The sequence below is a fragment of the Diuraphis noxia genome, unplaced genomic scaffold (assembly GCF_037042655.1).
Source record: "Diuraphis noxia isolate RWA-SAM2 unplaced genomic scaffold, SU_Dnox_SAM2 contig0004, whole genome shotgun sequence".
Lineage (NCBI taxonomy): Eukaryota > Metazoa > Arthropoda > Insecta > Hemiptera > Aphididae > Diuraphis > Diuraphis noxia.
The window spans coordinates 56,839,707-56,900,654 of NW_028301714.1; the positions used below are offsets into that span (position 1 = coordinate 56,839,707).

Sequence of the window (60,948 nt, forward strand, 5' to 3'; positions counted from 1 at the left end):
TATTTGTTCAAATAGTATAACAACAGGTATTTTTAACACCAGATTTGGATAGTCCAATTTTTTAAGCAACTTTTATGTTTACATTTTTCTTTTATCAAAAACTTGACTGATTTGCAACGTGTGGAAGTTGAAACAGAAAAGATTATTCTTTAATTTTCAAAAATTTAAAAATTTCAGTATCATTATAAAATTATTTTTGATTGAATACAGGATACATAAACTTCAATTTTTTCGTTAGCTTGAATTTCTGTTTGCTGTATTGGCCTCTACTTTACTAAATGAACCCTAAGTTCAAATTTGATTTTCAAGGTGTAGAAAATGAATATGTGCTGGTTGATGTCTTAATTTCTATCGGGGATACCTTTCAGCGTATAACTGTAACATGGTGGGAATTTTCGTGACATTCATTAAAAATTAAAACCGTATCCAATATTGTTCACTGTGACGTATAATTTTCCTTTCCATTTGTGCTTAGAGCTGTGTGTAGTATCAGTATTACAGTTAGGTTAAAAACTTTTATTTTTCTAGGTACTTAATGTATTTTGTATGTATCTGACAACTCGGATATGATGCAATTAAAAATTTCAGACCAAAATTCGGATCAGACTTTTTTTTGAAGTTATCTTTGGATCACAACTAGTTGTATTCAGTCTAAATATTGATCGATTTTAATAAAGGGGATTATTTTTTCAAAAGACCTATACTATTATAGTATTGTCACAGATTGTTAGATGGTATTTTATAATACTAAAACCCATGTACTGGCGTTACTGCCATGGGTAATATATTTTTATCCCCAGAAACTTTTTTCACCATGTTAGCTTGTTTTTTGTTTATATTTTTATGGTACGTATTTGTCATTTTGGTATAGAAATGAATTGGGATATGTTCCGTATACTTTTATATCGAGCGTTTTCTATTGTAAGTAAAAAAAATATTTTGTCTTGTGACAGAATTTTACTACCTCAATTCTGTTGTATTTTATCCGGTTTTACATACAACTGTATAGTACGATAAGTATAATTATCATTTAGGCATATAATTATGAAAAATAATAAATTTGTATAAAACATTATAACTATATAAGTATCATGAGATATAAATGTTTGTTTTTCAAATTTTTTATGTTGTGATAAATATGAAATATACATAATATCGCCCCACACAAAATGATTCTAAATACAATATTCTGTATATTCCTATTCTATAGTCCTATACACCATTTTATATTTTCCATTACTGTGCAATAGCAGATTACATATTATAACTGTCTTCTGTGTATAGATATAATAGATATGCACAGAAAACTAAGAAAACACACTTATTCAATACAATTTATTATGATCAAAGCGACAAGCACAATTTCGCAATACACAATAGAATAGTTTATTTACGTATTCAAACATTTTTAGTAAACACGAATATATCTGCAGAGCATTATCGTATTGAATTATTTCAGATATACACGACGTGTTGATTACAATATATGTTTATAGAGGGGACGGTAATCCCCCCCTGAGTTTCATCAAACCGTGCAAATTTATACATAGGGGATGGCAACCCCCAAAGATAAATTTTACCCCACAGTTGCCCCTATGCAGGGTTTACGACTAAGGATATTCACACCTACGGGGGTGCGTTTACAACAATATAGATATATTATGTATACAGCGGGTATTTCAAATTTTACGTTTCAAAGTTGGGGAAGATCGCATAATAACCATGGATACCAGCTTACCTACATTATATTTAAGAACATTAAGAACTCGACGCGTAATCCTCATCGTTTTTGTCACACATTTTATACTGCACCCCACAAGTATACTCGTGGTTATAAAATATAGGTAATACATTTTAAAATTACGCGCACAGGCGTAAAAATAAATAGGATGAATCGGCGAGTACGCTCATCAGCTCCCTTCACCTCTGTATCCTAATAATAATATTTTTTGCTTAGTTTTGATGCATCATGGTTTTGGAATTTTTAAAAATTATTGATTATTAATATTTTTAGTACTTAAACTATAATTTTTCAAATTAAAACGGGTCAGTCTTGTATTATAAATTTATAACCGCTGTAAATAATATTATAATCAAGCAGATGATTTTTTGAAAATGTTGATACATCTACAAACCAGTGACTGAGGACTTTACTGGTGGGATATACATAAATATATATATATATGTGTATCGGGATTATTCCCGGTGGGCCGCGGCTGGTAGTGGGCAGCGGATACTCTTCTATTTATCATAATTAATAATTAGAGGCATTCCTGTTCTATTGCTCTATAAATATGTTGATGTTGAAGATATCACTGACATTGTTAAAAATAAAATAAATTTATTAGATAAAATGTACTTATATATGTATACATTTATTTTCTTCAGTAATAATTCATTTAATAGGGCAGCATAATATATTCCATAGAACTTCTAAATAACCATTTATTTATATATCCTAAAATAACCACTCGGTATATCTAGGACAAACCAATTTTAGGGCCGATCAAATAGTTTTCCCGGTCCAAATTATTTTCATAGTCCACCGACCAACACTACATCTAACAGTAGAACAAGTAATTTCTGCATTGAACGCCTTTATGCACCATTATAATACAATGAATTTTCATTTGTAGTATTGATCTTGTGTATAATTTAATAGTTCTAAAAATAGGAATTTAAAAAAAGTCATTCCCGGAAACGTTAACTTGACAAGAATTCCCTTGAATGGCTGAAATATTTGAAATAATTGTTGATAATCATCCCCAGTTACTAAAATGGGGTGGTATGTGGATATTCAAATGTTTAATTAAAATATAAATATCCCATTAATATGTATAGATAAATATAAAAATAAGTTCTAATTTTCTATTAATATTGTTTAAGAAAAATCTTTAGACGATAATGAATTAAATAAAATGAATACATTGAATGGAAGATATATATGTTATGTTGTTGTAACTATGCAAGCCAGTAGATTTATAATGAGTATAGTCCAGGGGTGGCGAACGTTTTTTTGATCTAGTGCCAAATGTTTGCAGTCTAGGGCTTGAAAATTTTTCACGTGCTCGATGTTTATATAGGTATAGGTTAAATAGAACATAATAAATATTGTAACATAATCAATTTTACATAGGAATATTATAATTTTTTAAATCCACCCATATAATTTGTTTCTTTGAATTTTTTTTCAAGCTACATTTTAAAAATATCATAATTTTTCACAATTTTGATTTTTCGCGCGCCATTGAAATTTATAACAAACTTGCCATTTTTGGCACGCGTGCAGTGGGTTCGCCACCCCTGGTATAGCCTTTACTGACTATAATGATAAGTACGTATTTGTCTCCATTATTTGGTACAAATGTCAAATATGTATACGCGCGGACGCATGTGTTTTACGACGTACACGTACATCGTAATACATACGTGAACGATATAATACTCGGTGGCGGCGGAATAACACGACAACAATAAAATAATAATAATATGACACAATACCGTATAAAGACAATGTGTATTATACGTACGAGAGCCGATCGCTGGCCGGCAAAGCACTGCTGCAGGGACGAGACCAGCGGTGCATATTATATATTATTATTATTATGACGGTTGATCGGCGTAATGTATGTATCGACACGGAGGAATATAATAATATTGTACGGTCGTCACTCGTCCTGAGCAGCGTCAGTGGCTCGGTGTATAGGTAGTGATGGTGCTGGCGCGCGTACATAATAATAATAATATTATACAGGGTGTGTCCCCGAGCGAGCTCATCCCCGTGTACGGAATAATTTATTCAAACGCTGATTTTTGCAATTTTCAAGCAGGTAGTTGGTACATAAGGAGGTACGCAGTGTTCCAAGATCATATTTATAAAACACTCAGATGTTCGATCAATGCCATTCAACATGGAGTGTCCCGATGTCAACCAGATTTTATTTAAACGGTAATCGCGTCTTACTGTTCGCTATACAATATTAATTAAATTAGTACGTTTCTTGCATTATAACCATGGTTAACAATCAGTAGGTACTTACCAAATAAGAATAAAAAATATTGGTGAAGGAGAATTGGGAAACGATTGATCTTTTTCCAAAAATTAGTATAGCACTGTAGCTGCATAGGGCCATTACAATTTTACATTCATAAAAGGTGCAATTGGTAACTGGCCCACTGTTTAACTAGGTATATACTCGTATTATTATTTTTTGAACTTTTTTTATAGTTATTAAGGAGCATAATATAAGCGTATATTACGAGGTTTCTATACGTGATTTATTTTTAGAAGATCTGCTGTGTAGAATGTAGACCTTATTAAAGGACACTATATTTGTCTTATGCATTAAATTAATTTAAGTTATAAATATATCATATGTGGTTCGATTTCCATTAAACCTTAAACATTTTATATTTTTGCCCTGGCTCAATAGCCGCCTAATAAAATACAAAAATATTTTGTTTACGTAGCAGGTGGATAATAATATATTGTGGTGGACAAATTTATTAATAATATCTAATTTATTCGGATTACTTGAATAATATTTAAATAATATTTGTTATATTAATATTCTATTTTTATGCTGTAGATCATAAATGATCACAGTTATACTATATACAAATTCGATATATTTTAACATAATCTATCATATCAAACATTTCCGTATAAAAGTATCATTTTTTTAAACATAATATATATATATAAAAAAAAAAAGATTTTAATGCTTTAGAATAGATACATTTGTATTATTCGAAATCGCTCTTTTTCTCGGAATGCAATAGTTTTGAGGTATATACGAATGCATATTCCAAACACTTTTTAAGCGTTTTACCCAAGTATGCGAAGTGAGTATCGCGCTCAGTGGCAGATCACCCTGTATAATATATGCCACGCGGGAACAGAGCAGCTGCACGCCACCGAAACCGGGAAAAACGACGACGCACAGGCAGGTGTTACCGGCGTATCGGCCCGGGAGCCACGTGCCTTGTGCGCGACAAGCCTAATTGATCGGAACCTCTGTATAATAATAATAATAATGCGTAAATGTATATTATACGATCGTAATACAGTTCTTCGGCCGATACGCACCGAATGCGTCTCGTTTGCGGAGGACCGCACCGCGTACAAGGTGTACGCTCGAAAGCTTTTACTTGAATTTTTTTTCCATGTTTTCAAACCCGCGGCCTAGAGAAACGGACTAAAATAAACCACCAGACCTAATAATAATAATAACAATATAAATCACAGATTAGGCACGCGTTCGAAACGCCACGTTATAATACACCGATTTTTGTGGGAGGGGGAGGGTGTTATTTTTTTGATTTTTCTTCTAATTACTTCATCCTCGTCTGCGTAGTATCCGGCACTGAAGCGTTTCCTTTTATTTATAAGACAAAAAGCCTGTGATTTTTTTCTCAACTTTTTAATAATATTATACCCTCCACTGCAGACACAATAATTTAGTATATCAAAGATATCCGTTAGTTATTAGTTAATTTAAAAAAAAAAAGTGCTCTATATAGCAATAATATATAATAAAGGTTTAACTACTGTATGCATTCCTTTATAATCTAACACGATTATTAGTATTCGTCGGCCATAACGATTTCTAAGTAGGTACCTACGCACGAATTGGATTCTTTGTGAGATCATCATTCTTCATTTCCACGCTAAACAAACTTATTTTGCACATAAATTGCACATTACAATAATTTACTTCTTAAATTTGCAATTATGTCATTTATTTGGTTTTTTTCTATTTCGCCAATAATTAGGTTTTTAGGTGGTATATTATTGCATTTTATTTTAATGAAGGTTATGTTTATTACTTTTTGCTATTAATTAATAATTGACCAATAAGTCAACTTATTAGGGCTCTACTTATTACTCATTTGACATACAAAATGAGTTAAACATGTACAATATTTCCTATACGTTTTTTATTTATGTATTTTTTTTTTAAATCTATACTTGAATTCAAATTATACTCGTACCATTTAAGTGTAAATTTGGTGTCAAATTCTTTTGGTCTCACGTTTTTAATTCCCCAAGGCATGTATTCTGTATACCGTATAATAGTGATACAAACCGAAGAATTATAAGACAAAATTATGATCTAACCTTAACCCTACAATAATTATCCCAAAAGTCTGAGATGTTTGTTTCACATATAGTTTGTGTGTCACATATCATAAATACTGCAGGAATGTCTAGAATAAGGAAGGAGCGTCATACGAACAGTAATAAACTAATAATACCTACAAAGCAAATAGATTTTAATACTGAATTGACTACTTGATTATGAATAAGAGTCGGAGAATCGATCGCAGTAACAATATGCCCGTTGAGAAATTTAAATTTGGTTGCACATTCCTGCAAAGCGGACATATTGAAGTGTGGAGTAATGTTTGTCAGAAGCAGCTGATGGACAAGGTGTAGCGAGTTCATAAAATAAACGTTCGGCTAACAACGCTCGTTAAAATAATCACGATCATGCAGATGTACATTGAACACATGAACAGGCCCGCGAGTATTTAAATAAATACTGTGTGAATAATAATAACAATAATAAGCTTTTTTGCTTTGTACAGATATATTACATAAAAATAATTCTTCCCTATAGAATCAAAACGGCTGAATCAGAACTTTACGTCGGTATACAGCCACAAAATCCATAAATTTATCTAGATAAAATGTTAAAGTTTTATGCACTATTTAAAAAAATAATAATATGTAATGCTTGTGTGTGGGTGCAGCAAACATTATAATGATATTATGGTGTATAATGTTATCTATACAATTTTAAAACTAAATCCAATAAAAATTAATGAAAAAAATATATCAACATTTGTCTGTAAACAATTCAAAAAGGGTCAACATATTTAACAACATATATCATTGTCATAATAATTATTTGTGTGACACTACGATTTTGTAACAGTAGATTTTTCTTATGATCTAATATCAAAATAAGAAAAAATAGTACTATGAAAAAAACAGTTTGGAATATTAATATTATATATTCTAGATGCTAGATTATGCGTCTTGATTGTCATCATCATACTCGAAATTCCACACATTATTAATAAGTCTTTTAAGTTAAATCAAACTTATTAATTCTACAGTTTCCTAATTTTGTTTTGTATTTATAAGTATATTTGAATTGGGTTATAACAGAAAATACTGGCTTGAAAAACCCGTCTTGTCAACAACTTCCATTCAAATGTATAAACGAAACCTTATAGTAGGTAATTACGTTTACAAAGTCTAGTCGAATGAAGTCAGATCGAAAAACACACATTATATAATCTGCAATACAGGGCGATTTTTTTATCATGAACCACTCATTATTTCAAAAAGTATCAATGTTTTTGAAAATATTTTTTTACAAAGTTTCATGTTGTTAAAAAAACAACGTTTTTATAAAAAAATTATATTTTTTAATATTTTTTATCCTTATAATTTTTTAAGTTTTTTACTTTTTTGAATGGCAACCTAGAGTTTTAATTTCATATTCCAAAGCAGAATATTTTTCTAAGTATTTTGATACGTAAAAATCGAATTTTGGACGAGTAGTTTATGAGTTATAAGTATTTAAAGTTTAGATTGGCGGAGTGGAGTGGTACGGGGTTACCCCGCAAAATGTTTGTCCACTACTCCGCTTGTCTAAACTTTAAATACTTATAACTCATGAACTATTCTTCCAAAATTCGATTTTTACGTATCAAAATACTTAGAAAAATATTCTGCTTTGGAATATGAAATTAAAACTCTAGGTTGCCATTCAAAAAAGTAAAAAACTTAAAAAATTATAAGGATAAAAAATATTAAAAAATATAATTTTTTCATAAAAACGTTGTTTTTTTAACAATATGAAACTTTGTAAAAAAATATTTTAAAAAACATTGATACTTTTTGAAATAATGAGTGGTTCATGATAAAAAAATCACCCTGTATATTCATAGCTCCAACCAGCAATTAATACCAATTAATAAAAAAAATAAAGATATTTTATAGAAAACTATTTTAGTATAATAGTATGGGAACTGGAAAGATAGTATAAAAATATAGATTTCTAAAAATTATCACTCAAGAATGAACACTTAGATATTTTGAGGATTCATAACCATAGAACGGCTCCTTTCTGAATATGAATACTATTTAAAAGCAGTCTGTCTCTTATCCAGTCATTCATCTTCCGGAATACAACCATTTGTTTTATTAGTTTAGGCGTGACTTTTCCACATTATCAATGATTTTGGAGGTCCTTCGCCTTTATCAGTGATCGTCTAATATCAGCTATAATTTATTATTATTTTTTCTTAGTTAAATAAGGCTGGTGAGATCTGTTGTTTGCTCAGTTTATGAATTAATGTTGTTTGAATTTTTTCAGGAAAAAATTTTCAAGCTAGTTAACAAACATTGCTTGGAAGTTTACTGAAGTAACAGACTATAAATATTTGCAAAAAAAATTTAATTCATTAATGGAAAAGTGATGGTAAACGTTTTTGGATCTCTCCATGCTTATTTGATTTTGTGGGAAATTATTGTTGTGCGTACCTAATTCAAAAACGTAAATTAAAACTTTTATTACTCAAGTTTGGTGAGAAAAGAAAAGAAAATCATAAATATTTTTCAATCTGAGGCGATGAAGCACAGCTATATCGTTATCTACATAATTGATTTTATCCTAGCTGCATAGGAAGTACTTCTCTCACTTAAATCTAGATATGTTTGATTATATTAAATGTTTCGTTATTATTTCTCAACCATGACAATAATAATTGACAATTAATTTCTTTTATCTAAATTCATCAATTAAATAGCAAACATCACCCTGAAAGTTAAAAATCAAAGCATTTTCATTGATTCATAAAAAATCCATCGTTCTAAAATTAAAATAATCATCGTGATCCGCTCAAAACCTAAAACATAAAAAAACTCGGTACTTTTCGGTTATCGTACCCCAACGGTCGGCCGGTCGACTGCGGCGGCGGTCGGGATACCTATACTGATTCCGTTCTCGTACCCCATTATATTTATCTCAATGCTTCCATCATAAAAATATTTTTTATTTACAATAATTTTTTTGGTATTCATATTGTATTGGTAATAATACTTTAATATAATTTTTTTTTGTATTGATGTTTTATTATACTTTATTGGTATTCATATTTTATTATAATTTCTTTGTACTCATATAATTTCATATTATATTATTTTATTAAAATAAATTATATTTTTGGCAATTATTTATTTATTCGTATGGCAATAAAACTTGACAATATTGAGATAAATATAATGGGGTACGAGAACGGAATCGGTATAGGTATCCCGACCGTCGCCGCAGTCGGCCGGCCGACTGTTGGAGGTACGATAACCGAAAAGTACCAAAAATTCCATCAGCCTTCATATAATTACACATCATAATAATTAAATTATAATTCTTTCTTATATATATATACGTGTTATAATAAGAATTTTATCCTTGGTAAACTTGAGTAATTTTGGTTTCATTTAAGTGATAATATAATAATTTAAAACAGAATTTAGTTCTATTGCCAAAACTTTTGGTAAAAATGTATTATTTTATTATTAATCGGTAGATTAAGAATTTTATGCGTTATTTTTCTCTACTATGGCCGATTGAGTAAGCTTTTTTTTCTATCGACCTTTTTGAAGTGAAATCAATAACGCGCGGTGTTTGAACTCGACCACAGTTTATATGCACATTTTTTGTCTCAGTTTTCCACAGAGGTTGTGTTCCTACTACCTGGTACCTATTATATTGTAAGATTAAATGGATATTTCGTAAATGAATTGGTTTTAAGGTACTTTGTGTTTGTATAAAAAAAAGAACACAATATTGAGTTCGGAGAAACCGGGTGATGTTCATTTATTGGGAAACCAATAGTCACGAGAGATACATTATATGCGTCTGCAATAACATGATCCTGATGATTGTATGCACATTATTTGCGGTCTTACTGTAACCATACGGATTTACGGTCCCCGGACAATTGTTCCCTGCAAAAAAACACAGAATGCAGACAATTGGTCCCCCTCTTCATAATTTTATACACGGACAATTGGTCCCCGGCTTAAAAGTTAAATACAAAATATTTTTTTAGCATAAAACGTTCTCATATAATATATACATAAATGGTATTATTATATCAATATATATATATATATTGGTATCCCAATTTTATTTTTCCGTGCCTAGTTTTAAATCATTCTATTATTTTCATTATTAGTATAATAGTACGAACTAGACGGGTGTACAGCGATAACTGATGAAGGAAGATTGGTCAGTCAGCAATAAAAGATTATTATTTGTCAAGGGAAATATTTTATTACAGTTTACTAAAAATAGTTAGTATTGTAATGCTAGTATAGTGTTATACTTCAAAATTTATAATCCATCAAAACGAGCTTTATTGTAATATCTTTTTTCTTTAAAAATATTATTTTAACATTATAATTTATAATAACGAATAAAATTAGTAAAACGTTATTATAATAATATTTAAAATTATTACAAAATGCTGTCTGGGATTGACTATTATACCTATTCGCATACCTAATATTGACCTAATATCGTAAAATATTGACCGGGGACCAATAATTGTCCGTGATAAAATTATGACTGGGATCGATTGTACGCGTACAACATTTTTATGCGGTGACCAATTGTCCGTTTACCTAACCATTCAATTATATACCTATGTACCTTTTTTTTTTCTATGGTATCGAGGACCGGAGAAGGAACTATGTTGCCAATACTTCTCCTTATATACCTATGTACCAAAGAAACATATTTAGAGTATTGAGCTATTACTGAATATTGACTTATATACTAATTAAACCATGTACCTAATAACCGTACGTTATTTTAGATTTTAGCTCATTATGTAAAGAATATAATTATATAAATATATATTCGTCGTTGTACATTATAGTTGATATTATAATGTTAATAATTTTTGATAGAAATAACTATCAGTGCGTGATACGAGGGATAGAACCACTCGGTCTTTAGTCCAAGCTGAGTAATTAAATTTTCACACTAAAAAGAAGAGAACATTACTGTGCAATTTTGTTTTTATTTTTCAATAAGAGAAAAGTTCTTATTTCTTAAAAATTCATTATTTTCGAGTTTTTCAAACTTAAACAACTTTTTTCATATTTGTGATATCGAAAAAATAAGAACTACCTATCTACGTTGCACAGTAAAATATGTTCTCCTCTTTATAGTAGTTGTTTTGCTTGGACTTTATAGTCTGAGTGGTTCTATTCTGCACAAAACAGTTTTTGCTATGTTATGCATTTGTAAGGCGGAAACAACACATACGAGTGTAGTGACCACTTAATCTGCATTAGATACTTATTATTATTTAGATACTTGTTATCGTGTGCACACGTGTATTTAGTATCCCGCTTATGATTATACCTAGGCCATAAATGTTAAACCACACTTTAAATGAACTATTAGCAAGCTATTGGTGCAATAAGCCCTAACTAACGTAAAAAAAATATTTCAAAGTTTTTATCACTAATATTATATAATAAACATTAAACATACATATATAAAATTAATGTGTAAAGTTTTCTAAGTATGAGTGTTCAAGTATGAGAGTAAATTTGTAAATCACCTCAAAATAAATGAACATTATACTGTTGGCGTAGAAGCATGTAATTTATTGCATATATCTTAACTTCTCTATACCAAAACGCTGCTCTAGAACATCAGCATTCATCAGTAAGTGATGTAGGTAGTTTATTGGTATTCAGTTTTTTATTTTTGATGTGAAAAAATGCCATTTCACACAGACAGGTCAATCGGAAATATGTACCTACCTAATACCTATGTATCCCTCAAATTGTTTAATAATAATTGAAAAGTTCTAATAGATATAGAGACATCGACTTTGAAATCCTCTGAGATCAACCATTTGGCCACTTATGGTATATACCTAGTACCTACTCATAATATTATTCGTTATTATACTTTTGCTTTGACTGTAGTATTGTGTAAAAATGAATAAAATGCTAAATCGATTGAAAAAACGTTCTGTTTATTCAGTCACTCGTCGTTTTCAGTGCACCATCACGTACACCTATAATACCTATATATTAATATTATTATACATTATACCTATGGCATGCGTATCCACATAATATTATAGCAGTGTATCGCCGACCGTTCACGTTTGTGTTGGTGATGCAACGAGCTTATGATAATTTACGATACCATCGATTTATTTATGCAAACGCGCGCATATCCCGATCAACATGAATGACAGTCGTAATGGCATATATAGCTGCAGAGCTCGCCACTCGCGGCTATCCGTAAAAGAATCTCAGCCCGTTTTTCGTTTTGCGGTCTTGCAATTATTATAGGTACCTACATATGAACTAGTCGGTTTTCATTTTTCCATAAAGTTATGCAAAATTGGTACATCGAAAATCCGGTGTAGGTATACGTTCATAACACATAATAATTATATTATAGGTACTGCCTGACGTGCCTGTCAATAATAATAATAATGCTAATTCGGGTTTCCCTAAAATCATGCAAATGCGTATAAATTGGATGGTTTCGATTATCGGTATTTTTTTTTCAATGCGTCCTTTTACGAATTAGGTCAGTCTCAGTATAGTCATGTCCACACAAATCGCTTCACAAACGATATTTTTTTTTCTATTTATTACAAAGTAGTTAATTTAAGTCGTTTATGATAATATTTCTTTTTTAGTGAAAAAGTAATTATTTTATGTAATGATAGATTCTCAACTCTTTTTCGTTTTGTACATTTTTCCAATCATTAAAATGTTTAGCCTAAATACATAGAAATTAATACATTTTTATTTTTAAACAAAGTTATGCGAAATTCTTACATCGAAAACGCCATATAATATAGCTTCTTAAAATAATATGAAATCGTAAGCGTAGTACCTACACAAATCACCGTATACTATACAATGAGTGAACTATAGTGTATTTCTTTGCATATTATTTTAAGCATAATGTATTGAAATAATATTGAGAGTAAATTTTGTTGTAAACACGAAGAAAGTATGTTTTGTGGTATATTCAAACTAAATGACGCCACATTTTCAGAAAATTAGTGTTGACGATTTTTTTTTTTAAAACACTCACAAAATGAACAATCTGTATACAAATAATATTACTAAAAGTAATTGTGATAACTTTTTTTTTGGGGGGGGGGGGGCGACCATGGACACTACTAAATCTTTCAATCTTAACACAATCAAGTTAACGTTTTTAAAGACGAATCAATTGTATGTAAATTATCATATTATTTTTAGTGACATCTTCGACTGGATTAGTTGTCTTAGTTTGTGAAGCCTGAGCTCTTAAGATTATCTTTTTGTTTTTATATAGGGTGCCCAAGTCAGTATTTTATATTTTAGCATATATTTTGGGCCGAGATCGTTGTCTCGTTGACGATAAAATTATATAAAGCATTTAAAAATTAAAAGTAAGATCAAAAAAAATTAGCACCCGTTGTTCTAAAATTATAATATCTTTTTCACTTATTGAAAATTTGGATATATCTGTTAATTCAATAATTTCAATATAATTCTATCGGTACTCTGGCACTCTGGCACTCTGCCCCAGCTAACATTCTTCGCTCACCAACGCTTTTCAAGAAGCGGAGAGTCGGCCCACGCAAACTACTATGGTGTATCTAGAAATTTAATAGGTATCTGAAATTAAAAAAAATATATACGTAGAAAATGAAACGCATATTAAAGTTTTAAGCTAATTATGAACAACATCATTATTTATTTATTGTTTGATTGCCATCATGATATATTTTATCTAATACTTCATCATTGACTGATTATAATATTATGTGGAAGATAAAAATATAGAGGTGTCACACAAGATTTGCGATATCTCCTAAGATAATAAATATATCATAAATCTGTTTTTTTTTTTTATTAAAATCACTTAGACAAGTACTACATGTATTTTATTTAATTTTTTGGTAAAAATGTTTTCAACTATTTTTAAATTTTTAAATTTAAAAAAAAAAAATAAAGGTACCTCTTTTTAGAGTTTATTTTGATAAAAATGTTGACCTTTCATCATTTTATTTTCATTAATCATATGATTTTTAATAATTTTTTTAATTTATTGATAAAAGCCCAAAAACTGGTTTTATCCGGGCGGCGAGCCCCCCCCCTCTACGGCTAATGTTTATATCCTCACGGGACACCCTGTATACCTATAACACCTTAATATACAAAACAAATTTGCTTTTTATTTATAGTATTATATTATATTTATATTGTATACGTCTGATACCATGGCATTTACCACGTGTAGCTCATGGCCATGATTATAAGCATATTATTTGCTTGCACATTTTTTTCAAGGCTCGCGAATACCAGAATGATTCATCAATTGAATGTAAAAAATTTTTATTATTATTAACAATCTTTGTTTTAAGTTCAACGACGTTCAATAATTACATTTCCTTGCCCAGTTGCCTAAATCGTGCGTTCTCGACTTTAATAATAGTCAAGTAGACTGTTCAGATTTTCAAAATAAAATATAAAACAACACACGAAATTATATAATATATAATATAGTATATATATATATATATATATATATATATATATATATATATACATCATTCCACCCATACATTTTGTTTTGATTGGATCACAGTGATCACACTACATTTATTAAAATGTTTGATGTTATAGAGGATTAGGTTATGGAAATTGAAAATCAATTTTTCTCGGTGAAAGTAAAACGATTATAAAATACATTTGTTTACCCTTATAAGATTCAGGAAAAAGTTTAGTTTATTTTATAGAACGGTTTGAACAAAGTACCATGCATATAAAAAAAAACAACTATTATTAAGACACCTGCAGTATACGACTTAAAAATAGGAAGTTCTGTTTTATATACAAGACGCCTGAATGAGTACTCCATAATTATTAATAATGCATCAAATTTTAACCAAACATTTTTTGTTTGTAATTAACTTTGTTGACGCATAAATCTTGATTACACATTCCCACCTATATATAATATATACATCATTAATAATAATAACTTGTTATATATTTTTATTTTCGAGTACCTACCTATCTATAGGACTAGGTATTCACGTTATATTTATAAACCGATTACTCGTTTTAAACGCTGTTTGTATACCCACATGCGCGTATAATTAAAAGTGTTACAGTCTGTTAATATATAATTAGATGTTAATTGATTTCAACAAAAACGATTTATTATTCTCGTAAAACTAGAAAAAAAGAGTTGCGATTAGCAGCCATATATAACATAATAAGACAATGTACAAAGGTGGGCACAATATACATTAACTTCTTACTATGTGGTTAAAAAGTTTAAATGTTGTAATGTTTTTAACTTGACTAGTTAGTTATTTTCTAATTAACTATTAACATTTTAATTATGGTCAAATGTTCAAATTACCTATTCATTGTGAGAACTTAATTTTTTCCAATTAATTTGGAAAATATACGTTCAATGAAAATTGTAATTGATTTCTTGGTTTAATCATTTAGTCGCAACAAATGTGTAATTAATAACCTTAACCATTAGAGTTAATTTGCAACAATACCTATAGAATAAATGTTATTGACTCCTAGACTCCATTAATAACAGACAGTCATGTTAATAATTTAAAAAAATTAACTACCTATACGTAACTTATTTTTGATCAAGTTTTGTCAAGATTTATCTCCACATATTACATTTAAACTTATATAGGTACATGTATTCTTCATAAAATAATAAATTGTACGGTAGAAGTTGTAACATAAATAACAAACACAAGTAAATTCTTTTTTTCATTCACTTGCCCACCAATGTTTAAAAGCGGATAAGAGTATGTCACTCTACTGTACAGTACGTTGCAAGTAGATTACTGTATTGGTTAAAAATTTGAAATACCTTTAAATAACTTAAAAAGATTTAAAATATTTTGAAAATTTTATCATGTAAAAAAAACTACTATAAACATTCAGTGCAAATTTCATGTGTCTAAGGTAATTGGTCTTAAAGTTACACCAATATCTAAAATCGATCTTTTCAAAAATTGATTTTGCATAAAACTTCACGTTATTTCTTAATCTCAATGCTTTTGAAACTATTAGAAATTTCAAAATTTTACCGTCCATTGCTCCAACTAGATTCACTTTCCAACTGGAAAAGCTACTGAAGTTGAAAATCGAAAGATTATTTCAATAACTTATCGTGTACACAGACACACAAAACAAAAACATTCACAATATTCTAAAAATCTAAAATCAATTCATTCATCGCTCCGTTCAGAATATAAAAATATTGAGGTCTTCACGCAGCAAACAGTGTCCTTCAAATATGTGTTGTACCATAGATTTTTGTGTATATTATTATTAGACATACGCCTAACCAACCTAACCTAAATCTCGAGGTCTTAAAAATGATTAAATTTACACACACACAACAGTTTAAAAAATATCATAGTATATCCTTTTAAAAATATGCAACCCATAAACTTTAAGTATTTTTTTTTCGTAGAGTCTTAAACTAATTTCTAGTTGTTACTTAGCTGAAATAAATCTTTTTAATAGGTTTATAAGCCACAAAATATAAGCAAATTTAACAACAACTCTCGAGCCCTATACATAATATATACAACATATAGAAAACGGGAATCTTCGCGTCTTAGATAGGTGTGTGTGTGTGTGTGGAGACACATCATGCAAGGTACATAATATAATTGATAAGACATCTCTAGGTGTAACTGTGTGTAAGCGTATAGAGGTATATTATCATCAGGTTGACGTTAGCAAACTACTTTCATATTCTAATACGTATAATGTACGAAATGCGCGTTTAACGACTCGTTTCCTGCAGGGCGAACTTATAGATAATATGTGTGTGTGTGTGTGTGTGTGTGTGTGTGTGTGTGTGTGTGTGTGTGTGTGTGTGTGTGTGTGTGTGTGTGTGTGTTTATAATGTTTATATCGTTTTTAAGTGTAATTAGTGGCGATGCGCGTCGATTCGCAATCAGAGTGACGGCTGTTGAGTGTATACTGTATATACAGGGTGATTCATTGCAAGCACGTACACCCCCATTTGTTAATTTAATTATTTATTTATTCAAATATCTTTAGAATTTTTAAATATAATATGCTCGCAGGTAAATACAACATTTTCAAAATATCCAGATTTTTTCACTTCTTTAGAAGTGTCTAATGGTGGTTCAAATTTCTGTTTAATAATACATCCATACTCCCCTCTTTTTTTGATATAAATTAATTAATTGATTTTTTTTTAAATTTTGATATAGGTAGGTAATTCAAAATTTGAAAAATAAGTTTCTTAGTTGTTTAAATGTTTATACTATTAGGAGTATTATAGTCCTTAAAAATGTTTTTACAAAATTATAAAGCATAATATGTTACGATGGATTTAGTATTGATAGTATAATATTTGAACAATTTTTACAAATTATAAACATTTATGGATTGATATTATTTAATTGTTTTGTTTTCGAATCACCATGATACTCCCACGTCTTAGAATAACTCAAAAACTTTTCGTTATATGGCAAAATGTTAGCTAAATAATTTACTGTAGAAAAAAAGGGGTATGGTTTGAAAAACATTATCATGTATTGTATCTCCTCGGAACATTCCTGAGGACATAGTACAAAAATTTAAAGAATTTAAAAATGTGATTTTTGACGGTAGGTACTTACCTAACTATATTTAAAAATCAAAAAATCAAAATATATTTTGAATAAATGCAAAATTCGAAAAGTATAATAAGATGAAGAAAATGAGCTAATAGCGTACATGCCGTTTGGTATGTATCACTCTGTACATAGCCACATAGGAAGGTACGCATTTAATATACCCACACAATCATGTGTATGTATGTATGTGTGTGTGTGTGTGTGTGTGTGTGTGTGTGTGTGTGTGTGTGTGTGTGTGTGTGTGTGTGTGTGTGTGTGTGTGTGTGTGTGTGTGTGTGTGTGTGTGTGTGTGTGTGTGTGTGTGTGTGTGTGTGTGTGTGTGTGTGTGTGTGTGTGTGTGTGTGTGTGTGCGCGCGCGTGCGTTTATGTGTTTGAGTGAGTGAGTGTGGAAGTATCTCTACCTGCGCTTGGACGTCGTGTGCATTTTGCGCAAACAATGTTATAATAAGCGGTCCGACGATTTGTACGAGCAGACATATTATGCGTTTATGTATAATATGTTATGCAGGTACATGCGATTTCGAACGACCGTAAACGTAGATAATATTATTATAAATAGCATATATATTATAATATTGTGACGTAGATACTCACCTGCTGCAACGGCACAAAGTACTTGTACAAACCGAATCCGGAATCGCGTGTGTTTTAATATAAGAGCCGTCACGATATCCGTCCGACGGAGGAAAACGGTAATTTCTTCTATATAACGAACGATGAGTCCTGTGTTTAAGAAACTTATTTCAATAGAAAACATACGTAGCTAGGTTAACTATATTATAATACCGTATAAAATATACCTATGATAGGTACCAGAAAAGTGAATAATACATTGCGATTTGCGATACACTCAAGTATAATATTTAAATTAAGCGTTTCAAGTATATATTACTTTGACTAGGTACTTTAAGGTTAGAAAAAAATAATAGTAACAAAAAATATAGCTAATTTCTGTGATGTAATTGATTTTTCAATACCCCTATTTTCTCTCTCATATTAAAAGTACCAACATTTCTCCGAAGACCAAAAATATAATACAAGTAGAACATATCTGCAGACTGCAATAATCAACTTGAAATAAACTAAAAGGTTCCCACGTTATTTGAAATCTTATAAGAATATTATTGTTTTATGGAAAAGTATAGGTACTGAATTTAGCGTTGGGATATCAAAATTATTTGGACATTGGAACAAAAATCCTTTACAACACTGATGCAAACAATTGCAATGTAAATTATTAATCAGAGCTTTAATTCAAATACTTGAAAATCCAAATCAATAGGTTATTAAATTAATTAACAAAAAGATTAATATTATTCCAGAATTCCAAAATTCCGAATTCCTACATTAAAAAATTGTCTTGGCCAAACAAAAAAAAAACTAAGTAAAAAAGGTATCTTTATTTTTAGTGGTTATAATCAATCAAATTGTTTATGAACTATATTTATATTTCTTTGAATTAATTAATGTAGCCTTGCAATGTCGACGTTACGTCATAAATGCATTGTTATGGTATATATGATATCAATATTTAGTATCACTACCACATTTTTTTGCTCATCAATTGTTAAAAACTGACTATTCAAAAATCTATTTGGTACAAGGTTTTTCAAAATCCTTTTTAGTTTTTAAATTGATTGTAGATTTTGAAAATCGTATGGATATGAAATCATGGCTTACTTTACTTATAATATAATAATTATATGCACTTGTTTATCGTTAAAACTATTTAATTAATTTTATGTTTCTTAAAAAATCTAAGTAGCTTATACGGCATATAGGTACATTGCACGCTATAATGCGTAATCCCGCTAAAGCACCTGTTGTAAAATGATTATAATAATATTAATAAAGCAACAAACGATGCGGTCGTTCATGTGCTATTAATTAAAAAAAATAAGTATATTAGTATATAGCTATATAGTTTAATAATAAGACGCATAGAGCTATTATTTGTTATTCTTATATGTACACAATTTCAGCAGTAATAGGTACCGCAGGAAGGGACGTCTATAGGTAGGAGGACTGCAGGGGATGCATATTTTATTTGTTATTATATAATGGCCCATCTACTTCCATAGATTCAAAGCAACTCGAAGGTACGGTATAAACACACACACACACACACACATACACACTGAAGGAAGTTATAAGTTTCCAATGGACAGACACGCCGCGCAACCGAGCAAGACGGAAAAGCTGCTACACAAGGAACACACACGCGCGCAACGTGCCGTATATAATATACATAGTGCAGGTGGTGGCCGTGGAGGTGGGCAGTATATATATATATAATTATATCGGATAAAGACCGTTGGCTGCTGCCAGTGAGATATACAGGGTGATTCCTCAATACTCCACCACCGTTCATGTCACCCAATTTTTTTTCTTTATAAAAAAATAACGAATGTAATCGAATTTAGATTTTTGTAATTCTTAAGTAATATGCTATATAGAGGTACCTATTATTATGAGGTCTACGTTTTCAATCGTTTAGATTGTTATATACCATAATATTACATAAAAAGTGTCAAGAGGCAGTGCAAACTTATATTTTTCAAATAATATTCGCTCTTTTCCATGTTATACAAAGTATACATTATTAAGAAGATGACCTTTTAAAAATGCCGATGTTTAACTAAATTGATTTTTCAATTAATATAGTTTCCGAATTATTAAAATGTATATTATGCTTAAAGCACAACTAACAGGATTAAACATTAATGGTTTTACAAATATAATATAAATATAAAATGTATGGGGATCTATCTATATATGTATTAATTATACTAAAATTGTACAATCATAAAAAATTTTCAATTCATAATTAACTAGGAAAAAAGGTGACTGGATTGAATATATGAATTTATTTATTTTCGTATGAACAATGACCATCATAGGAAATGAAAATACAGTATAACATAAATAGTTCTCATTTTGAAAATTGAGTTCGTCTTAAATCACTACGATTAAAAAATGAATAGTTAAAAAAAAAGATGGATTGTTGGTAACAATATGTCAGTTAATTATAATTTTTATTTATTTATTCTCTCTTTTTTCTTTTCTCGTTGATGTTAAATGTCCACGTACACAATCTATCTAGCCATATTACTGCATCGTCCGTTGCTGCATGTAAATCTTCGAAAGTTCCAGTGAATCTCCTATTTCCACATTCGCTGACTATATGTGATGCATTGTCTGGGCCTCCGCTCCGCAGTCACATCTTGGATTTCCCTGTAAGTGCCACTTATGTACATCAGTTTGTTGAATATGAATGAGATGAATTCATAAAGCAAGAAGTGAATAGAGAAAATATTATGGAACACCAGAATGCATGCAAATATGCAATCAGTCCGGTGCGAGGGTGTGACCCCAAGGTTTCTCAAACGAGGAGACAAAGGTGAACTAAATCATCTCAAATTAGGTCATACACACTATACAGTATACACACATGCCCATCTTATATGAAACATCCAAGAATACGCCAAACATGTGGCTATCCCTATCCTGCAACTTAAATCAAACGAATTATCACAGAATGCAGAGATACACGCAAGAGACCCAACAAAATTTAATATACTCGAGCATCTTCACGACGCACTGGGTACCAAAAAAAAAAAACCATTAAAAAATTGTTTTATTTATGAAAAATATTACATTGATGCGATTTAGCTTAAGTAATTAATTAAGTATATTTTAAAAAAAACCAATGGTCCTATTATTGAGGGTTCAAATTTAATGAAAATAATAATAATAATAACAAAAAACTTATGATTAAATATTTCGAAGTTTGAGTTCCGACATTAATATATTATTAAAATGTCACAATTAAATTACAATCGTTTCTTATTCGTGTATTATCGCATATACTATATAAGCTTATAACAATCTATATGAAAGGTTGAGTTTGACTTATATATATAGTTATATTGACCTTAAACATGTATGATATATTTTTTTGTGCAGCTCTTTTTTTAAATATATATTGTTTGATCATTAAAATATAGTTTAAGGATATAAGATCATAAATATTGAAAAAAAGTTCATGGTGGATCTATACCTCGAAGGGATTCTCGGCGCACCCCCCCCCCTCCCACCATATCGTTTGACCAATACTTAATGAAATATATTATCCTATCTAGCTCTAGCCTATATAATATTATTAGGTTATATAGATACTCGTAACTGTTTAGTGCCTGTATTTAATATCAGAATTTCTACGTTTTACGGCCTAACATTTTTGGAAGTATGGTAATGTTGACATTTTTATTATGATTTGGTTTTATGGAATTTCTTTAGTCTGAATGAGAACGATTGAGTTCAACAAAGTATTATAACAAGCAAAGATGGACAAGTTTATGATTTTTATTAACTCGGTTAAGTTAACACGCTTTGATATATAAAAACGTTATAAGTTAAAAGTTGGTTTGATTTTTAGTTGGCCTATAGATAAGTTAAAAATGAATAATTTTACAGTATTGTTGTACTTTTTTTGTGTAGCCGAAAAAAATGGGGAAAAGTCTGTAAGGCTCATCTCATCGTACCAAACAGATACATAGCTTCGCCGAAGCTCTCTATATAATATAGAAACCGTTAAACGATTATAATCCAAAGGTCCCTGCAGAAAACTCTCACCGAATCACCTAGGGAAAAGATTAGTGCGAGTACGCGCTAGGCGAATCACTCTGTATAATAACAATATTATATTATTATAATATATCCACTGGCACCGCCTTCGGAGCCGTTGCTTCTGCACGGTGACGCTAATTGCGCCGATATATGCGTTCTGGTCTGGTTCATAGGGGGGAACCACGGGTTCGTGGTCTTCACGGTTCCCTAAGTTTCTGTCGCGCTTCGCGTGTCCTCTTCTCCTGGACGAGCGGCGGCGGCGTTGCAGAAACACGTCGTGGGTACATTATGCGGGCCGCACACGCGCGAAGCATCCCCTCCCACCCGCCACCTTACAACCACGCGCCGCCCAAAACACGCGGCCCGTGCTTCTTCGCCCCCAACCCCCACCCACGACGAATTACTAAATACGATTAGGTTAGGCATGTATATATAGCTCTGCTGATGGTGCTACGGCGAATGGAGGTATATGAAGGTACATATTAGTGTATTGCACAGCAATGCAGTACGTATACTTGCGTGCAGTTCATTTTATATAATATTGTATAAATTACTTATATGTACTTGGTGCACTCCAATTCCGATCTAGGACGAACAACGCTAAGTTTGAGTGTGTATAATTTTCTAACTATATAATACATACAGTATAATAAAAAAAATAATATGTATACGACTTCCCATAAAATCGTATATAACATGGTAAAAGACGAAAGTATCATAATATTATGTGATCTATTATAATATTAAAATTACATGTATTATATTTTTATTCCAAATTTACCGCCTGCCTCCAGTTTTTAATAGCAATTCTTTTTTAACAATTTACTAATACTGTTCATTATCTATTCTATATCTTACTTTAACTGTATAAAAAAAATTAATGTAGGTACTACTTATAATAATCTGGACTTATTTTCTTATGTATATGATGTATTTAAACATTTAAAAATTCAGAATTTGAATAAATGCATATAAGTAATTAAATGGGAGAGCCAGGTTTATAACCTAATAGATATAATTAGAATCATAAAAAATATTTTTGTTTTTTGAATAGTTTTGATTTTAAGAGGATGCTACACGGACATTGTTATCTCCGTTTAACTATAGTGTGTATAACATACCAATAATGAGTAGGTACGTTCAGTAGATCACGTTTAACTTTGTTAGTCTACAAATTCCAGTGAATAATAGCTAGGTCACTATTATGAAACTTGATGGTAAGAATAATATTTACCTGTGTTTGTGTTTGTATTAGGGTTTTTTAATATTATATATTTAGTTTTTAAGTGAGTTATGAGCATATTTAATTTATGCTATATTGTAAACGCAAAACATGCTAAAAAAATCTAATTATCGTAAAACCCTCGTATCAACATGGTTAATGTACTTACTATCAAGTTTCATTATAATTTTTTAAACTAACGAAGTTAAACGTGATCATCTAAGCGTTAATAAATGCTTTGATGAGCACTTGTAAGACGGAGACAACAAATGTCTGTGTAGCGTCCTCTTATATGGATTATTAAATTAAAAATATCTTTCTTATACATAATCTGACGGATTGATGAATACATTCAAAACGATAGGTAATCTGATATCGAGAATTAGATACATAAACTACCTTCCACTTATGCGTGGTCAAAAATCACAAAAAAAATGTGGTGTCTTAACAGCGCCGTAAGTATAGTAATACTTATGTATATAATTGAATAAATGCATTAGGATATAAGGAGATCTGCAAGGGGTGAGAATGGTTGGATAAATCACCGTGTAAAATATTCGGGACAGCTTATACTGTGTATCACAATATTCATAATAATAACACTACTGCAGCAGTATAATATTATTGTAAAGAATCCCAACCTCGCTTGTATCCACACACTACATTTACCTATATTATTATTTGTGTACACGATTTGTCAAACGAAAAATATCGATATTTGCAGTGACGCTTCGTTCTATGTACATAGTTACACGCACACACACACGAAAATATATATATAAAAAATATGTTTACATAAGATATATAATATATGAGGACTGACGAGATAATATGAGAGAGCCTCTCCCAAACGAAAATCCTGCACTTCAGCTGCGATAATATTATATATAGGTACCTATCAAATAATATTATATATTTCACTACTAAACATAACTAATATTTGTAGTGTTTTAAGTGGCGTTATCGGGGTGTCAATATACAATGATGACACATGTACTATACCACAATGTCTGCATGGTGTTATCACAAAGATCGGAAGATCTAACTATTTAAATTTGATTTCAACTTCAATGTCAAACCGTCATATCTTCCTTATACCAACACCCCTTGTATAAATATACGCGTATTATCGACCATGGCCAGAGAGAATTATTGAGACTTGAAAGTTATATACATGTACCTATTATAACTATACCTTTACTATTGCGGTAGCGCGTATATAATAGTCCAGAGGGTAGATATAAAAAAATTGTATGATATTATTTTATACCGCCACAGAATCGCATCAGAATTGTTTAAACTATGTAATACATGAAATCGGTTATGGCTGAAGTGTACGATTGTTACGAGCTGAAAACATTCCAAAATTGTTCTAATTAAATAAACATTCGTACTAAAATAAGCAGTAAAAACCGGTTTAAAGTTGAGCAATTTAGTGAAAAAAATCAACTAAGATTCAATAGTCATTAACTCAAAAAGTCAAGTGGGCGTTAAGAACGTTAATAAAGTTAACATAGAATATAATTATATTAAACTCTAAAATCTATGGAAAAAATAATTGAGTTAAAATTAGTTTTTTTTCTGATTACTGACAAAATCACACATATGTTTTTTTGTGTTGGTGCAACTTCCAAATTTTTAAAATAAAAATAACTAAACATTTAAAATTTTTGGATTAATTGTTGTAAATCGTTATCACCTTACTGTTATAGTGTTATCATTTTTAATCTTGTTTACTTTACTGTACATACCTGCTATAACCAAATGAGCTTAACGGCCTAACCATGTTCGTTTTTATAAGCCACTGTGTGTGTGTGCAAATTGTTACTGTTTTTGGTTTATATCTTAATAAACACAATATGTCTTAAGGTGTTATTTTTATTTTGTCATTCATAGAATATAACGACAGTTTATGGGCTCAGACATGACTAAGAGAACTGATGACAGATATGGAATAACTTAATTTTCTGGAACTAATTTTCCAAGTTGGAAAGTTAGAGTAGAAACACTTCTTGAAGAATTTGGAGTAAGAGCCTGCCTTATCGAAAATGAGCCTAGTTCAATTCAAAAGGTAGATTTGGAAAAGTGGCAAAAGGATGACAAAAAATACAAGTCTCTAATTGTTCAATGTGTTTCTGACAGTCATTTGGAATAGGTACGTAATGGGCAAAGAAACTGTGAAGGAATTCTCATACGCACTGGACCCGCGTCCCTACGTTGTTTCCTTTTCCGTTGAATCATTCAATTTGAATAAACTAAGTAATAACAATAATATTAAAAGTTGATTCGTTTTTGACAATTTTAGTTTTTTACGACAAGTTATTAATCTCTTATACGCATTGGTGACGGTCAAGTTCCTCTATTGATCAACTGTACGGTTTAAAAACATTTATCTGCGTTTTTTTATGAACAAATAAAACAAGGAATAAAACAGTATGTCTGTAATAATAGATACTTAAAAACATATAGCAGAATCTTTATTCAAAAATTATGGCTGATTAAATCAAAATTACTTAACGATCGTGGTACGTGGTAACAAGAGCGTGTATACTTACGTGAGCGAAAACGAGACGAAATATCGGTACCTATACCTATTTATAATATATAATTCGGCACTGTTACATTAAAAATTATAATATTACAGTTTACGCGATCAAAACACGTTATTTCCGGAAATCATTTCACATTGTTTCGCTCGCACGGCGGCGGTGCGTAATACCATGTATATTGTATTTATTATCTATATAATATTATCTACGCACTAAAATTAAGTGCACGTACGTACACTTATCGTAAATTCAAAAAAAGTTTTAGCTTTTGTGTGAGTCTTACTCGAAAAACAAAAAAAACCTTGGAGGAATATTATAGCTGCAGGTACAAATATAATATATGTATATATATATATATAACACTGAATAACATAATACTATAACATCGTACCGTGCGAGTGTGTGTTTAAAATATATTTTAGTTCTAGATAATATCTGTTCAGTTCGGGTTGACGAAGACGTTCCATTTCGTGCACAATATTATTGTTGTTTCGTCATAATAAAATAATATTATTCATGATGCGTTTCTGCCGTTGAATCGTGTTTCATCTTTCATACTCGTCGTATATATATTTTTTATTGTCTCCCCCATTATATTCTAATGGTAATTGTAACATTATATTCGTTTCGTTTCGTGTACGATTTCCATACATGTTTAAGAATTTTTTTTCGTATAAGAACAATATAAACTGGAATCGCCGGATGTATATAATAATAATAAATGTTTGCAGCAGTACTGCTTTTGTTATTGACACTTTTTTTATGGGATAATCTCTCGTTCGTAATAATAATAATATAATTTATACTTTTATTCATTATATTATTATATATTTGCTATTTCGTAGGAACCTTTATGTATACTCAGTATAGAAATAATAACCGAAGAACCAACCGTCGTAACGGTTTCTTATTTCTTTAACACGTCCTGCAGTGGGCACAATCCATTTATATCATACATATATTATATCTATTTTAAATACTTTGTGTAACTAAATAGTACATCACTGTCATAACACAATGTACAGGTTTTACTTACTAGTTTTATGTTTCTCTTTTTAAACGCATTGTTTGACCAAAATTAAAAGATTAAAATATCAAATTATAGTTAAGCGGGCTGTCGTTATTTAAGATCTATAGTTGAGAGCGATCGATTTTCATAAATTATTGGTAGTTATTACCTGCTAGCCACTAGGTAAACACCTATAATACCAGCTGTTGTACATGTACCTATTTATACTAAGTTTATACTTATACTTCTGTTCAGATTTCTGCAGCGGATTAGCATAAATTTAAACCACATGAAAAATGTATCAAAAAGTATGGCATTCATTTTTAAATTTTATTATTTTATAAAATCAAACTAGAACACTTGATGAGCATATATTATACTGATCGATATTTTTTTAGACCTATATTAATGTTAAAGGATTTTAGTTGTTTTTTCCTAACATTTCTTAATTTATTTTTAAATTATTTATATAATAATAAAATTGCCTACAGTAAATTTCTCTTACGATAAGTAACTATAAAAAGTAAAAAGTAATCTTTAAGTAACTATTAAAAGTAACCTATAAACAGTACCTGATTATTTTATAAATAAACAAAATTATTGAATAAAAAACGTCATGTATAACCAGCTAGTTTTTAAAAATAGATAAAATATATAAAATTATTTAGCTAACGAATGTTATAGATTTTTTTCCGAATTAATTAAAAATAGTTAACTGGTTTTTTGTATTAATGGTGTGAACTAGACAATATTATATAAAACGGTATACTTTTTAAGTAAGACGCGTAAGAGTAGTTATTACAGGAATTATACAATTCTGGTTTTTGCATTAACAATATTTACTATTTAGTAATACCAATACCTAATAACATATAGGTTATAAATGTTATTATAATATATTCAATTTCAAATGTTTAGTTAGGTTAGATTCATCTCTTTCAAATTTCCGATGCTTGACAATATTGTCCCATTCTATTTCTTCAGTAATTTTTACGAAAGTTACAAAAATGTATATGAACTTTTGAAAGATATCTTCTCCCCCACTGTAGTCGCTAATCACACATAACAGATTCTTTAAAATCAGTGATCACGCAGTTTCCTACATTCTTATTAAGATAATATTTTTGTACTAAATCGCAGCCTATTTTAAGGCAGCGGGACACCTATAATTTTTTTTAATTCTCGTTGGCCGCATTCGTAATAAAAATATGTATTGAATAATTATAAAACATTAAAACGTATTAAGAAACTTACTTAGAAATACGTGCTACGGTTAAAACGTGTTCGTGGGCCTGAAATAACAACAAGGTGAACCACAAATTGAAGACCCCTGCAGTACGGTTATACTTTACTTCTATATGTAGGTATTACTCAAATATTGAGTGCCCTTAAAATGTGAAACACAACTTAAATACATGCTATTTAAAATAGAAGGGTAGATAGAATTGGATCATTTTTTTTTTAATTAACCATCTATATACCTACATATTATTATTGATATTTAATATTGACGTTTTAACTGAATGACACAATATAAATTAAGCATTTACCTAGTGGAATTATACTCATGTGACTTTATTATATAGTGTTCTTGACTTATTGTTATACATAAATACTACTGATACTAGTGATACTATAGTGTTGTCTAAGACTACTAATAATTCCCCGCTAGGAACGTGCATTTTTGGTTTTGTTCCAGTTCGCAGCGCTGTAATTATAATAATTAAATTTAGGTACTTTAACATGAAAAAATATGTGTATACAACAACAACAATAATAATAATTAAATTAATTTTTTTAATTAATATTATATTTTGATTTACGATTTACTTTTGTTTAAAATATGAATTTCGTTTTATACGACTTCGCGGAAATGTTGTAGGTAATAAAGACCGTGTGCTGAAATGTGTTTATTTCACATGGTTGGAATTAAAAATTCTTCTCTCACTACCTAACTCTCTCTCACCAGCTGTATTTATCCGTCCGTCTTTCTTAATCCAGGGTGTGTTGTGTGTTCTCGTTCTCCATATTAAGCTAATGTAATTGCTTTATTAGATGGTTACCGCTAAATTGAATTCAAATTATTATAATTACATCCTAACATTATTATTTATATTTTATTTTGTAACAGGCAACGCCGTGATTTCCCGCGGACCAGATCAGTCATTCTTAAAACGTGTTTGATCTTTCATCGTTAATTTGTACATGATATTTACAGCGCCATCTATCAACGACAAATGATTACGTTCAACATATAATATATTTATATTATGGTTTGTAATAATTTTTATTCATATAATACAAGCTGAATCCCTGCACATCATGCCCATTAAAAATCCTACCACTTATATGTCTCAAATCGTGTTTTAATTTTGTTTCCTGTGATTATACTAGCAGTATATTTTTATATAGATAGATAACGGTTAAAATATCCGTATATCTTACGATATTTAATTTAGTTTATCTTTATGTAATTTTTTTGGTTTTATCGAGAAAAGTCTGACAATTTTAAATATTCGATTGAATGATATTTGGGACTTATCACTTTTTAACTTAGCCTATCTTCTGCCCAAAATACAAAAATCACATATAAGAAGTAGCATTTTTTACGGACTACAAAGTGCACAGTTAATTCAGGATTGCACATATAATAATAATAATAAGTAACCATTTATAAATAAACTAAAATTTCCATCGTAAATTACCAAATGTCTGTTTGACCACCTCCCGAGGTCGGGCCTATCTCTTTTTAACTTATAGCCTATTATTCTGCCCATAGATTTCTGTACCAGTGGCGTACCTAGGGGGGGGGCAACAGGAGCATTTGCCCTCCCCTCGAGAATGTAAATAATAAATATTTTTAATTTTCACTGATTAAAATCGTATTTGATATCACTTATCAATGTAGTATATGATTCATGTTTTAAGTATTTAACAATAATTTATAATACAGTTTCAGATTATATTATGATTTATAACCATAAGCGATTGTGGAATTAACCCCCCCCCCCCCCCCCCAAAAAAAAAAAATGGTTCACAGGTACGCCACTGCTCTGTACCAAATTTCATCGCAATCAGTCCGGCACAAACAGACACAGACAGAAATCCATTTTTTTTTATATAGATATTAGATATAAAAGATAGATAGAAAATAAATACCAAGGTACTAAAAAATAGTAAATACTACTTTATAGATACATCTATACCTATATTTTTATACATCCTAAATTCAAAGACTAGCATTAGCTTGTTATAAAATTAACATTGTTTGCAACTTTTAAATTAAATTAGTATGTTTATGTTATATATATCTAACTATTAACTGATTAGTTTCCCTGGTTAAAGTATCTATTGTAACAGCTTAACTTTTTTCAATTTATAATATAAGACACGTAGGTATACGTTAAGTTATTATCATATTTAAACAGATGTATTTAACTTTTTGCATATTTTTTGATTTTTTCTATAAAAGTGTTGGGACGTCGCTCAAGCACTCGTTTTCCTTCGATCATCCCCTCTAGTATTTTACTGTGCAGTTCTTCAGCAGGGTGCTTTAATGCATGCCTTACCATTTTCCATCATCTTTTCTTAATCAAATCCATTAATGAACGTTTCTCGTCGACTGTTTCTAGTACATCTTGGTTAATTTTTCTTTCCATTCAGCTTATTTTTTGCATACGTCTCCACTGTCTCCAGGATCACATCTCAAATGATCCTAAGTCATTCTGGATTTTGGAAACTTCCGTCTTCGGTCTTCACCCTATAAGCTCTCGTTTGGCAACCTGTATATCTAAATTCGTGCTCACCACCAGCCCATCCAAGTCCTCATGGCTTACAGCCTTAAAGATTGTCGTCAATATACTAATATAGACTATAGTCTATAGAGAATAGAGTGAGTGAGCAAGAGCAGTTATTGCGGAGAAGTCATGGAGGAAATAAAACTAAAATATTTTATTTTATAAAAATAAAATAAAATAGTTATCACATTCACCAACTGAACATAGTGACAATAGTTTATGAATTACGTATCTAACATAATATGATTGAACGTTTCCCGCCATTTCAATTGTTATTTGTTTATCGGAGGTTTGGACGACTGGCATTGTATATATTTTGTATCCAATCCACTATCCATTTACATGATTGATGAGTCGTGCAACAAGGCCGCAACTCTAATTAAATATTTTTTATATTTTACGACTGGCTGTTTTTTTGTGACGAGTATTTGGAATCTACTGTTGTAAAATGTCTGCCGTGAGTACAGTTTATTTATCGTATAAATATTATATTATTGTAATAGCCTCGTTACTATAATCGTTGTGTTTTGTCTCGACTTGTAGAGAGATACCAGCAGTCCTGAACCTTTTGAGGACCTCGGGGGTGATGGTGATACATCGCCGGTACGTAATTTCGAGGACGAAGTGTTAAGTGAAGGTGATGTACTAAGTTTAAGTCAGTTTGATGACCCGGAGGAGGAAGATGGAGAAGAACTTTTTGGCGATAACTTGGAACGGTAAGGTCACAGCTTTCTTATAATTTATGGTCAAATTAATTGATCAATTTATCTAACAGGGATTATCGTCCAATACCGGCTCTTGATCGCTACGATGGTGACGAATTGGATGAAGACGATTATGATTACATGAGTCCTGGAGCAAGAGCTGCAGCCGAAAGGGAGTTACAAAGACGTGACCGAGAAGAAGGAACTGGTCGAAGGGATGCTGATGACATACTTTATGGTTTGTACTTTCATAACACTCCTATAATAGATTTTATTATGATTTAATGTTATGTTTTTTTAAGATGAACATGACGATGATGAGGCATCAAGAAAAAAAAGACGAATGGCTGAAAGAGCAGCAACTGGTTTCATTGTTGATGATGATGAAGATGAAGAAGTATGAATGTCATATACTTTTTTTGTGCATATTTTATTTTTCATTTTTTCCCTAGATGATAGAGTCTATTGAGAATTTACAAGATACTAAAGGACATACAGTTTCTGAGTGGGTATCCATGTTAGGTCCTAAGACTGAAATTGCAAACCGTTTCAAAAATTTTTTGCGTAATGATGTCACTTCCAGTGGTACATATCTATACAAAGATAAAATCAGAAGGATGTGTGAGAGTAATTTATGTAGCTTGGAAGTAGAATTTACCAATTTAGCCAATAAACAACATACACTAGCCCTTTTTTTGCCAGAAGCACCTTTAGAAATGATAAGTATATTCAACGATGTAGCCAAAGACTTGGTTTTATCCATGTATCCTCAATACGGTAGAGTTACTGCTGAAATATTTGTAAGAATCACAGATTTACCACTTATTGAAGAAATTCGCACTTTTAAGTAATTGATAAAAAATAAAAATTAATTAATTTTAGGACAACTGCTAATTTTAAATGTATTTTTAGAAAAATTCATTTGAATCAGTTGGTTAGAACTCGTGGTGTTGTAACATCAACTACGGGTGTGTTTCCTCAACTTAGTATTATTAAATATGATTGTTCCAAATGTGGTCATGTACTTGGGCCATTTACTCAGTCACAAAGTGAAGAAATTAAGCCAGGTTCATGTCCTGAATGTCAAAGTACTGGTCCATTTATGGTAAGTTAGTATGTTATAGTCTTAGTTTATTGTTTTGTATTAACATTCAATTTTGAATTAGGTTAACATGGAACAAACTTTATATCGTAATTACCAAAAGATAACCATACAAGAGTCTCCAGGCAGTATACCACCAGGTCGTATACCACGTAGTAAAGAGTGTATTCTCTTAGCTGATTTGTGTGATCAATGCAAACCTGGTGATGAAATAGATGTAACTGGAATATATTCAAACAGTTATGATGGATCTTTAAATACGGGCAATGGATTTCCAGTATTTGCTACTGTTATTATGGCAAATTATTTAATTATAAAAGACAATAAACATATAGTTGAGTCTCTTACTGATGAAGATGTTTCACAAATATTGAAATTGGCTAAAGAACATAAAATTGGTGAACGTATTGCAGCATCTATCGCTCCGTCGATTTATGGCCATGATTATATCAAAAAAAGTTTGGCATTAGCATTGTTTGGTGGAGAACCGAAAAATCCAGGTTTGTTTAATTTGAATTAAAAATGTCTATATAAACTTATTACTTATATTTTTTATTGTAATATTATTGAAATCATTAAATATATTCATTATTCAATTATTTTATCTCTATAAACTAAACAATTTACTGGTGGTTTTATATTTTTTGTTCTAATTCTAATTTAAAATCTTCTGAAATTTAATATACCTACATATTTATTTTAATTTTATAAATAATCCTTTTCTGTGTGATAATTAATGAGTTGTTTCTTAAACTACTCATCACAATTATTAATTCTAAATCAAAGCTTATAATTAAGAATTTAAATATGATTGTAATGAATAATTAACTTATTCAGTATAGTATAAATTACACTATTACTGCTTGTATAATAAAAGATTTACAGGGTTAAATACAATAAAATAAATTCATGTTTTTCACAAAAGTTTGGCTCTGTGGCACGGCAAAAAAGTAATAGAGAGGTGACCTTTGATTTTACCAGGGGTGGTGGGTGGCCAATGAGTATTATTTAGTATAAAGTAAGATATTTTTTTTTTTTTTATTGATTATTTACAACTTTGGCAACAAAGGCCATTAGTTTATAGTAATATTGTTAGTATTGGATATGATAAGTAGTTACAAATATTACAGTAAACATATTTATCTGGTTTTGAGTGAGTGGGTAGATGGAATATTAGACTTGCCTCTGAAAATTTTCAAATTTGTTATGCCACTGATTTAGGTTATGCAAATTGTAATAAATTTAAAATTTAACACTTAGCTGAATATTTTATATTATTTTATTTGTTTATTAAAATAATGGATTTAATGTTTTGAATAGGTGACAAACATAAACTTCGTGGAGATATAAATATACTGTTGTGTGGTGATCCTGGAACAGCAAAATCCCAATTTTTAAAATACATTGAAAAAATAGCTCCACGTGCCGTTTTTACTACTGGCCAAGGTGCTTCTGCTGTTGGTCTTACAGCTTATGTCAAACGTGATCATCAGACTAGGGAATGGACATTAGAAGCAGGAGCTTTAGTATTAGCTGATCAAGGTGTCTGTATTATTGATGAATTTGATAAGGTATGTAAAAGCAAGTAAATAAAAACATCATGGTTGACTATAAATAATATAATCATAATCTATTTTTAGATGAATGATCAAGATAGAACTTCAATTCATGAGGCTATGGAACAACAAAGTATTTCTATATCTAAAGCTGGTATTGTGACCTCATTACAAGCTAGATGTTCTGTTATGGCGGCAGCTAATCCAATTGGTGGACGCTATGACCCGGCAATGACTTTTTCTGAAAATGTAGGTTTGAATTTATTTTCGTATGGAAGTGCTCAAGAAGTAAGCTTGAAGGTCTAGTTTGGTAGAATTTTCAACTGGTTATTTACTCCTTTCTAAGTATTGAGATATGGTTATGATTATTAACATATATTATTAAGTGATGAGAACAACACTTTATTAATTACTTAGAACAGTTGTTACGTCTTCCTTCAGCTAAGTTATTCTAAGCTACGATTATCAACTAGTTATTGGGCTTCTAAATACCATGTTTCTATTGTGTTAACAACTGCAGTAACCCTCAGGGTTTTTGATGTGGTGTTTGGTTTTAGGAGGCGAGGTGGCTTAGGTTTACATTTGGATCCCAGAATACAGAAAACTAAACCGCCATCATACCTTAACATTATTTTTTGTCTACTATTATAAAAATATAAGAATTTTTTCCTCTGAATCTCATTTACTTGTTGTTTTTCGGACTCCATTAAAAATGACTTGCCAACCCTTGCCCTAGACAATCACCTTTCTAAAGAAAGTTCCCATTAGTAACCGAGTTTGAATTAGCAGTGGTGTGGTAAAAACTGCTGCTGCTTTTAGCTACTTTACCCCTTTGTATAAATTAACTTAATTGATCAAAATAAACTAACAACTGATTCCAATATTTAGGTTAATTTATCAGAACCTATTATGTCAAGGTTTGACATTTTGTGTGTTGTTCGTGATGAAGTTGACCAAGTTAAAGACAATCAGCTTGCAACATTTGTGGTGCAGTCACACATGCGTAACCATCCTTTAAGTAAGGATAAAGAATGTGAATTGAGAAATCCATTTTCTACTTCCGATTTGGAACCAATACCTCAAGATTTGTTGAAAAAGTATATTGTCTATTCTAAACAAAATATTCATCCAAAACTTCATCGTATGGACCAAGACAAAGTAGCTAAAATGTATAGCCAACTGAGACAAGAGTCTATGGTAAGTACAACAGTGATCCCTAAATATATTTGTTTTAACAAATCTTATGACAAAAGTGCTATGGTACAATTTCTACTGTAAAACCATCCAACCATACTTTTCGTATTAACATTTTTTGATCCTATGAACTATTTCAAGATTTACTATAAAAATAAACTTAAATTAATCTAATCGAATGAGATTACAATACCTATTTATGTTTATACTAAAAAAAGTAAAGAAAAACCTGAGCTTCACAAGTATTTGAACCTATTCATATGTGTTTAATATAGATGACAGGAAGTTTACCCATTACAGTCCGACATATTGAAAGTATGATTCGTATGGCAGAAGCCAATGCTAAAATGCATTTAAGAGACTATGTTCAAGAAGATGACGTCAACATGGCTATTCGTATAATGTTAGAGTCATTTATCGAAACCCAAAAATACAGTGTCATGAAAACGATGAGAAAAGTAATTGATTTTAATGACTAATGTACTTATAAGACAAAAAACTGAACTAACTATTTAACATGTATCAAAATTTTGTAGACATTTCAAAAATACTTATCGTTCAAGAAAGATACCACGGAGCTTTTGTACTTTATATTACATCAAATGGCGACTGATCAGTTGGCTTACATTAGAGGTATACATGGTGTCACAGTTAACACCATTGAAATACACGAAAAAGATTTCAAAGACAGAGTTAGTAATTTAATATTGTGTTTTATAACATTCTCTCCTTAAGAACGAACTTAAAGTTTTTCAATATATTTTTACAGGTAAAACAAATAGATATTCACGACTTAAGGCCATTCTTTGAAAGTAAATTGTTTAAAAATAACAATTTTGTGTATGATGAAAAGAGGCATATGATTACTCAAACATTACTTCTCGGTGAATAGACACATGGATAGTATTTGTCTATTGTTGGTAGTATATAAATTGTTAAACTAGTTAAGGTTTACAACTTGAAATTAATAATTAATATTGTAACATTATCCATATTACGAATATAAGTGGTATTTAGGTATTATTGCTGTATATATTTTTTTTATATTATTATAACAAATGGTCTGAGATCAATATGTTGTATATTCTAAGTTGTGTCATCAGCGTTTGAGTGTTTATGATCACATTTTGATCTACTAGAAATTTGTCATATTACTAGCTTGTGTTCACAAATTTTTAGATAGTGTATGTCATTATTTCATATTACAAATGATTTTTTTATGTATTAGCATTTTAGCATTATACCTCTCAAAATATATTGTAAATACATTTTCAATTGTAATTTAAGGTTGATTCATATAAATAACTAATTGCAATGTAAGATATATTAAATTGCATTTGAGTCTCAATAACTTAAACTTCAAATTTTTTTCTTGTCTCTTGAAGTGTTTTTAAATTATATTCAAGGTATAAAACTTGAAAAATACATAAGTTGATCTTGATATTCAAGTTATTGAAACTATGTATGATTTATTTTTATTTCTTTAAGGAGAGAAAATTATAATTATTTTTCTGTACTTTACTATTGTAATTTAATGATTCAGAATATTTCAGATTAATTATGAAAATTTCCCTGGATATTTGTACATTGTACTGCTTCTACCATAATTCATTGTAAAATTTATAATATTTTACAACTATTATAATCCAAACAAATTTAAGAGAGAAACAATTTTTACTAACATTAAATCAAATTAATACTTTTATGTGAAAGCAGAGACTTACACATTACACTGTTGTGATTACACTAGTTGCGTTGTAAATTAGTTCAATAATATAATTGTGTATCATTAAGAGTTCATGATCAATGTATTTATTAAAATAATATTGTAATTTGTGTGAAGGTTGTTGTAAAAGTAAGTTTAAAATGTTATACATGGTAATTCACCAAGCTTGTTCTCCCTCATTCTTCCTGTAATGATAAATATTCAAATTCTAATTTTTGAAATTTTTAATAAACTAATAGACTATTTTATTTTACCACCTAGGTATGTTCTGTGGGCTATGGCAATATACATTTCTGTTCTGTTTTCCAAATGAGACCAACCATTTCACTGTCATTTAAATATTTTTTTTTTTTTTTGGAAATGTTAGTGCACTTTATAATTTGAATGAGCAGTTTCTCAGTTAAAAAAAAATGATTAATACTTAGGGTAGTTGTTCTTAACAATGGTTGTCCTAAATTATAAAATAGATGTACTCGAAATTGGTTCTAGCATTTATTAAACTTGAACCATTTTTAAATTTTTTATGCTATATTAATGTTACTTTTTATTTAATTTAAATTATAAATGGCTAAGATTTGAGTGTTTATATATAAATTAGGGGTGGGCATGAAATCCGAATATCTGAATTTGAATCAAATTCTTATCCGGATTACTCAAATTACCTGTATTATTCAGGTTTATGAATTTACTTTTATGTGAATTTAGGCTTACAATTTATTATTTTTAATGTATAGTAAAATAAATTATTTTATTTTAATGAAAATTTGACGATAAATTGATACATAAGTTTTTGATATTGAACAGCAAAATTGATTTGAATAATCCGTGAAATCTGGATTTACTACATCCAAATATGCCTACCACTAATATTATAATAGCCCATATATATATATATAAGTAAACTCACTACCTAAGGGTATACAGACATAAAGTACAGATGTAAATTAAATTAAATTATTAAGTACATTGATACAAATGTATAAATTAATATTAAGTAATACCTGCATATGATAAGTTAACTAAAATAAAAATAAATCATTAAAGTTTTCTGAGCGAAGAATATTTATCTGTCTAGGATATATTATAGATTATTAAAAATTTTCAAATCTTAGATTTAAAAAGAAAAATTAAAATGTCAGTAAACAGCTCAAAACAAATCTAAATATTTTGAAAATTAAATCAAATATAGAAAATTTCTATATGAACATTCAGTGAAAATTTCAAGTATCTGCGGTCATTTGTTTTAGAGGTACACCAAAATAAGAAAATCGCTAAAAAACTAATAATGATCGAAAATTGCAAATACCTATGAATAGTTCAACTTAAGTCGAAAATTATTGAAAATTGCACGATGGATAGAATATACTTATACAAACATTCGGTGAAAATTTCATGTATCTATGGTCATTTGTTTTAAAGTTACACCAAAAACCAAAATCGAAAACTGGTTGTCAGTTGTTGAAAATTGTGCGCAAAATGTCCCGTTTTTCCTTTCATTTTTAGTTTGTTTATCCCGATTATTTAGAAAAATATTGAGAATTTTTTACTTTTGACTCCCTACCAAAGTACTAGAGCACTAGATTCACTTTCTGATCTTACAAGGTACTGAAGTCGAAAATCGAAGCTTTTTTACTGCTCCAAAACGTGATCTGATAATGAGAGACGTTAAATCCAAGTACAGAACTAACTTAAGTAACGAATATTTACAAGAGACGCTAATAATTGGAACCACAAGGTTCGATGCATACTATTAAGATATTTAAAAAAACGAGCAGTCCCAAACGTCTCACTTGGTGACTTACTCGTATCATAATAAAACAAATTTTGAATCATAAATTACAAAAATTAAATAAAAGAATAATATAAATAAACATACATTTTTTAAAGTAAATCTTATATATTCATATCTATTCCTCAATTTCATAACCTGACTATTTCTAGAAAAATGTTGACCAGCGATGCAAAAGCATATCTCAAATTTGGCCCGTCATAAAAGAAGTTGAAGATCCCTGGCCTATAAGATTCATTCGGTTATAAGACTTACTTTGTGCTGGTCTCAAAGTGAGTCTTATAAGTTATAATAGTGGCGTCCACTGTATTATTTATTATTGTCGGAGTGAGTGTTTTTTTTTAAATTTTGAAAACGAAACAGATTTACTCAATTTACGACGATATCTTAAATGAAGATAACAACTGTTAATTGGTCTAAAAACATATTTTATAAAAACTAGTTTAAATTATTTTTATTTTATCTTTTGGTTTAACATATCTCACCAATCATTTAAAATAGAATTACATAGTTATTTATTCTTTTTAGAATTGTTTTGGGTTTATGCCTTGTCGTATACCTACGTCGATTACTTGCGACGTACACAAAAAAAAAAAAATATAATCAGCACCTTTAATAAAAACTTGTCTAGTAACGACCTAGTCACAAGATCACCACCAGTGTACACTTCCTAAATTTTTCTTGTACTATTAGTAGTATATTATTGCTTAACCTAGTTTTTTTCCTATGTCTATCTACTAAAAATTACTGACTAATACGTCTTAATACTAAATATTATTTTATACATGCTTACTTAACCTAGTTGATATTTTTAATATTTTTAATATTAATGATTTTTATGATTAAGCACGATACAACAGAGCCTATTACTTAATTTTATACATAGGCCAAAGTTATTACGAATTCAGATAACATATTAATTATTTTTAATTAACATATACTTATTTATACAAAACATAATGATATATTTTAGACTTTTGTTGACACTTAATAACGACACAACCGTAGTGTTGATGGATAATGTATTATTAATGTTTAACAAACTGCCAGTGAGTCAAATGATTAAGTGATATTATTTCCATTTGATGAGAGAACAAACAAAGTGTTTTCATTATAATATTAATTTGGTTTTTAAACAGTTTTAAACATTTTATAAAACGTTTAAAAGTGTAAAACATAAGAACACTAAATATAATCGCCGATTATTTTTTTTACCAAAGAATATTTATCATTTCAAATCTATTTTTGTTTTTAGCAATATATATTTTTTAATTATTTAAATCGTTACAATAGAACATTTTTGAAAAATTACCTATAGATTATATCATACGTCCATATGATTTCTATACATAAAAAAATATACCCAAAATAATATTCCACTTCGGAGTATTAAAATTGTATGTTTTCCTTATAAATAAAAGTAAAATCTTTAAAATAATTACGATAAAAATTGTAAAAAAATTCAGGAACTACTTAATCTTTTAATTGAATCTTCGTTATGTAGAAAAAATATTTCAAAAATCGATAACAGTTTTTGAAATAATAGTATAAGGTCTCCATAGATATTATACTACATTCTATTGTTTTTATAATTTAACTTAGACTTACGACTTTGTGTCTACCATATAATATTTGTTTTTGTTAGATTAACTAATTTACCGAACGTGGGATCTTCAATTGATTAAAATAATAAAAAATAATCCTTTGGGGACCTCGCTTGAAGAAAATACGATGGGCAGCACTACCGAGATTCCTTACGAACCGACATAGGATGACCAGGTGACAAAATCCATGGTCAAAACCGTGAATACAAATACAAGAACAACGTATTCCAGTATATGACAAATTCGATGACTTTCGGTTAGGTTAGGTTTCGGTCACGTTTACATCGTCGCCGACTTCGATGTCGTCGACACTCGACAACCATTCTCGGTGACGATCTCGTCTACATCCACAATGTCTGGCTCTAGAAATTAATTAATTGATTTTGTTTTTTTTTTTATATTTACTAATTTGCCTTTACATATTTCTGTACAACATTATTTCACTACTTCTTCCCTGTCGTCCACCATCAATAAGTATTATTCGATTATTTTGAATTTAATACTCACGAAATTATACGTGAATATGCACGAAATGTTATACAACTATTATAAATTTATAACTATGTTATAATAAATATATTTAACTATGTTATAACTCTTTGTTTTTGACTTTAAAAATTTTTTTTTTTCATAATTTAATAGTAAGTCAATAATAATTTCTATTTACTTTAGGTGGCTTATTGTTTATCTGGCACCTTTTTGGGGACGTTACGGTATAAAGTATAAACACAGTATAATAACTATAATATGTTAGTAATATTTGGTCTATTAAATTTATATTATTAATATTTATTTTTGACTAATTGACATTTGTAACACAATAAAATTATTATATCAAACGAAAATTATATTATTTTTGTTGTGATACACTATGAATTAGTTTATATTATTTATACGTGAACTATCTTGTATAATACAATTTTTTGTAACTATATAATTTTATAGTTATAATGAATTTTTACAGTTAATTTTTTATTCGCAGGTAAACAAAGTATATTTTACATTAGAAAAATTGAAAATTTACTAATTCACTATAAAATGTTTCGTTTCCAGCATTGCGTTTCAACAAACTTAAAGGAGTACACAAAAAAAGAAGGGACTCTTCATCGAAACCCCCTCCCCACAAATTAAGCACTGCTTTTAAAATTATTTATCCTAAATTTATTATAATAACAAAAAGATACCATATATACATACAAAAAAAAAAAAAAAAACATTTATTGACACTAACTAAAATGTTTAAACAATTTTAACATGGAACAAAGAAAGTAAAGTAAAATAAATTATATTATCACACATTATTTGTATAACAATAATAATGATTAATATGTAGAATTTAGTGAGTACCTATAATCATACATTTTTATAAACAATATACTTAGGTGCTAGGTACCAAAAAAAAATCGGTTTAATAAATAGACCAATTAAAATAAATAAAGCTATTATAATCATTATTAATCACTTTTTGACCTTTGACTTAATTTAAGAATTATTATGTGTCAAACAATTACAATGAAACTATTGAAAGTACTAAGTTATACGTTATACTCTTCCAATAAAGTACCTAATCAGCTTATAAAACATTTAACAATTTAACATACGTAAATATATTTAAAAATATGTATACGCATTAAACGATCGTGCATGACATTTTACGATTTTATTTTAACAATTTTTTTTCCATATGGTACGGAACTATCGAGGACCGGAAAAAGAACTATGTTGTCAATACTTCTATACTCCGGCCTTTATTTTAACAATTTATCACGATGAGTGATTTTGAATTTAAGCTACTAAATATATTATAATATTGCTAAGGGCCGGTTTCACCACTACTTTAAACTACGATTAAGGTAAACCGGGGTTTAATCGGCCGAATTTGGCCGGTTAAATAACTGTTATCAGTCGATTAAGCGTAATCGACGTTTAAAGTATTTGGTGAAAGCGGCCCTAAATCACAGAAAAAATAAAAAAACAGTCAAGTACGCTCGGCCACCGTGGTAATTCACTTCGACAATAATGTATAATAGTGCTTTGTCACGTGTAGGTCATCTAGCGGCCGCGTGTGTATTGTCGCGTGGCCGGCCGCGCGACCGCTGTATGACTCCCGTCGACGTCACGCCGAACGTTTTGTCCGGTGATGTCACCAGTGAACACTTATTTTGTCACAAACAGCTCTCCGCTAATTATATTCCTTTTTTTAAATGGCCTAATGGAATACGCGAAACTATTGCTGTGGTCCAATAATTCTGACCACCAACCAAAGGTGATATTTTTGAAGACATGACGAGCCTAACAGTAAAATAATAATATACCTGCAAGCAATAATATACTGTCGTCAACGTATATTATATATTTACACGAATCGAATGCGTTTTTTTATTGTGTATTTTAAATTTTTTTACATAAAACATAGGCCACACGGACCATTATATAGTTTGACATTTACACTTAGAGTTGTGATTACATTGTAATATTATTGCATGGCTTAAATTAAGTTATATGGGTCTGGTCCTAATGTTTCTCCGATCTATTGTGAAATCTCCCTGAACGGACACCTCTAGATAGTAGACATTTTTTCGATAACGGGGACATTTTCACTGCTTATACAAGAAAGCCCCTAAATACCGGACAATATAAAAAATGGACACTTTTATGGCAGTTTCATTTTGATTTTGATTTTGATAATTTTTATTGTATATATAAAATAATCGTGGAATGCCTTTTTAAATATCTACCTATCATCCATATTATAGTTTTAAGCTTATATCTGTCCATTATCGTGTCGATGAAAACATTTTTCTAGCTTATGTTCTTCGAAGCATACCTAATACTGGTATTTTAATTGTGTTTGTGATTCCATTACATAGGAATGTATTATCACCAACGCAATTGCATTAGAAATTAATACCTCAATACACGAAATCACTATGCATCAAGGTCTTAACAAGCTAAAGTACCTAACTGATTTTTTCATATAATTGTAAATAATAATACTATTTGCATTGAAATAATAGAAATATCATTGATTATAAATCTTGTAGGTATAAATAATAAATGTTGTAAATATGTAATTATTAACTTCTCCTAGGTAGTTATTTTCGAGAATTTACCCCTCCCCACCTCTGAATAGTAAATAGCAGACATCTAAGTATCGGAAAAAATTACGTCGACCGAAAGGGTCCGGTATTTAGAGGTTTCACTGTATTGTTTTTTCTTGCGTATTCGTAATCTTGATATTCTGCGGTTATATGTTTTACTGTGTACTGTGTAGGCCACTCCGCACGTTTCATATGGGTGGCTCTTATTATTTTGTCATGATAGATAGTTGTGCGTAATGAATGTATGCCCTTAACCAACGCGTTTTTGTTATGTTATTTATTCGGTTTTTGTTTTATAAAAATTAACTTACCGTGTATTATTATATTATTATTAGTAAACGTGTCATAACACTGGTGTTAAATTATTCATATTTCATCCGGTATTGTGGAAATTGTGTACAGACAATTGTCTACATTCTATACTATAGGTAGTATCTATTTAGTAATAAATTAGTTACGAATGCCGAATGAGTGTAGCTTTTATATTATGAAAATAAATTGACATTTTTCACATGAAATTCTAATTCGATATATTTTGTAACATCTTTCATACGAAGCAAAGTTTGTTAAATTGTTATTTTGTGACTTACTTTGGGGGGGGGGGGGGTTAAAAGTAAAAAATTCTTAATACTTTTCTAAATAATTGAGAAAAACAAACTAAAAATTAAGGGGAAAACGGGAAATTTTACGCACAATCAGTTTTCGACAAAATCGATTTTGGTTTTTGATGTAACTTTAAAACAAATCACCACAGATACATGAAATTTTCACCGAATGTTTATATAAGTATATTTTATCCACCATGCAATTTTTAAAAATTTTTGACTTAAGTTGAACTATTCATAGGTATTTGCAATTTTCAATCATTATTAGTTTTTTCAAAATTAATATTGATAAAAATGTATTTATTTGGTAGAAAAGCTTGAAAATTTAATACTAGGCTTCTAACACATTGTAACAATAGCAGTTGAAAAATATTTAAAATACATAGTTACAATTTTTTTTTATAAGCATTCAAAGTTTGAATTTTGACAAAATACGTAAAAATCACAAAAATTCGCAAATTATTTTAAGCTAGAAATTCATAAAAAAATTTATTTTAACTCTATGATTTGAAAATTTTTAATAATCTACAATATATCCTAGACAGATAAACCATCTTCGCTCAGAATCGTTTTTCGTATACAATGATATCATTGGATTCAAATTTAATTCCATCCATTACAGTAACCCACTTGTAACTTACTGTACAGCAGAGCGATATCCACTTTCCCGCTTTTTTTTTATTAAGTTCGTATAATACATATATTAGTAAATAAAGTAAATATTTTGAAAATAGTCGTACGCATAAAGAAAATAAATTGAATGTTTAAAAACTTTTAAGCATTTTCAAAAATACGTTCATTCTGACTATCAATTTTATTGTCAAAGTTCAAACTTTAAAAGTTGATATGACTTATTAAAAACCATCCATTTGTTTTTTAAGGCTACAAACTTTGGATAAACTAACATCCAATGTTAGTTGTGTTACCCGATTTCGCCAGTGAAAAAATGTAAGAAACACAAAATATAGGTTATTTGTGTGTATCTATAGGTTTTTGCGTACCTCAGGTATAGGAAATTTGCTTTGGTGTACGAGCATAGGTTTGTGAACTAATTCGACCAACATGGACAATTTGCTAGTGGTGGACTGGATAATATTATAACACTTGATATATAAATCAAACGTGGTCAAAATCCAAAAAAATTAAATGCGATTAATTTATTCAACATAATATACGCGATGATTCGATGCATACTTTGCATACCTCATCCACCCGAGTAACAAATGATAACCATTACGTAAAATAAAAAATACTGATTTTTTCCGAATTATTTCTTCTGTAACCAATATTAAATACTCTTAAATACCATAATTTCAAATTCTTGGTATTTTTTATACCACTAAGGAGTATTTTGTGTCGAAACATTTTTATATTTTTTATTTAAATAAATACCTACATTTTTCTCATTTTAGTATAAATTATTTAGATAATTGATCATTGTTTTTGAAAATTTAACTAATATCTGATAATTATCGGAGATAGAGAAATGCGTTATGGTTTGCATGACGTATAGAACGATTAACATTTTGTATGCAATGCAGTATTTTTATATGAAAAATTATACCATTAAAACAACTATGATAACAATATTTCTCAATAAAATATTTTAATTTCCTAATTTATACTATAATCTAGTGGTAGGTGGAATAAAAAGTCCCGACGTAAAACGTCCCACCTTTAATAATATAGACTTGATTTTAATTGATACCTTTTATTTTTGTACTTAATGATTGGCAGTCGAACACATACTGATATAATTGTATCGATATAATTGATATAATGATAAAATGTTATAATAATAATTATATAATGTTATAATGAAATAACATATACAATAGTCAATAATACATAATAAATATAAAATTATTATAATAATACAATAGGTACCTACACAATACAGGGTGATTCTTTCTAGTGGGTACACTAATTATCTCGAAAAGTATTTACTTTTTACAAAATATTTTTTACATGGTTTCAAGTTGATAAAAAAACCTAACGTTTTTATTAAAGAATTATATTTTTAAATATTTTTTATCCATATCATTTTTTAAGTTTTTTACTTTTTTGAATGACAACATAGAGTTTTAATTTCATATTCCAGACCAGAAATTTTTTCTAAGTATTTTGATTCATAAAAATTGAATTTAGGGATAGTAATTTTTGAGTTATAAGTATTTAAAGTTTAGATTGACAGAGTGGAGTGGTACGGGGTTACCCCGCTAAATGTTTGTCCACTACTCTGCTTATCTAAACTTTAAATACATATAACTCATAAACTACTCGTCCTAAATTCGATTTTTATGAATCAAAATACTTAGAAAAATATTCTGCTTTGGAATATGAAACTAAAACTCTATGTTGTCATTCAAAAAAGTAAAAAACTTAAAAAATGATAAGGATAAAAAATATTTAAAAATATAATTTTTTAATAAAAACGTTGGGTTTTTAACAACTTGAAACCATGTAAAAAAATATTTTGAAGAAAGTAAATACTTTTCGAGATAATTAGTGTACCCACTACAAAGAACCACCCTGTATACTAATCGCACCTCTTTCTTATATTGTGACTTAATTAAGTCTATATTATTAAAGGTGAGATGTTTTACGTCGCGACTTTTTTTTCTTAGTGTGTGACTTTTTACCGATACTTTTTTTCCGCGATTCAATCTAGTACAAGGTATTAATATATGCACTTAAAATTAATAAAATTCTGTGAGTGCCCCACTCTCAAACCCCTGTTGGGTATAGCATAGGCATCGGGACATATAGCTCATTGAGGCAGGGGTGAGTTTCTTGTAGAATTAAAATTATGAGATAGCAGGACATAGAAAATCTAGGGAGATCTGTATCCTGTGATAATGTGAAAAAGGACTTAAACTGGATATATGATCTAATAAAACAATATACGGAGTGTTGATGTAGCCATTGTAGAATACAAAACGATTAAAAAGTAAAAGATAACCGATCATTTCTTTGACCAAACGCTAAGAAACAAAAAGTTCAAATGACTAGATTTACTAAAACACACTTTAGCAGAGTAATCGCAGGCAATTTGGAAAAGATTGCAGATATTCTTCAATGAATAAATTGACGATGATTACTTAATGAATAAATTAAAATAATATTGAAATGTCACAAGTCACACAGACTACAATAATAATAATATGTTAGCCAATAACCTTAGTTGTTGAGGCTTAAATAAATAAAATAAAATAATAATAATAATAATAATACGTATAATATTATGTAGTATATGTACGTGATGTATTGAGTTTTCTTAGAATCGTTCAAATCTGTTACAATTATAAATTATAATAATCAAATAATTACCGAGTATAATATGATACAGATATATAATATTATAGAGTAAAAATAATTGTAAATTGCATAATTATCATTATAATAATTATTATTAATTTAACGCGAGCGACACTCACGATTATAATATGTGGTGGACATACAATACAAATTCCGTACGCATCAGACGGCGGCTGTAATTCGCCCGAACAGTATATTATATAGTGTCGTATTACAATTTACAATATTGTAATCGAATACTAAGTTGCTGCAGAAATTACTGCCATCGCTGGATTTGTGGAGTTCAAAATGAAAACGACTGCGTTCAAAGTGAGTTTTATTCCAATGATCTAGCTCAAAGGCTAAAAGGGTATGCTCAAGGGGTAGAAGCATTTGCATACTTTGTGGGCTGGGAACAAATCATATTTTTTTTAGAGGACATAATACGAACTAAGCACACAAAAAAAAATGTTAAAAAGAAAAGAATACAACATATTCTGTAGGTATGATATATGTTCACGGCTTAATAGTTTGTGACAAGAATAATAATTCAATTATTATATGTTTTTAAATAAACACGTCTTTAAAACAACTTGACTGACATGAGATTCTTTTTTGAGATCTCACTGAACTTCAACTTCTTGTCTCTAATTTTTTCGAAAAACTTCCAAAAAATAATTGGGTACTTTTTTATTTTTTGACTTCAAAATTTTACATATTCGCTAGTGACACATAATTGAAGATTTTTTATTGGTTTTTGGATTTTTAAAACATATGTGATCCCAGATAAAGTCTCATATTATAGCACTGTAAATTAATTTTTTGGTCGTTATTAAAATATCCCTTAAACAGAGATACTAAAGGAAATCTTAAAATTATAAGTTTCCTATATCAAAACCAATTAATATATATATTTATAAATTTAATAGTACACAATTAATTTTAAAATAATATCAATTGTTTTAAGATAATTTTAATGAAGCAATAGAACAATATTTTGTAGATTTTTTATTTTATTTTTAGAACTTTCAGTTATACTGATTCAGTATAACTATTATACTTCAACAATTGCAATAATATTTTGTAGATATGTTTCAAATTGGTATTATACAATTTGAAAACTAAAATTAATTATTATTTATACAATTATAACAAACATTTTACATCAGTTTACCTGCTCAGTGCTCTTTAGGAATTTCAAATTAGTTGATATAATATAACTAATCAATTTACTACATGTATAATAAACTTTTAAGTTTAATGTTCAGTTTGTTATAACTTAAAAAAATAAATATTTTTCGTGTGCTATAAAAATAGGCGTGTAATAGACACACTGTATAATTGAATTACATATTCTCTAAGAGAACTCAATCAATAAAAAAAGACTGCTCGAGATTCCATATGAAATCTCATGGCAGGCACAAGTGAAGTTTTGGTTAGTGTTTTTATGGAGTCTTATGGCAGGCAATTCAAGTAAGTTTTCAAAAAAAAACCTTGGCAGCCAAGTTTCAAAAATATGTTTTTATTTTGCAACATAAAAATAAAAACCGTTGTTTTAGTTAAATATTTTTAAGGCAATACTGCATGTGCATTAATTTAAGGGCACTCAACACTTCTAGTTCCTCCTTTATCTTTGGATATTTTCGTAACTATATCAATTTTGGTATGTAAGTTTTATTTTTTCGTTTTTTTTTCTTTTAAAGGTCTTTGCATCGTGCATCACGGTCGTATGCCTCGCGTCGCCATCAGTGTCAAGGGCTGCTTCAGATCTGAAATCGGTTTTGGGTACGTCCGAGAATCCGATCATAGAGAAACAAGGTATCGAACAACTCAAATACCTCTTCAGGTGAGTGAAATTGGTTTATTTTTCCATCGATCTTTTTCAACTTTGTACATAATAACTTACAGGGAGCCATGTTTAAGTGCAGAGTTGATTTGGCTAGCTATTTTAATAGTGGCATCCAACTATTTTATCAAAACTTTAACTACCTACCTGCTCACCCCATACAAATAGTATATCTATCCAATTGTCCCAATAATTTGAATAAAATATTTATTTTACATGTTTAAATGTTGCATAAATTTGTTGTACCTATTACCTGTGTATATATATATTTTAATATTTGTCAAAATCTTTTATGTTTGTATGTATACCGTTATTACAACGGTGGTCGGGTGGTTCACAAACTTTTATGGCATGTTGCGCCTTTATTTTTTTTAAATAAGAGTTTACACGGTGCCAGTCCCTAAAAAATAATAAAACCAGAACAATTTGTAATATATTATGAAAATATTTATTTAATTATAACTACACATAAGTCGTAAGACATAAGTTATATTAATATTTAGGTATTTTAGTATTATTATTTATTTTATATATATAATATATTTATTTCATTATTTGTACATATTAGATTATTGCGATGGATAGAAAAATTTTCGGCAACGCAGCGCACCTGTAAATATAACCGCGTGGCGCATAGTTTGGGAACCACTACGTTATAGTATTATTAGAATAGACTAGTTGCCCAAAACAACAAAGTTGATTATGATAATTAACTTGGGTTAGCTGAGTTATGTAAACACAAGGTCATTAATTCAAAACTTTAAAAGTAAATAGTTGACATATATTAAATTTGACTTGCTAAGTTTAAATATTTAATATGAACAAAAATATTAACTTACTTAATTCAGTTAAAAAAAGTTAATTTACGTTTTTAATTAATATTTAGCTAAACTGATCACACAAAGAATATTAATTTATGCATATCTAACATTATATTGTAAAATATTATTTTCTCAAGAAATACAACAGAAATTATAGCCTGCAGCGTCTCCCAACCGCTGTGTCGTGGAGCCTCAATAGGTATTGTCGCGAAATATCATGATTATTAATATAATTACGTATAATTTCGATTATAAGTTAAAGTATTTTTAACAATTATCATACTCTGGCAGTCTGGCATGAGGGTGTGCTTGTCAACCATTTGACTACACATGAAACTTAAAAGAATGGAAATCAAACCCAAATTTCTCACTAGGACTAAATTTTTATACCTTATATAAACATAATATATATTACTTAATCGTATCATAATCGTAATGGAATACATCTGTTTTTCTACATCAATATACATTTCATATTTTCGTATTGCTATAGTAATTTACTGATATACAACTATTTTGATTAAAATGATAAAAGCCTAATTTTCTAGTATTACAAAAATGTATATTTATTAAACGTATTATAATATATGACAGTGTCAAGTGTTTCACGGCTAAATATGTGTTAGAGCTAGTGTACCATGAGGGAAAACGTTTGAGAAACGTTAAATTATAATACTGTATTAGTATTACTATAGTAGGTATTAGATTATATTTTATTTTATTAAAAACCATGATAATGTAATTATTATTAATTTTTAAACTATAAAACCATTAAAACCAAACGTTTTAAATTTTAAATCGACGGATTGTTATTAAATCAATGGAAAAGAGTCAAGTCTAATGTCAAACTAAACTAGTTAACTTCTTAAGCTAATTAGAAAATTAAGTTAAAGCTTGAAAAACGAATTCAACTTGAACTTTTAAACTAGTTAATGCCTATCTTAAATATTTACGATGTTTATGTTTTACAGGCAGAATGTTGTGGATTTCAAACCTTACGATTCCAAGTTGATCTCGAACGAAATGGTACAAGAACTATTGATGGCGGTGCATGATCCCATGTTGTCACATAGATTGTATCGAAAACGCAGATCTTACGACCCCAAAGTGGAACGTAGGTTGAAGAAAGAGATAGAAGGTGATGATAGTAGAGTTTCTGTAGACTTAAAAGTAGGTGTCCGTGTATTCCCGGATCTATCAAACGAGGTCAGTGACTATCCAGAGTCCAATGAGGTCCAGAACTCTCAACAGTCCAATGATGTTCAACAGTCACAACAATCCAATGAGGACCAGAGCTTTCAACAATCCAACGAGGTCCAGAGTTCTCAACAATCCGACGAGGTCCAGGACTCTCAGCAATCTGACGAGGTCCAGGACTCTCAACAATCCGACGAGGTCCAGGACTCATCTCTACAATCCGACCTGTTGGACTCTCAAGAATTAAACGAGGAAGATGTCTCGAAAGACGAAACATTCGAGCTCAACGAATCCGACGACATCTACGGGTCAGAAGAAAGTTCTGACGATTCTAGCAATGATGACGAGGAGGAAAGCATTAAATCTAGTCCTTCTCCATTTCAACGAACAACATTTTAATAACTACATAATCTGCTTTTAATCGTAACCTAAACATATAATAATATCATTAGACACTCATTTTTTGGATGGTCATCCTATCCCAAATAAATCAAATCACTGTAATGATAATTGTTTCACCCTTAATATTGAATATTTTTATTTATTATTAATAACTCGATCATTTTTATATAAATATAATTTAATATAGGTACTCTATGACATTCATTTCATAGTAAATTTTTATATACATTCCGACTAGGCCTATTGTGTCGTAGCTTATATTACATATTAAGTCTCAAACTTTATTATAAGTAATATGTTTTATTGATTTTACGACATAGAAAATATGTATTAATTAATTGAGTAAATACCGCTTTTTTCAAACTGTTATTCTGCGCCTAAATATAATGTCTTTATCTGTGTATTATTATTATGACACATTTTAGTATTTTGTCCTGATGCTTGACATGACTTCATCGAGGCATCGTACTATTTTATTATGTTGCACAAGTGTATGTTGGAACTCGGAAGTTTTCAGAATTAAAATATACGCATCTTTATATTATATTATTATTTATTATTGTTGGTAACCTGCATGTAGACGCATGGCCGCTACACTGCAATGCCAACAAACATTTTTCAATATTATTTGTGCGTTTGAGAGAGTTGAATCTGCCATTGGTCAATTATTTTCAAGGGCGTTCAACAAAGTTCCTGTTTTATTTTTTTATGGAGAAAAGGGATAATATATAATGTCATACACTTTGATGTATACCTACCTAGGTACATACGAATAAGTTATTATTGCATAAATAATTTCGAAAGATTGATTATTTTATTCTCATTCCGAGCTTCAATATAATATTATAACATTAATTTTTTAGATTCCGAGTTAGGTGTATAATATTATGTGTGATTTTTTTTATAACAGAAAAATTCCTCCGACCTTTAACCAACTACTATAGGGAAATGTTAATAGCAAACTAGCAAAGTGAACATAGCTTATACTTTGAAGTACTTCTGGAATAGTCGAAACAATAAATAAGGTTAGCAAGCGCTGATACCATGCACTCTGACGTACGGTAGATATGGAATGGGCCACTGTAATAGATGTGTATAAATGTGTTAAATTTGGATTAAATTATATACCATTGTATATCTATGAAAAACGATTCCAAGAGGAATCGGTGTGTCAGCCTAGGATATTTTATAGTATTGCTTTTTGGTTATAATAGGTAGTTAAATAGTAAATACTAAAAACTTACCTATTAACAATTCTATAATTATCAGTGATTTTTTGGTTACAATATGAATCATAAGATACCTTGAAATAAATTTTTAAGCCTAAATGCTATAAAAATTGAACATTTTGTAAATTTTATACTTAACAATAATTTGCGCGATTTTAACGAATTTAATCAAAATTTGAACTTGTAAATAAAATAACAAATTGCTTAAAAAAAATCATGACTATATTACATCTATATGGTTTTTAAATAGTTATGATATTAATTTATGAGAGACGTATGTATTGAATTTTTAAGCTTTTAGATCGAACGAATTATTTTGTATATTATAGAAAAACAAAATAATAATAAATCAATGACAATTTAAGCAAAAACCGTATAACTTTTGGATAAACTTAGCTTGGCTATACCCAAAAATTATTTTAGTTGTAACTTTACACTATATTAACAAAATGTAGTAGTTATCCATTAATTTTAAAAAGTACTGAGAACTTTCGATTTTGACCACCTTAAAGTACCAACCTGCAGATCCAATTTCAATCAGAAACATATAATGATGAATAGAACATTTTTCTACTATCTAAAGTAAAAGAGTTTCCAGAAACAAAAAGAAAACACACTCGAAATCTAATGAACCTATAGCCTGGCTACCGGAATGTATACACTACTATAATGTATAGTTGTTATAATAAAATTATTCTTGTAAAATTTTCTTTCAACAATTTTTTATCAAAATGTACAATTAAAACCCGAAATCCATCAAAACTAGTTTCTGAAATCCCTTTTAGTCAATCCTGGTTTTGACTACCTTGTTAAAACTAGAATGAACCGCAGGTTTAAATAAGTCAGTCAAAACTAGTTTTAATTGGAATACATGAATAATTCTAATCGATTTGAATTTGATCACAACCTAATTCACAGTTTAAACTTAACGATCAGGATCAACTGACAAAGTTTGTTCAGTTCAGTCTCTTGCAGATCAATTGTGCAGAAGAAATTGCCATGTATTTGAAATTTTTCTAACTTCTGGTGCTCCGGTTCTTCTATATTCAGACAATGGAAGAGAATTTGTCAACTATATTCATTAGTAGAAAGAGTTGTTGATTCATTGATTACTAAATTTTTAACTGTAATACTTAAACCTACCTGTATATCCTAAATTTCGCTATTCAATCTATGCAGGTACCTACCAATAAAAAACATTTCTTAACACTTAGATAGGTTTTAGTCGTTATATAGATGTATACATTGTTTAGTTTTAGTTTCATAATGCTAATTTATACTTATATTATCATTATTATTACTACATTTGGATTATGTATACATATAAATAAATAGATATGTCTATGTAGTGTAAAAATGATTTCACCATTATAAGAACACGCTACACCTGCGTGTCTTTCAAACGTACCTATATACGACGTAGCAAATTTGTGATCAGCAGTTTAAATTTTGTGTGGTAACCTTCAATATCATAAATTATAATAGATTTAATTTACTAATGATCAATCTTAAAAGTTAGAATATGTGTTTTCACATGGTTTACAATATTCATACAATTTTCAAGCACTAGCTATTATTTTGTAAAATATACAATAAATTTAAAAATATCTTAGACATTCTTAGTTTTTACTTTAAGTTCGTTATAATAGGCCAAATTACTGTTTTATTAAAGGCTACTACACTAAATTGGAACTGCTATAAACAAAAATTGCATGTGTTAAATAATTGTATTATAAAGTAACATATAATGCGAATGTTTTCTTAACGCGTAGGTATATAGACATTATCAGTATCAATTGTTTCTTTAAATTCTCACAGGCTATAAAAAGCGACGCAAACAAAAAAACGAACTTCATATACCTAGTGTTTAAAGTTGCCCAATTGAAATACCTATATACCTAATAAAGGACTAAATAGTCATCGTACAAACAGTACCTATGTATAATACCCATTATATATAGTATAATATTTATATTTTATAGAACTTTAAACTTTAAACTCATTGACTTGCAATTTACAGTTAAGTCAATATTTGAACTTCAAATGCTAATAAAAAAAAATTATGTCTATGTATTCTTATAATTTTTTAATCACTATAAGAATAACTTATGAGAAACTTTGTATTAAATTTTCAAGTATTTTGATTGGGCCAAAAAAATTTTATCGACACTTTAAAAAAAAATTATCAGATAAATTGAAAATTTCAGTTGTCTATAAATATCTCAAAAAAGTCAAAATATTTTGAAAATTAAATCATATTAAGAAAATGCCAATCTAAATAACTGATAAAATTTTCAAGTATCTACGACTTATACTTTTTGAATTATAACAAATGTTTAAAATCGTTTGAGGATAAATTGTTATCGTTACGCTATTTCGTAAAAATTTAAAATTCAAAGGCACCTAAAATTTTTCGTATAGTGATGCTTTGAGTTTTCTCTATAGCTACTTGAAGGAAAACGTATGGAAAACATAGTGTTGTATTTTTAATCCTTAGTTATATACACAAAATTTTTTCTGATTTTTCAACCTCAAAATTACTTGAAAATTTTCGGGGTTTCGACAGAAAATTTGAACTTCAAATGATAATAAAAAAAAATCGTGAACGATTTTTAATTTTTTTTAGCTACAATAAGAACAATTCATAAGGAACCTTGTATTAAATTTTCAAGTTTTTTTGGTCATCCAAAATTTTTTAACCGACACTTCAAAAAAAATTCTCATAAAAATCGAAAATTTCAGTGGTCTATAAATAACTCAAAAAAGTAAACATTTTTTGAAAATTAAATTGTACATAGATAACATTAATATAAACATTTGGTGTAGTTTCAAGTATTTACAGTATTTAGTTTTTGAATTACAACCATATAAAAAAATCGATTTGGTCGAAAACTGGTTTTGCGTAAACATTCCCGTTTTCTGTCATTTTAGATTCTGAGCGGAGCGATGAATGTATTGATTTTACCATGATGTGTGTTTTTTTTTTATCATTGATTATAAAATATACTGTATAGTATTTATAATAAATGCCTACATAGGTATGCATATTTAAACAAAAACAAATTATTGTCCGGGCGACGCTGATTGGAGACAAATATTATTATAATAAATACATAACAACGAATGAGCTATTATTTGATTCAATTGATAGTTAATATTGTTCATTCCAATACATCCGTTTACTTTGAAAATAGCATTAAAAAAAATGTCAAGAAGAATTATCTTTGCCGGTCTTGCGTTTAGCACTTTAAGTGCAGTAGGATTTTTATATAATTACATAACCAAGAAGAAGAAATTGTCAAAAGCTGGTGATTTAACAAACTCAAGCATTCGAATCGATCAACCGTCCAAGCCAACCGACGTGGAAATAGTTATGCCATCAGAATCGACCATAGTGAAAGAGATTACAAGACCAGTGTCTCCATCTCCAACATTCGAAGTAACAATTGATTTTAGATTATAATAGAAAGTTTATACTCTATAGTAGGTACTTATTGAATAGTATCTAAAAATTTAAATTCTTAATAATTATCTTGGGGGACGAGGTGGCCGAGTGGTCTACCGACGCGGCTGTGGCTCAGCAAGTCACGGTGTCCGGAGAACAATTGCCGGCATTGCCGCCATCCCCCACTCCGGAACATGGCAGAAACCTACGTGTACCCCAATAGAAATTCTTTCAAAACTCTCACCCACGTGTAAAACCAACCTACAGTTCCATAAGAACCTACAGTACTATCCCCTTCCCAATGGCCTTAGTTGCCGTGGGAAAATTAAAAAAAAAAAAAAATTATCTTAAGAGCCGGACATCACATGATTTAATGTTGGTATAGTTGTATTATTCTTATATTCAAATAATTAATTTAATGTAGATACGGTAATTTCTAAATGGCTGTTATGGCAGAGAAACAATGATTTGTAATAAAATAATAATAGTTTATTATTTTTATAAAAATGTTAGATTATTTCTGTGTATATCATTTTAGACAAATTTATATATAAACATAATAATTTTGAATATCTAAATGACTTCTAAAGCTAATTTTATAAACCTATATAATATATATAAATGGTTTTCTGTCTGCTTGTCCTATTTGTATTTCTAAATGGCTTAATTAATTGCTATGAAAAAAATTTGGTACAAAAATATATTAGATTTATGGTCAGAATATACATAGATTAAATATAAACTAATATCGATAGACCTAAATATCTTTCAATCGAATATTTGAATTGTCCATACTGTTCTCGATAAACAAATTAAATTACATTATGTTTAACTAAATTGAATATCGTTATATATATACATATTACTAAGTATATTTTAACCGTTATCTTTCTATATATATATAAGTATACTGCTATCAAAACTACATGAAATGAATAAGAGGTAGGATTTTAAAAAAACTAACACGATATTTTATATTCGTGGTACGACGGAAGGTTCTTATCGCTGTTTTTGGGTTTTACGATAATTTGAATGAAATCGGTTTTCACGTTGCTGTATGGGTATTATCGATAATAATAATTTTATTACAACGAAAGAAAATCATAAATATTTGTAATCTTTCACATCATTTCTGTAACTGACAATACAGACACAGTATTTTCAATTTAATTTGGTCGTTATCAACGGTGAAATAAACCTACTCTTTGTGTACCGTGTACAATCTTTCATTTAGTTAGTGTTTAGTTAGTTATTTTGAAATTTATTTTCATACAGTTATTATTATTTAAAATTCGCCAACATAATTGTACATTAAATTGTGAAGAGATAAACAACGAATTTAAAAAAAAGGTCAGTGAAGATGACACCGTAGATACAAATTTATTTTAACTGAAAAAAAATTAAAATATAAAATGTATAATTATTGTTTTAAAAAAAATTAAGCGTAGAAAAAATAATAAAAAATAATAAAAAATAATTCGTCAATCATTTTCTTATAAATAAAGTTATAGTTACATATTTTATACATTTAAAAATGTTTTCCTAAGTACTTATGGCCAGTTACTTTCCATTATTCCTTTACTACTTATACTAATTTAATATTACATGAATGATATATTTTCGTAAATATTTTCAGGCCATTATGAACCGTACTAATCGTCCTATGTTTGATTACCTAATTAAGGTAATTATTTGAATTATATTGTTCTAAGTATTGAAGTTTAACTTTAAGGTTAAACTAAACCATCCCCAAAAATAAATCCTGTGCACATATAAATGGTATGTAATCTGTTTCAGAACATTGAAGACGATATGAAATTAATTACGAGTATACCGAGCAACAGACCAAGAAAGTCGATACCTAAGGTAAATAAGAATAAACTTTATATAAGATTAAGAATATGAATGTTGATTCATAATATTAATTGCCTGTTTGTTGTTAGGAATATAATATAATAGTAAATATTATAACTTGAGCTCTTTTATTTTAGAAGTTGAAGGACTTTGATGATAAAAGAAAAAACCATCCGTTGCTTCTTTTAAATGAGTTATCCCCTTGTTTAAACATTATTACAACTCTAGAGGACAAAGATTATCCTCCACAGTACAAGGTTGAATGTGTAATAGATGATCGTTATTTTTGTGCATACGGTAATATTTTTGTATTGTATCATTACCACCAACAAATATTGGTTGGATGAATTTTAGTATTGATATTTAAAATTGTTCTATAATAATTAGTTAACATTGCCTTTAATTTTTAATTTTGTAGAACCATCAAAAAAAGCAGCCAAAAAGAAGGTTGCCATTTCAATACTCAATTATTATTTTGATAAAGAAGAAAATGTTCAATGAAAATATTATAGACTATTAAGCTGTATATTTATACGTGTACAATTCAAATTTAATTAGATAAAGTATCTACTCTGACTTATGATATTTAATTCATGTACCTGCTTTTATTTTATTGTTAATTACAATTAACAATAAAATAAAAGTAGTTACATCAATTAATGTCATACACCGCAATATAATATCTTACCTAATTAAATTTAATTGTACATGTTATACAGGATGATTTGTGAGGCGTAAAACATTCATTATTAATAAAAATATTTACTTTTTTCGAATTTTTTTTTTTCAAAATTTTAGATCTATGCTGTTCTAAAACTAAATAAATTTTTTATATTTTTCACCCATATATTTATCAGGTAAATCAACTATCAACTTTTTATTTTTAAATGGCAACTTATGTTAAAAATATCATAAATTAATAAGGCTATTATTTTAATGAATTCCACGTTTAAATTTAAATTTTTCATAAATCCGTTGACGAGATATTATAGTCTCCCAAAGTTTGATGGTTTTGGGGTGGTGTTTGTGTATAAATGTGGTATACCATGTCAGTACCGCGGCCGCAGTTGGGATTTTTGTACTCTAGCGTAAAAAACTAAAAAATAATACACTTTTCAAATAAATTCAGTAAGTACGATAGTTAAGGCTGAGTTGTGCCCCAAAATAAGTAAACATATTTACCCAGGACAAACACCACCCCAAAACCATCCAATTTTTGGAGACTATAATATCTCGTCAACGGATTAACGAAAAATGAAAATTTAAACGTGAGAATTCATTAAAATAATAGCCTTATTAATTTATGGTATTTTTAACATAAGTTGCCATTTAAAAATAAAAAGTTGATAGTTGATTTACCTGATAAATATAAGGGTGAAAAATATTGAAAATTTATATAGTTTTAGAACAGCATGTTCATAAAATTTTGAAAAAAAAAAAGTAAATAGTTTTTATTAATAATGAATGTTTTACGCCTCACAAATCATCCTGTATAACATGTACAATTAAATTTAATTAGGTAAGATATTATACTGCGGTGTATGACATTAATTGATGTAACTACTTTTATTTTATTGTTAATTGTAATTAACAATAAAATAAAAGCAGGTACATGAATTAAATATCATAAGTCAGAGTAGATACTTTACCTAATTAAATTTGAATTGGACACGTATAAATATACCCTGTATATGCAGTTTAATAGTTTATAATTTCATTTAAAAAAAGTGCCCATTGTTATTCAAGTTTTACACTTTCTAAAATCGAGGATTGTAATGACCACCATGAACTGATGTTTGTGCCAATATATAATTATGCAAGAAAACTATCATTCAAAAATGACTGTCTCGTTCACGTATGGGAAATCGAACGGCCTGAAATTGTTTATTTATGGGAATGAGATCGGTATGAGAATACGCGATGAAACTATCGAAGAAAATTATGTCTAAGGCGTCACAACAAACTTCTCGTGAAAAAAAATTGTTTTTTTGACCCGATAAGGTAGAAAACGCCGCTAAAGTTCCAAATCATCAGCCAGTTTAAATTTCACAGAATGAGATGTTATGTTTAGGAAATCATCATATTATGCTATAAAATAATGTTTTTTTGAAACGACATTCGATGTACCTGTTTGTAAAATATAATATATTCGAAATAAATTGTGATTAATAAATACTATTACTTAATATTATTGCACTTTTTGTTCTAATGTTTTATTGAACTAATTGTATGTACTTGTTTGATTCACAATAAGATAAAAAGAATTTGTTTATCAAAATTATGTTCAATAAGTAATAATTATTGTTTTATAACAAAGTAGTTTATTAGCGGAGTGGTGGCTTTTAATACTTCGCCAAGGTATAACTGTGATAACCTAAGATGAAATCTGATAGTACGCAGGTGAGGTTTAGGGAACTGAAAAGTATGATAAATGTAAGGCAGCAAATTTTGGACACGCGGAAAAATTTTATTGTTGGGTGAAAATTTTATTTTTGGATAATGGTGAA

At 29.1% G+C, this 60,948-nt stretch overlaps 3 protein-coding genes across 3 annotated transcripts; all 3 read left to right on the top strand.

Moving 5' to 3' along the window:
- Positions 1 to 31,246: 31,246 nt before the first annotated feature.
- Mcm2 (DNA replication licensing factor Mcm2) lies at positions 31,247 to 37,504 on the top strand. Its single transcript, XM_089226421.1, has 13 exons — positions 31,247 to 31,426; positions 31,513 to 31,685; positions 31,745 to 31,911; positions 31,976 to 32,070; positions 32,126 to 32,520; positions 32,586 to 32,778; positions 32,840 to 33,275; positions 34,096 to 34,346; positions 34,416 to 34,580; positions 35,220 to 35,528; positions 35,801 to 35,983; positions 36,062 to 36,217; positions 36,295 to 37,504. The coding sequence occupies exons 1-13, from the start codon at positions 31,418 to 31,420 to the stop codon at positions 36,415 to 36,417; spliced, it is 2,655 nt and encodes an 884-aa protein (XP_089082547.1). The 5' UTR covers positions 31,247 to 31,417; the 3' UTR covers positions 36,418 to 37,504.
- Positions 37,505 to 47,814: 10,310 nt separating this feature from the next.
- LOC107161332 (uncharacterized) lies at positions 47,815 to 52,457 on the top strand. The gene is made up of 3 exons (XM_015507694.2): positions 47,815 to 47,977; positions 49,351 to 49,493; positions 51,286 to 52,457. Exons 1-3 carry the CDS (start codon positions 47,957 to 47,959, stop codon positions 51,908 to 51,910), a joined length of 789 nt encoding a protein of 262 aa, XP_015363180.1. The 5' UTR covers positions 47,815 to 47,956; the 3' UTR covers positions 51,911 to 52,457.
- A 3,867-nt stretch (positions 52,458 to 56,324) lies between these two features.
- LOC149056228 (uncharacterized) lies at positions 56,325 to 60,629 on the top strand. The gene is made up of 5 exons (XM_089226374.1): positions 56,325 to 56,581; positions 58,224 to 58,271; positions 58,385 to 58,453; positions 58,579 to 58,738; positions 58,860 to 60,629. The coding sequence occupies exons 1-5, from the start codon at positions 56,348 to 56,350 to the stop codon at positions 58,940 to 58,942; spliced, it is 594 nt and encodes a 197-aa protein (XP_089082500.1). The 5' UTR covers positions 56,325 to 56,347; the 3' UTR covers positions 58,943 to 60,629.
- The last annotated feature ends 319 nt before the right edge of the window (positions 60,630 to 60,948 follow it).

What these genes read in the sequence shown, in the direction of transcription:
- Mcm2 (XM_089226421.1), top strand. An exon ending in ATGATGATGAAGATGAAGAA is followed by an intron (nt 32,071 to 32,125) that starts GTATGAATGTCA and finishes TTTTTTCCCTAG; the next exon opens with ATGATAGAGTCTATTGAGAA. An exon ending in AAAGTACTGGTCCATTTATG is followed by an intron (nt 32,779 to 32,839) that starts GTAAGTTAGTAT and finishes ATTTTGAATTAG; the next exon opens with GTTAACATGGAACAAACTTT.
- LOC107161332 (XM_015507694.2), top strand. Translation starts at nt 47,957, where the DNA reads ATGAAAACGACTGCGTTCAAA. An exon ending in TGAAAACGACTGCGTTCAAA is followed by an intron (nt 47,978 to 49,350) that starts GTGAGTTTTATT and finishes TTTCTTTTAAAG; the next exon opens with GTCTTTGCATCGTGCATCAC. An exon ending in CAACTCAAATACCTCTTCAG is followed by an intron (nt 49,494 to 51,285) that starts GTGAGTGAAATT and finishes TATGTTTTACAG; the next exon opens with GCAGAATGTTGTGGATTTCA.
- LOC149056228 (XM_089226374.1), top strand. Translation starts at nt 56,348, where the DNA reads ATGTCAAGAAGAATTATCTTTGCCGGTCTTGCGTTTAGCACTTTAAGT. An exon ending in CTCCATCTCCAACATTCGAA is followed by an intron (nt 56,582 to 58,223) that starts GTAACAATTGAT and finishes AAATATTTTCAG; the next exon opens with GCCATTATGAACCGTACTAA. An exon ending in CAAGAAAGTCGATACCTAAG is followed by an intron (nt 58,454 to 58,578) that starts GTAAATAAGAAT and finishes CTTTTATTTTAG; the next exon opens with AAGTTGAAGGACTTTGATGA.